The 68,986-nt window shown below is 48.7% G+C and overlaps 5 protein-coding genes across 5 annotated transcripts in view; 4 read left to right on the top strand and 1 right to left on the bottom strand.

The window, feature by feature from the left end:
• The first annotated feature begins 5,769 nt into the window (after nucleotides 1-5,769).
• LOC100752547 (histone H1.0) lies at nucleotides 5,770-7,805 on the top strand. The gene has a single exon (XM_027403979.2). It carries the CDS (start codon nucleotides 6,034-6,036, stop codon nucleotides 6,616-6,618), a length of 585 nt encoding a protein of 194 aa, XP_027259780.1. The 5' UTR covers nucleotides 5,770-6,033; the 3' UTR covers nucleotides 6,619-7,805.
• Nucleotides 7,806-7,939: 134 nt separating this feature from the next.
• Gcat (glycine C-acetyltransferase) lies at nucleotides 7,940-15,939 on the top strand. The gene is made up of 8 exons (XM_027403977.2): nucleotides 7,940-8,397; nucleotides 10,118-10,248; nucleotides 12,950-13,051; nucleotides 13,282-13,428; nucleotides 14,305-14,542; nucleotides 14,719-14,890; nucleotides 15,216-15,337; nucleotides 15,575-15,939. The coding sequence occupies exons 1-8, from the start codon at nucleotides 8,211-8,213 to the stop codon at nucleotides 15,724-15,726; spliced, it is 1,251 nt and encodes a 416-aa protein (XP_027259778.1). The 5' UTR covers nucleotides 7,940-8,210; the 3' UTR covers nucleotides 15,727-15,939.
• Nucleotides 15,940-20,177: 4,238 nt separating this feature from the next.
• Galr3 (galanin receptor 3) lies at nucleotides 20,178-21,957 on the top strand. The gene is made up of 2 exons (XM_027403978.2): nucleotides 20,178-20,536; nucleotides 21,210-21,957. Exons 1-2 carry the CDS (start codon nucleotides 20,178-20,180, stop codon nucleotides 21,955-21,957), a joined length of 1,107 nt encoding a protein of 368 aa, XP_027259779.1.
• Nucleotides 21,958-30,294: 8,337 nt separating this feature from the next.
• On the bottom strand, nucleotides 30,295-42,271 carry Ankrd54 (ankyrin repeat domain 54). The gene is made up of 8 exons (XM_027403980.2): nucleotides 41,848-42,271; nucleotides 39,676-39,723; nucleotides 34,200-34,298; nucleotides 32,867-32,938; nucleotides 32,167-32,214; nucleotides 31,965-32,089; nucleotides 31,688-31,795; nucleotides 30,295-31,321 (listed from the first exon to the last, which is right to left on the bottom strand). Exons 1-8 carry the CDS (start codon nucleotides 42,170-42,172, stop codon nucleotides 31,247-31,249), a joined length of 900 nt encoding a protein of 299 aa, XP_027259781.1. The 5' UTR covers nucleotides 42,173-42,271; the 3' UTR covers nucleotides 30,295-31,246.
• A 7,346-nt stretch (nucleotides 42,272-49,617) lies between these two features.
• The window catches only part of Eif3l (eukaryotic translation initiation factor 3 subunit L), a 23,402-nt gene continuing 4,033 nt past the window's right edge, over nucleotides 49,618-68,986 (top strand). Inside the window, exons 1-11 of the mRNA XM_027403981.2 lie at nucleotides 49,618-49,758; nucleotides 50,221-50,269; nucleotides 51,794-52,004; nucleotides 53,405-53,484; nucleotides 54,785-54,846; nucleotides 57,117-57,186; nucleotides 57,520-57,593; nucleotides 60,054-60,225; nucleotides 63,347-63,501; nucleotides 64,183-64,353; nucleotides 67,301-67,798. Of these exons, the coding sequence (XP_027259782.1) occupies nucleotides 49,726-49,758; nucleotides 50,221-50,269; nucleotides 51,794-52,004; nucleotides 53,405-53,484; nucleotides 54,785-54,846; nucleotides 57,117-57,186; nucleotides 57,520-57,593; nucleotides 60,054-60,225; nucleotides 63,347-63,501; nucleotides 64,183-64,353; nucleotides 67,301-67,798 (1,575 nt within the window). The 5' untranslated portion in view covers nucleotides 49,618-49,725. The remainder of the gene's footprint in view (nucleotides 49,759-50,220; nucleotides 50,270-51,793; nucleotides 52,005-53,404; nucleotides 53,485-54,784; nucleotides 54,847-57,116; nucleotides 57,187-57,519; nucleotides 57,594-60,053; nucleotides 60,226-63,346; nucleotides 63,502-64,182; nucleotides 64,354-67,300; nucleotides 67,799-68,986) is intronic.

Consider the following 68,986-nt stretch of genomic DNA (forward strand, 5'->3'; position numbering starts at 1 on the left):
GAGCCACCATGTGGTTGCTGGGAATTGAACTCAGGACCTTTGGAAGAACAAGCAGTGCTCTTAACCACTGAGCCACCTCTCCAGCCCCCTAAATAACTCTTTTTAAATTACTTTTTCTTCTTTACTTTTGGGTCATCAAAAACAACCCGACTATGGCTTTCTTTTCTGTTTTGTTTTTTCAGACTGAGACTCTTTTTCTTTCTTTCTTCTTTTCTATTTTTTTTATTTTAGAGACAGGGTTTCTCTGTGTTACAGATGGTAGTGGGCCACCATGTGGATGCTGGGAATCAAACCCAGATTCTCTGGAAGAACAGCCAGTGCTCCTATCCACTGAGCCATCTCTCTAGCCCCTGTGGCTATGATTTTCTTCCTTGTGGTGATATGGATTCTGCCCACTGGAAGACACTCTCAAATCCAGGGGTTTATCGGAGAAAACTTGGTGAGCGATCTCTTACTTCAGAACAATGGGAGGAAGGACACTGGTACAGATGTCCAGGACCTCCCTGAGTGCTAGGTCTGGCCACTTCCTTCTGCACCTGTTCTTAATCAGGGAGCCGAGGGACACTCAGGTCAGCATTTGGATGCCCAGCCAGCTTGGCCTGGGAGTTCAGCTGTGTGGCTTCGGGCAGTTACTTCACCTCTCTGTTTCAGACATTGCCAAACACTCCTTGTGGATGCAAAACCAACCCAATGAGAACTAGAGAAGACATGGCAAGTCAGAGAGTAGGTGCGGCCGGGCGTTGGTGGCACACGCCTTTAATCCCAGCACTTGGGAGGCAGAGGCAAGAGGATCTCTGTGAGTTCAAGGCCAGCCTGGTCTACAGAGTTCTGGGACAGGCTCCAAAGCAATACAGAGAAACCCTGTCTGGAGAAAGAAACAAACAAACAAAACAAAAACAAAAAACAGAGGGTAACTGGAGTGCTGGATTGGCCAGGCTGAGAGGATAGTAGGACTTTTCCAATGAGGGGGTTCAGGCTAGGCAGCAAGGGGCAGTTCATGCTAGCTTTCTGTGCCCCACCTTGTCCTTTGGGATGGGCATTTATCAGGATGTGTTTATCTGCTCCTGAGATTGGAGGTCATGTGACTGTGTCCCCTGGCATCCTTGCTGTGTCCACACTTTCCTGGAGAGCTCACATTGCTGGAGACCTTTGCAGTTCCAGCTACCTCAGGCGTCCCTGAGGAGTCTTGCCTTCGGTTCTAACGGGACCCCTCCTTTAGGAAGCTCCAGCACATCCCTCCTCCATAGTCCACAACCTGATCCTGTGTAACACCTGGGAACCTGCCAGGTTTCTCTCCCTCACCTCACAAACTTACCACTTTGCCTCCCTCTTGCCTGATTCTTTTTCTCCACCCCCACCCCCTGCATCCCTGGACACTGCTACAGCCCTGTCCCTTGAAGCAGCCAGAGATCCCTACAAAACACTGCCACCGTGTCACCCACACTTCTCCCCTTGTACCCTGTTTCCTTTTCTGCTGGATCTCCTCAGCTCCTGCCTTTTCAGGCCCCGTATTTCTACAGTCCCCCACTTTTCCACTGTCAGGCTCTGCCCAAGCTCTCCCAGGAGGCTGGAGCTGCTCCTGTGGTCCTATGTAAGCCCAGCCCCTTCTTCCTCTGAGCCATCTTTCCCTCAGGCCCTCCTGTCCCCACAGCACCCTCATGACTGCCCTGTTTCTTATCTAGGAAGGACAGATATGTGAGTGGTAGAGGCTGAACTTTGACCCCACAGAAGTTCAGAGACTCTGGGAACCTTTGTTCACAACTTTCATCTCCTGGAGGGTACCAGCCATACAATAGGGTGGATTATGTCCTTGCTACCCTGGTTGGTGGCATCAGCTATGACTGGCCTCTTTTTCTCATTGGCCACCACCCCTCCCTATCCCCTATGTTCCTCCCATTCACCTTGACCCTTCCCTGTTCTCTTTCATGGTATCTGGTGTCAGCTTCTACCTTCTCTCTCTCTCTCTCTCTCTCTCTCTCTCTCTCTCTCTCACACACACACACACACACACACACACACACACACACGGATGCCTATTGTTCACTCTGTCCATCTGGATGCCTGTCACCACTCCCTGTCCTGCCTCTGTCTCTGCAGCTGGAGTTGCCTGTGGGTGAGGTCACGTCTCTCCAGTGCCACCCCCCCCCCTATTTAGTAAAACCCAGACTCCCTAGATGCACACACAAAACCCTATACGGGATGCTCCACCTTTCTTGGCCGCCTCCTCACCCATTCCCACTGCCCTTGTTTCAGCCACTCTGCACATTCCTGCCACATGTCCTTTGCTCCAGCTGTTTCTTCTGCATGGGAGAGTCTTCCTCTTGTAATAGGAACAGCTCCTTTCCTTGCCTCCTTCAAATATTTGCTTAATTTTTGGCTGCTTTAAAAAAGATGTTGGCTGCTTTAAAAAAGAAAAAAGCAGGCTGGAGAGATGGCTCAGTGGTTAAGAGCACTGACTGTTCTTCCAGAGGTCCTGAGTTCAATTCCCGACAACCACATAGTGACTCAAAACCACCTTGAAGGAGATCTGGTGACTTTATACATAATAAATAAATAAAAAATCTTTAAAAAAAAACCCAAAAAACATAGATGTTTAAAAAGAAAAAAAAAAAGAAAAAAGCACACTTGCTGGGCGTTGGTGGTGAGCAACCACCAGGGTTCTCAGGTCCCTCTGAGAACCTCCACTTGTCCATAATCATCACTTCCCAACATACATAACATTTTCTTTTCCTTTTTGGAAACAGGAATTATGTACCCCAGGTTGACCTCGGACTCTCCACTATCCTCCTGCCTCAACCTCCCCTGTGCCAGGCACCACTATACCCACACAGTGAATTTAGTCTTAACTGTTCATCTTCTTCCTTGTGTTCCTATTTCCCACTACACTCTCAGTCCTACACAGTCAGGCTTGTCTTTTCTGCTCATGGCTTTGTTCTCAGTGCCTGACACACACTCAGCACGTTAGGAATCTTAAGCTCAGAATGAGCAGGGGGTCTTCCTGGGAGGTGGAAGGAAAGGACAATGGCTGGGGAGGCCAGCACCCTTGTAGAGCCACAAGCCTTTCAGGGCTCTTGTGTGTAACTTGTAGATGTCACAGTAAAGGGCTCAGTAAGCTCCCTCCCCCACTACGACGTGGTTCCCACTCTAATTTGATGTACGGGTTTTTCCATGCAGGGTTTCATTTCTTTGTCACACTAACCCCAGAGGCAGCAGAGTCCCTATTTTGGCCTGTGAGAAGCAGCCCAGGTAGCCGGGAGACTCCACGAAGAGACTACATTTCCCAGGAAGGCTGCCACAGCGCTGCAGCTCTGGGATTTTAAAGGGCCTCTCACTAAATCCAGCGCTGGTCTGAGTAGGGGGTGGGGGTGAATGGATAGGAGTGTCTGGTGGATAGAAGGCGGCACCAGATAGCCACCTGTGAGGGGATTGTGTGGGCCAGGAGGGAGTCACCCAGCCTCCTTCCTGGTCCTGCAGTACTATCCTGGGGCAGCTCCTTTCATCTTGACCCTCTTGACATCTCCCAGAAAAATCTCCCCTTTCCCCTTAACTCCCCAGAAGAGTGGGGAGGTAGAGCTGTTAATCTCATGCCTCAGCGGGGGATGCCCCCACCCAGTCCTTATATTCTGGGAGGTAAAGATGTTAAGAGCTGTAAGAGTAAATGAAAGTCTGGGGTCTGTGGGAGTTGAGCCTCATAACACAACGCCTCTCCTCTCCTCTCCTTCCAAGCCCCAAGGTGTCCAGGCAAAGGTGGGTATGGGTCACCCTCCCAGGAGGGATCAAGGAACTAGTGGGAAGCACCTTGCCAGATGTAATGGACTGAGAGAATAAAAATCTTCTACATTGTGTCATCCGATTCATTTGGTGTGTATTCTAAGGCATGCATAGACCTGGGGTGGGGTGGGGAGAGCAGTACAGCATCTCTGAGGTAAGTGCGTTTGAATGCCTTCTCCAGAAAGTTCTTAATGGAAACCCAGAGAATTGGCTTTCAAAATAACACAAACAAACCTACCAGAATAGGTTTTCAAATTAGGAAACTTCAGGGTCACTGACGTCATCAGAATTAAAAAACCTTGACCTTTTGAACTAAGCTGGCCTGTGACAGCAGTGCCTTCCACCTAGGTAAGCCCGTGAAGGCACAGGCCTTGGTTCTTCCCCTCCCCTAATTGTTTGGACTAACCTACCGGGTTGAGGTGGGGGAAGGTTCACTATCTTGCCCTAGCCTCAGGGACTCCCAAGCCCAGGAGCCTCCTTCCCACGTGACAAACAGCCCACAGCCCCATCAGGCCTTAGCAAAGGTTCATTCATCTACATCGGCTACAGTCACCCACTCCCAGGTTGCCATTTAATTAAACAGCTATATGCCTTTTTGCTAATAAGACCACTGGGGGCCAGGCAAGACCACCAGAATCCTGGCATTTTGAGGAGGTAGACTGCAGACAAGACGTCCCAGGCTCTCTGGGAATCTCTTCGACTACGACTCCCAACAACCCCAGGTCGTACTGCAGACTGTGGCGCCCCTTGCTAACTTCATTGATCTGTGCCAAGCAGGGCTGTTAAGATAGATGCATTTTATAACAAAGGCATGGCATCTTCCCAGCAAAATGGCGGTGGTCCCGACCACGGCTCCCTGATCGACTGCATACCTAAGTCACCACCAGAGAAAGGAGGACTCTCTCCTCGCCCCGTTTTTCCAAATCTCCAAAGCACACAGAGCCTCTGCTCATCCCAGGGCCCCTGAGGACAGTCTCTGGTCAGCGCCTATGGGACAGCGCCAATGATGTGTACCGCACCCCATCTGGCACACCCTAAATTTCAAGAGGCCAGTGGGAGAGGCGGCTCCACCCCCCCGGGTGGACCTCGTGGTCCTGCTTCGCACCCCCAAAACTCCCAAGCTAAGAAGGCATGTAAATGAACTCTTAGGTTCGGATATATGCAAGATGTGGGGGTGTCCTTGAAGAAAGTAGGGCACCCAGGAAGCCAGTCCCCGTCTCCCAGGGGTCCCAGGAAGCTTTGGGGGCTCGGGTTCAGGCAGGAATCTCCATGCAGCGATCTGGGGGCGCGTCGAGGGGAGAGGCGACTCAAGAGGGGGAAGGGACAAAGTTTGAAAGAGCCCTTCCAACTCTTCCAGGGAAAGTTTCCTTGAAGGCCCCGGGGACAGAGAGGGGTTAGGGGTGCCGGGGGGCCTGTGGCCGGGTGACCCCCAAGAGGTGACCGGACCCCGGGGAGACGACCCCTCCCCCCTTGTCCCGACTCGGCCCGGCTGGGAGTCGCCCAGCTCGGGGCGGCGTGTGTTAGTTGGGGCCGCTTCTGCGCCGTTCCGCCAGGTTGGGGGACCCCGCAGCGGGTCGGGAGTGGGAGCCCTGGTAGTCCCAGGGGTGAGCTTTCCTACGGGGGGTCTCAAGTCCGGGGGCTCCCGGGCCCCGCAGAGCCAGCCCCCCGCAAAGGCGAAATGTGCCGGCGCCTGAGCGCTCCTCGGCGCAGTTTGGGGCCCGTGGCGGGCGCGGGGGACAGCGGCTGGGGCGCCTGGGTCCCCAGCGGGGAAGCCTAGGGAGCCAGGCAGGGACTCCGAGAGACAGCGGGCAGCAGGAGGGCCTGGAGCGCCGGCAAAGGTCGGGTTTGCTCGGCGGAAGAAACACAGATGGCGGCGGCGCGGCGCCATTCCGGGCCGGGAGCAGGCAGCCAGCAGCCCAGTCCTCACCGCGGTCCGCCCGCCGCCGCTAAATACCCGGATGCGCCGCCCGAGCGCCAGACGCAGAGCTGGGAAAAGGGAGGCCGAGGAGGCGGAGGCAGAGCCAGGCGCCGGACGAGCGACCGAGCGGTGGGGGCTGGGCCGCGCAGAGCAGCCCGCGATCCCGCCTGCGACCCGCGCCGGGGAGGACAGGAGCCACGCGTCGCCCGCGGCCCCGGCAGCCGCACTTTCGTCTGGCCTGCTAGTCGAGCGGGAGAGCAGATCCCGATTCGGGTCGTGCCCAACCTCCCGCGAGGACTGGCCCTTCGGAAGGCTCTCTCAGCAGCAGGAGCAGGCCGGCCACCATGACCGAGAACTCCACGTCCACCCCTGCGGCGAAGCCCAAACGGGCCAAGGCCTCCAAGAAGTCCACCGACCACCCCAAGTATTCAGATATGATCGTGGCTGCCATCCAGGCAGAGAAGAACCGCGCCGGCTCCTCGCGCCAGTCCATCCAAAAGTATATCAAGAGCCACTACAAGGTGGGTGAGAACGCTGACTCCCAGATCAAGTTGTCCATCAAGCGCCTGGTGACCACCGGTGTTCTCAAGCAAACCAAAGGGGTAGGTGCCTCGGGGTCTTTCAGGCTGGCCAAGGGTGATGAGCCCAAGAGGTCGGTGGCTTTCAAGAAGACCAAGAAGGAAGTCAAGAAAGTGGCCACTCCGAAGAAGGCAGCCAAGCCCAAGAAGGCTGCCGCCAAAGCCCCAAGCAAGAAACCCAAAGCCACCCCTGTCAAGAAGGCCAAGAAGAAGCCGGCTGCCACGCCCAAGAAAGCCAAAAAGCCCAAGATTGTCAAAGCCAAGCCGGTCAAGACAACCAAACCCAAGAAGGCCAAACCTGTGAAGCCCAAAGCCAAGTCCAGTGCCAAGAGGGCCAGCAAGAAGAAGTGACAATGAAGGCTTTGCTTGTGACACTCCTTCCTCCCTCCTGTTTTCTGTAAATACATTTCTCTCTTGATCTCATCTGCAACCCTTTGCCCATTTTATTCTGACTTTACAGAAAGGACAGAGTTTGGATTCCTCAGACAGACATTGTGGAGCGATTCCCTTTTCCTTAACCCATTGTGCAAGGAAAGCCTCAGACCTCATCTTTGTAATGATGAAGATGTACTTTTTTTCTTAATTTGATATTTAACCTTATGGGGTTAGGGTTGGGGTGGGTTTTTGTTGGGAGGTTTGTTTACTGTGAAGGCAAATGGAACTGGTAAAGTTCTGGCTAGATGAGGGGACCTAGGAAATGAAGTTTGTCCTTTTTAAGGCTGTAAGTTGCTCATCCATCCCTTCTGAGAGCTTCAAAACCTTTGGTGCAAAGCAGAGGATGACACTCCACCTAGCTGGCCAGGGAGGGGAAAATCGCTCGGCTGCCCTCAGCGGTGGTGAGCAGTTGGGGACCTGGGGTTTCTTTTCACATATGCCCTAGTGCCTCCCCATTGTCTAAAAGGGGAAAGGGGTCCAAGTGACAGCTGGTTAGAGAAACCATTGCTTCTCACAATCAGGATCTAGCCATTGGGGAAGGGGGGGGGTCTTTTCAGCAGTCTCTTGTTAAATGGGAGTGGACTTAGGGGAGGGTGGGGAGTCAGCCAAGTGCCTCAGTGTGCCTGTGGAAACTTGGGTTTTTTCCACACGATTGTTGAGAGCTGTGTCCTAGGAGAACTTTCTTCTTTTCTTTTTCCTTCCTGTATAAGATGTGGCTTTGCTTGGTGCTGCTTCAGTTTTACCAGCTGCCACGTAAAACCCCTCCAACTGCTTTTACTTTTAAATCTTTTCTAAGTAGCCTAGGAGGGGGAGAGGCGGGGAGTGGACTGTAAGACAATACAGTTGATTTTAGTTTGCTAGGTAGCTTTAGAGAGCCAGGATTGTGTGCATGTGTGTATATGTATATATCCATATCTAAGACTAGTACTTAGTCTCACTTCGGGAGCTGGGAGAAAAAAACCTGTACAGTTGTCTTTCTCTTATTTTAATAAAATAGGAAACTCGCGTCCCTTCCCCCTTTTTAAACAAGTGTTATAATTGCTGGGAAAAGTTGCTGTGGTTGTAATTTTAAACTTTTAAAATAATAAAACTGGTAAAATATCTGAGTGGTGCGTTTCCCTCAACTGAAGGAGAGTAGATGGGTTACGTGGGGCAGAGCTGGCGCCACGTTAGCGCCGGGAAAAAGCGAAGCTTTGGGGAGAGGCTGGAAGGGCAGGAGGCGGGTCGGCTAAGTACGGTGGTGGGTCCTCGGGAGAGGTGGGTGTGTGGGGAGGGGATGCCCTGAAGCCACTTCCCGGCGCGGACCTCCTGGGTTTTGACTTACAAATGAATCCACTTTCGTTGCCTGTAAGCCGCGTCAGGCTCCGCCTGCCGACGGGACCTCCTCACCAGCCTCTTAAAGAAAGCTCCTATTGCTCTGATTGGTTGTCGGGGCCCTGCCCACGCCACATGACAGGGAGAGCTAGGCAGCTGGCTGGCAGGCGCATTCATTCCTTCCCGTGGGCGAGATGTGGGTCAGCAGCGTGTGGCGCGCGACGCTGTCACCCGGCCGCCGCGCGCACTCAGCGTTGGCGCAGCTGCGCGGCATCGTGGAGGGCGAGCTGGAAGGGATCCGCGGGGCTGGCACCTGGAAGAGTGAGCGAGTGATCACGTCCCGCCAGGGACCGTGCATCCACGTGGATGGTATCTCCGGAGGTAACTTCCCCTTCAGGTGGCCAAGAGCCCTTCCAGGGCTTGCATGTGAATGGAGGCCTTAGGGTGGGTGTGGGGGAAATACAGGCATGCATTGCTGCTGTCTCCTTCCAGTCTGTCTCAGGCACACTATGGCGCCCTAGAGTTAACTCCACCTGTTTAAACCTGTTTCTGTGGAGGGAAGTGATCTGCTCGTCAGCACCTTTTGGGCGCCGGGGGCTGTGCTGCAAAGAGACCCAACCCTGTGAGAAAAAGAGAGAGCTATCCAGCTGCATTGCTACGCCCTGCTTCCAGAAAGAGTGATTGGACAAAAACCCTCATTTATTTACTGTGTAAAGGTTACCAGTTGCTACACCTTTATTCCTGATGAAATATGCACGAGAAACCAGTTCTTTTTTTATTTTTTCTCCTTAGTTTTTCGAGACAGAATTTCTCTGTGGAGCCCTGGTTGTCCTGGGATCTGCTCTGTAGATCAGGCTGGACGTAAACGCCTGGCCTGCCTCTGCTTCCCCAGTGCTGGCATTAAAGGCTTGTGCCACCAGGTTTTTTTCCAGACCAGCTTTCATTGTGTAGCCCTGGCTGTACTGTAACTCGATCTGTAGATCAGGCTGGCCTCGGACTCACAGAGATCCACCTGCCTCTGCCTCCAGAGTGCTGGGATTAAAGGCGTGTGGCTAGAGAGACCAATTCTCATTGAAAGGATGCAGGCCTTTAATCCTAACACTCAGGAGGCAGAGGCAGATGGTTCTCTGAGTTCCAAGATAGCCTGGTCTAAAGAGCTATAGTGCTCCAGGGCATTCAGGGCTACAGAGAAATCCTATCTCAAAAAAACAAAACAAAGAAAGATAAGAGAAAGGAAGAAGATGAAATGCAGCTAGATTTCTCCAGAAATCTAGGGAAACACTGGCTAGCTCCAGTGTCACAGGATATTGGGGTGGAAGGCCAGCTTCCACCAGAAAGGTTAAAGTTTAAGCAAGTAAGAGGATTAGGTCTGCAGAAGTACCTGTGTCTGCCTGTCTTCTCCTAAAGAGAACTAAAGAGTGAACAAAACCTTTGGTCAGACCATACTGCTTTCCCCACGTGATTTCAGAGAGATATAGTCAACAGGCTAGGGTGTGATTCAGGGGCACAGTGCTTGCCTGGCACACCTAGGGCTGTGAGTTCAGGTCCCAGCACTCACACACCACATGCAAAAGATGGGACATTTAGAGAACCAAGTTCTTAGGCTCTTTGTGCCCGTCCCAGATCATGAGCTGTCCCTTCCTCAGGCCTCAATTTCTTTGGGCCAACTGTATAAACTTTTTAAGATTGATAACTGAGATCTCTGAGACAGCCCTCTGGAGATGTGACTCCTGGGCAGCAGGTAAGTGAGCATTGGAGGCCTCTTTCACAATCAAGAAAAGCAAAACCAAGATGGTGATGGTTTTGGAACCTGTGAGGAAGGTCTGGGACCCTCTCAGATGGGATGCTATTCATAGCCAGGTTTTAAACATCTCATCCTTCAAAGCAGAGAGGGACAAACCTCTCCTCACCTTCCTGCACTGTGGCAGTGGATTCAAAGCCTCTGGCCTCTCCCCAGAATGGATCATGTGTGCAGCTGTTTGCCTGTCAAGGGCAAATCCAAGTTGACTTCTCTCTGGCTCCTGTCCTGGGTCCTGACACTGTGGTCCTTGCAGGCTCTTCCTTGCTTTTCTGAGACATATTGTTGGTCTTCTTCACACAGGAATCCTCAACTTCTGTGCCAATAACTACTTGGGCCTGAGCAGCCACCCTGAGGTGATCCAGGCAGGCGTGCAGGCTCTGGAAGAGTTTGGAGCTGGCCTCAGTTCTACTCGCTTCATCTGTGGCACCCAGGTACACAGCAGGTGTTGGGCGGCACTGACCCCAGCTGTCTGCTTCCTGTCAGCAGGGCTGGTTCAGCCAACTGAGCTAATCCCAGGGCGCACAGGGCCCACTGCAAGGCTGGGGCAGGCCTCTTCTGAGAAGCCTGGGACCAGGAACGTGACCCCTGAGCTCCTGTTTCTCATCTGTAGGACAGAACACCAGCCATTCTGCAGGAAAGGGGCAGAAGGCAGAGCTGGGGACATGGAGGGTTTAGAGGTGTCTGGTTTGGCAGTCTCCAGGATGCCATGCACATGCTATGCCACTGAGGTGGTGTCTTAGCCTCCCCATTTTACTCTCTGTTTTGTTTTAAGACAGGGTCCCAACATGTAGTTCTAGTGGGCCTGGAACTCCCTATATAGACCAGGCTGACCTCAAATCACATGGCTCCACCTGCCTCTGCCTCCCCATTGATTTTAGATTAAAATCATGTACCACTCTGCCTGGCCTTCCTCTGTCTCTTCATCAATACAATGAGATTATAATACTTGGTAGGCTTGTTACAGGTGGCAGTTAATACATGTAAAACTGCTTTAGAATGGTCTCTGGTCCACAGTATAAATATTATTAGATACAATAATATTAGATACAATATTAGAACAGTCTCCGGTCCACATATAAATGGTAACTGATTTGTAAATGGTATAAAATAAGTTAACATAAACATGAAGTTCAAAACTGTCTCAGGAACCCTTCCCCCATCACTGGGTATGTATTGCAGTACTCCAGAGTGCCTTTCCTCCTTAATGCCCACTCCTAAACCTACACTGAACCCATTCTTGTGCCAGTAAGGTGACTCTGCAAGTAAAAGCACCAGCTGTGTCAGCCTGCCAACCTGAGTTCCATCCCCAGAAGCCACAGTCAAAGAGAGAACTGGTGCCCAAAAGTTGCCCTCTGACTGCCACACATGTGCACACACAGACACATAATTTTTTTTTTTAAAGAGAAAAAAGCTAGCAGAGCAAAGGTATCTTTAATCCAAGCCCTTAGAATGCAGAGACAGGTGAATTTCTAAGTTGGAGGCCAGCTAGGTCTATAGAATGAGTTCCAGGATGGCCAGGGCTATGTCAAAAAACAAAAACAAACAAACAAACAAACAAGAGCAAAGAGTTAATTTTAAAAACAGTAACTTTTTTCTTAATAAACTCCCAACTTTTCTTTAAAAACAAAACTTATATAGTGCCTGCTATGTTCCAGGGACTCCTAGGGACACCACAGCTGCCAGGAGTGGTGGTGCACACCTTTGATCCCAGCACTCAGGAGGCAGAGGCAGATAGAACTCTTTGAGTTCGAGGCCAGCCTTGTCTACAAAGTGAGTTCCAGGATGGGCTCCAAAACTACACAGAGAAACCCTGTCATGAAAAACCAAAAAGAAAAAAAAAAAAAAAAAGAACACCACAGCTATCAATCCATTAATTCCCTTAACAGTTCCAAGCAATCAGTGCTGTTCTTATCCAAAGCCAAAAGAGACTAAAATTATCCAAAAGCACAAACCTCATAGTGGGACTGGAACCCAACCAAGTACATGATGTAAGGGTCTACACTCCTAGGCCAAGCATGGTGGCACATGCTGAAGAGAGGCAGGCTGACCTTTCTGGGTTAGAGTTCCAGGCTAGCCAGGGCCATGGGGTCTCATCTCACTCAACCTTTTTTTTTTTTTTTTAATTGGTTTTTCGAGGCAGGGTTTCTCTGTGGCTTCTTTTGGAGGCTGTCCTGAAACTAGCTCTTGTAGACCAGACTGGTCTCAAACTCACAGAGATCCGCCTGCCTCTGCTTCCCAAGTGCTGGGATTAAAGGCATACACTACCACTTTAAAGAGAGTCCATGTTTCTCACTATCCTCATTGAAAGTGAGGACGAAATGAACACAGGCAAGGAACCCCTGCCTCCTCTGTTTTTTGTTTTTGTTTGTTTCAAGACAGGGTTTCTCTGTGTAGTCCTGGCTGTCCTGGAGCTCGCTCTGGAGACCAGGCTGGCCTCAAACTCAAACTCAGAGATCTGCCTGCCTCTGCCTCCTGAGTGCTGGGATCAAAGCATACTCTGTTTTCTTTTCTTTGATTCTTTCTTTTTTTTCTTTTCTTTTCTTTTCTTTCTTTTTTTTTTTTTTTTTTTTTTTTGATACAGTGTTTCTCTGTGTAGCCTCAGCTATCCTGGCTCTGTAGACCAGGCTGGCCTCAAACTCATAGAGATCCACCTGTCTCTGCCTCCTGGGTGTTGAGATTAAAGGCATGCACCACCACTGCCTGGCTCACACTCAGTTTTTATGTATTTATTTTCTAATAAAACTTTTGAGTCAGACCAAACAGCTCCCAAATCTAAGACGTATAGCCCTAAATAAACATAGGCTTACTTAATGTGATCCCTCTTTGCTGTGGAGAAAAATACAGTCTGATGTGAAGACATATCTTCTGACCCCAGCATCACTCAGAATCCAAACACTAGACAGACCCCCCACTGCAGACAAAGGTCCACCGAAGAATTGAGACCTGTCAGGCCTCATCCTCCACAGCAGGAGCAGCTGCTACAGTCCAAGGCTCCAGGAGTCACTCGAGTGGTGCCAAAGGAAGGGTGTGACTGACACTCCAGGCCTTCTGCACTGGGTCTGTTTGTGATTCTCTAGGACTTGTCCGGCAAAGCCCACAGGCACTTACCATCAACCTGCCTGTATCCTTTAGAGCATCCACAAGAATCTAGAAGCCAAGATAGCCCATTTCCACCAGCGTGAGGATGCCATCCTCTATCCCAGCTGTTTCGATGCCAATGCTGGCCTGTTTGAGGTATGTAGAGGCTGTGGATGACTTGGAGGTGGGCAGCTGGGAGAGTGTGGTGGAGTGTCAGTGCCACAGAGCAACCTATGTAAACTGGAGGGAAGAGGTGAGGGGACCTGGTACCGACCTGAAGTTTTCATTTGGCCCTAGGCACCCAGGTAGAGGTAGAATTTTGCCTTGGGTGATGTTAATAGGGAAGGGGAATTCCTGGGTGGCTATATAGGAACTCCTCCCCGCAGGCTCTGCTGACACCCGAGGATGCTGTCCTGTCAGATGAGCTGAACCATGCCTCCATCATTGACGGCATCCGGCTGTGCAAGGCCCACAAGTACCGTTACAGTCACCTGGACATGGCTGACCTAGAAGCTAAGCTGAAGGAAGCTCAGGTGGGTCGAGGCCCTGGAGCTCCTGAGAAAGGTCTATATTCTCATGCTCAAGGAAATTAGGCTTGGAGGGGCTCCCTTTTCACAAATAGCCTGAAGGACTGAAGGAGCTATTTGCACTTCATCACCCTTTGTGCTCAAAACTATTCTATAGTGGTGAGGAACAATATTGAACCCACCCCAGATAGGCTATTAACTGGTAATTTATTGGGAAAATATACTCACACGAGGAATCAGTAACCAGATTTGGCACTCCAAGAAGTCTGGTCCCAGGTGCTTCCAAAAGCTGCCTGAACCCAGAGAGAGAGAGAGAGAGAGAGAGAGAGAGAGAGAGAGAGAGAGCACGAGCCTGGCTGCTCCTCACCCTTTACCTTCCCCTTCTACGTGTAGGTGTCGGGGTCTCGCCCTACAATTCCCCTTTTATTCTAAAAGGGATTTAAACTTGAAACAAAACTAAATTGTGTACAAAATGTCTTAACATATGTAAGAGCATACATCATCTTAAGTAAAGAGAAGACTTTACACAGTAAGATGACTTGTGACCTACAAATTATACATAAGTTATATCATACAAGGATCTATAACAATGTAAGTTGTCTATAGTTAACAATCACTAAGGTGAATCACAAGAAGATATAATAATCTATCTGCATCTCATGAACAGCAGGTGTGTGGATATGTGACTAGGACCTGTCCCCACTCCAGCCTGCCCTCTTGAGATCTGGGTCAGGTTGGGGAGGTCTGAGCCCCTTATCAGGGCCAGGGCTCAGATGGCTGAGCTTGGAGGAGATGGACAAGACTCAGGATACAGCCTCAGGGCAGTAGAAGAGCAAGTGGCTTGGTCCTACTACATATCACCTGCTCTCCTTTGTCCTGCAGAAGCACCGACTGCGCCTGGTGGCCACGGATGGAGCCTTCTCCATGGATGGTGACATTGCTCCTCTACAAGAGATCTGCAGCCTCGCTGCCCGATATGGTGCCCTGGTCTTTGTGGATGAATGCCATGCCACTGGCTTTCTTGGGCCCACCGGACGGGGCACAGATGAGCTGCTAGGCGTGATGGACCAGGTCACCATCATCAACTCCACTCTGGGGAAGGCGCTAGGGGGAGCATCAGGTGCCTACAGAATCCTGTCTGTGGGGTCTCCTTCCCTACACACAGGGCCTGCCTTGTATGGGGTAAAGACCGGTGGGGAGGGCAAATGGAGGGGAGGGCAGTATGGACTAGAGGAGAGGTTGGGGGCAGTTCCTGGCCCCTGACTAGCTACTACTCACATTACTTTCTATCTTCAGGGGGTTATACCACAGGGCCTGAGCCTCTGATATCCCTGCTACGGCAGCGTTCTCGGCCCTATCTCTTCTCCAACAGTCTGCCCCCTGCTGTTGTTGGCTGTGCTTCTAAGGCCCTGGACCTGCTCATGGAGAATAATGCCATCATCCAGTCTATAGCTGCCAAGACCAGACGGTATGGTGCCCACATGGTTGGAGCAGAATGGGGGAAGAGATGGTAGCTGCACACCTTTCTACCTCCTCTCGCCCACATCCCTCTTTTCCTCCCCCCCACCCGTCACAGCACCCTTCTCCAATCTCCTGTGCCCTTCTTGTCATTCCTACTTTTCCACCTCCCTTTGTCCTGCCTGCTTCTTTCTGCCCCTGCCTGTGCCTCACCTGCTCTTTGGTCTGTACTTCTCTGTCTTTATCCCTTCTTCTCATAGGTGGGCATAGATCCTGGGCCTCTTCTTCTGGCTTCACAGCCTTCAGCTACCTGTGACATTCAGCTGTGTCCCCAGGTTCCGCAGTAAGATGGAAGCTGCTGGCTTCACTATCTCAGGAGTTGATCATCCCATCTGCCCTGTTATGTTGGGCGATGCCCGGTTGTCTTCTCAAATGGCAGATGACATGTTAAAGAAAGGTAAGAGGACTGGGGGCAGTGTCCTCAGAGAAAAGAACACCTGTAGACTGCAGAGCCTCCCTAGACCTGTGGGCCAGCCATCTGTCCAAACATAACAAACCCCAGACTACGAGGTAGCACCATGTCTGTGAGCTCAGCAGCTCTCTTATTCTTGTGGGTGGATCTTGGGACAGCAGACCCTTATGTGTCATGGCCCCAAAGCCTGTCTACCTCTGTGTGCCTTTGCTATCTTCTCAGGCATCTTTGTCATTGGATTCAACTACCCTGTGGTCCCTAAGGGCAAGGCTCGGATCCGGGTGCAGATCTCGGCAGTACACAGTGAGGAGGACATTGATCGCTGTGTGGAGGCCTTCGTGGAAGTGGGGCGGCTGCATGGAGCTCTGCCCTAAGCTCTGGGTAGGGACCAGCAGAGCCAAAGTCCCTCTACTGCCACAGTGACAAAGGGGTCCTAGAGGCTCTGACCCAACCCAGACTTCTAGAGCCTGGTTGAAAAGACCTCAAGGGCCTGTCCTTGTGGTTGGAGAGACAACAATGTGAAAATTGGTCATAACACTTTGTTCTGCTTTATTCTTTCTGAGTAAGCCCAGTCCTGTGGCTAACTGGTGAATCAGGCAGGAACTGGGTCTCCTAGGGCAGTCCCCCACTTGAGGTGATTTCTTCTCCCAAACTGAGTTGGAATCCTGCATCTGGGAGTTATCATTTGGTACAGCCAGGTTCTGAGCTGCTGTGGGGCAGCTGAGAACCAGCTCCGTGGACCCTTGTCTCAGTCTAACCTTGGTGACTTGTCTCCTGTGCCCATCAGAAGGACAAAACACCACTGCCACATAGGAAGGGCTCCTGGACCTGTGTTTTGGAGAGGACAGAGGATTCAAGTCCCAAAGAGAAGAAAGCAGGCCACCACTGAAGGACATCTAACGTTGTTTTCTAGAGTTCTTTGTCCCTAATTCCATGGCCTTAGGCCCCTGTGCATGTCCCAGTTTCCCCCATTTTACAGAGCTGCTGTTTCATTGGGAGCCACACCTTCTGTCTCTGGTTCCAAAGCCTACAGTCTGATGGTCAGCCGCCAGAGGGCGCAGCGAACTCAGACTCCATTCTCTGCCTGCCCCGCCTTCTTGAGCTGGGGGCCTTGGACCAGGCTGTTGGGCAGCCTTCAGGCAAGGCCAGAAGGGCTGGTTTACTGCTGTCAAGGCCCTGTCCTTTGTCTCACAACTACCACCTGCTCTGTTACCATAGGTGTCAGCCTCATTCCCACATTGCTGACCTGGTTTTTCTGTGGGCACTGTGGGAGGAGATGGGAGCTCTCTGCTCTCAAGCTTTTGAGTGTACCTGCAGACACAGTTTGGTGATGTGGCCTCTGGAAACTCCTTAATATGCTTGAAGTAGAACTGATGACAAAAGGCCTTGCTTTTTCACTAAAAACAGGAAGCAAGGCCTCATACCTCCAGTTCACCTGTCTGGGTACCAGGACATCTTGGGAACAACAGTCAGAGTGAGCTCCAACCTAACCCTGCAGATTCTTAAAAATGGGGAATCCTTGTTTGCAACCCAGTAGTGCTGTAAGGGTTGCAGCCTGGCAGGAGACAGTTGTGGCTACATCAAGGTCAGGCATATCTGCAGACTGCCACCGGCAGGTAGAGTACCTGATGCCAGGTATCCTGCTGGAGGGACTGTTGATGACCCAGCACCAGTTGGGGACTCAGCTTGTATTGCTAGGCCAGAAGCTTGATGTGTTGTGTTTTGTGCAGGCTGTCGGGTCATGCCTGGGAGCAGCCACTGGGTAATGTGTGTGGCATACTCAGGCAGGGCCAGAACACCAGGCCCAGGTCCACCCACACCCAAATGAAGCTGCAGGAAGTCTGCACAGCAGCACAGCACAAGAGCCGCCTCCTGCAGTGCCCAGGCATTGCTGCTGGCATCATTTCCCGAGAGGCAGCTCCTGTAGCAGCTGCACTGACCTCCTGGGCCAGTTAGCTATGGTGTCACTCCATGCTGTCAATCCGTGAGGCTCAGGGAGCCTGCTGCCCTGATATAGGTTTGGCTCGCTCACCTTGCAGCTACTCTGCCATTCAGAAGGGGTCATAGGTGTACCCAGTACACACAACAGCCTCATAGGGTGCCCGTGTTCCAGAGTGGGCACATACTGATAGTCTTTGGACCCCTGTGACAAGCTGTAAGTAAGGCATCGGAAGACTGGAGAATGCCGGGCGTTGGTAGCACACACCTTTAATCCCAGCACTCAGGAGGCAGGCCAGCCTGGTCTACAAAGCTACAGAGCAAGTTCCAGGACAGGCTCCAAAACAATACAGAGAAACCCTGTCTCAAAATAACGAGAAAAAAAAAAAAAAAAAAAAGACTGGAGAACCAGCAGCAGGTTGGCTGTAAGTCCTCATCTGGCTGAGTCAAGGACTCCAGGGCTCATTTCCAGGCCATACTGTCCTTGTCCTCTGCCTCAAGACAGAGGCTGGCAGGAACAAAGAAAGGGAGGAGGTAGTGGTAAGGACACCCTGAGGCTCCAGCCATGATGGTCAGTCCTCCCTGCTCCACAGCCAGGCTCTCAGTGACCTCCCTCCCCTCCCCTCCCCTCCCCTCCTCTCCCCTCTTCCTTATCAGCTCAACCCTGCTGCTTCTCAGAGCCCTTTGTCCAACCCCAGTAGGGAAGGAGGGGGTCTGGAGGCCAGGCCAGTGGGGGGCTTCCAGGTCAAGGAACTCATCTGGGACTCGGGTATGGATATGTGGGCCCCCACTTGTGCTGTGTTGTCACCCACATCATTGTCCTCACACCATGTCCTACAAGAGCCCTGTCCAGGGATCCCAAAACCCTGCCTTTCGGATCCTCAGCCCCAATAATTCCACAATTAAGCTTCAGTTCAGTGAGTCTCTGCATAAGCAGTTGGTGACAGTATAGAGGGCCCCTAAGCCCAGGCACCTCCCACAGGAACTGGTCTCCAAGAGTGTTTCCCAGTTCTTCCATTCTGGCTCCAGGGAACACTGACACACACACACACACACACACACACACACACCTCTGATGTCCCCTCCACGCTCAGGTTCTAGGACTCTTCTTCCTTCCTGACTCACAGCAGACTGTCTTCAGCCTGTCCAAGTGGCAGCTGCTCTCCTTCTGGAAGCATTTGGCCATAGAACACTCCTCCAAGGGCTCAAGGCAGCCACCCACCATCTCCTAACCTCTGGTCCCTGCCCAGGGCAAGGCACTCTCAAAAGACCAAGAGTAGACATCTCTGTTTTTTTAACCTCAGCCATATCAAAGTCCTTATAAAATGAAGGCACAGGTCCTGTTCTACCTCTAGAATCTTCTCTAGCTTCCTCATGGCTTTCAGGCTAAACCAAGACTTGGTTTACAGTGGAGGAAGTCCCTGAAACCAGCTAAGGGAAGGAAATGGGTCTCTGGGGTTCCTACCTGAAATCCACAGCAAAGACACTTTGGTTCTGGTTTCCCAGCCTTGGAAACTCCATTTAAACTAGAAATCCTTTCTAAGCTTAGATCGGAGTTCTACCTGGAGTCAGGGAAGCCAGGCAATAGGGGGAGGAGTCACAGGCAGGGCCATAGGAGGTGGGAGGGGCCAGGAACGGGCTGAGCTCTGGGCATGGAAGGGTTAACCACAAAGCCAATCTCACCGAGCGAGATCAATGGGTTACTGCCCCTGAAAGAGAGAGTGAGATAGCAACAACGCAGACAGGCAGAGAAGAGCCGGACAGACAAGAGCCTGGCAGAGGAGCATGCCACCCCGGGGAAATCAGAGTCTGAGAAGGAGGTTGGGCAGTCCACTCCGGAGCAGCAATAACAAGTGCCCACATCCAACTCAGCAGACAGCGGTGAGCAGATGAGAGGAGAGGAGGGGCCTTGAAGACGAAGGAAGAGAAATAGGAAGCAGAGGTACCTGCAGGGAGGCACCAAGGGTAGCGGCTGAGCTCCGGCCTTACAGGAAGCATGCCGGGGCCCAGTGCCTAGGGCTGAAGTGGGTGTTGCCCAACGTGGGCTTGGGGACCTGCTGCATGCTGGGTGCTACACAGGGGCAGATATAACCTTTCTTCTCTTCTCCCTTCCTCCTGAACCTCTTGCTCCTAATTCATCCCACCGCTCTAGTGGGCCTGGAGTGCAAGGCGATCCACAGGTTGTGAACTGTGGGGTGGGGCAGTGTGCACACAAACACGTGCACTGGGACATAGGGGAGTAGTCAGGGGTACCACCTGTTACAGTCTTTCCGATGAGCACTCCAGCAGGAGTCAGGGTCACAGCAGCCCCACTCATGCCGCCTCTCCAGGTCTCAGTTTCCCTATGTACAAAGCAGAGGCAGTGACTTCTACAGTCTTCCTAACCTTGCCACGGTGGTGCTTTCATGAGGATGGACTCTCCCACGACTCAGGGATGTCACCAGTGCAGCCAGTGGCCACAAAATGTCCCTAAATACAAGGGTCTCTCATGAACTTCAGATCTGATTGAGAACATCCAGTGTTTGTGCTGTCCCTCCCCTAGCTCTAACATCTTCATGCTATTCTGCCTGTGTCTTCACCTGCCTAAGTCCAAAGTAACCTAAATGGCCTTCCATGCTCTGGGTTACAGAGTTGTTCCCTAGGAAACCAAGGAGTAGCACTCACATTTGAGCAAGCATGCACACATACACACACACCAATGTGACTGTGACAGGTTCTTGTTCACACAATGAGTTTTAGCTTTGCTCTACCCTCTTCCATTTCTCATGAGTTAGCCCAGGATGCTTGGTCAGATCCAGGCTGAAGAAATGAGGCCCCTGGGTCAAGTGTCTGGAGCCCTGGCCTCCTGTCTGAGGATCCATTTTTCTCTTCCCCATCTGATAGGAAGATGGCTGACATCCAGAACATTTCACTGGACAGCCCAGGGAGCGTAGGGGCTGTGGCAGTGCCTGTGATCTTTGCCTTCATCTTCCTGTTGGGCATGGTGGGCAATGGGCTGGTGTTGGCTGTGCTGCTGCAGCCTGGCCCAAGTGCCTGGCAGGACCCTGGCAGTACCACAGATCTCTTCATCCTCAACTTGGCGGTGGCCGACCTCTGCTTCATCCTGTGCTGTGTGCCCTTCCAGGCGGCAATCTACACACTGGATGCCTGGCTCTTCGGGGCTTTTGTGTGCAAGACCGTGCACCTGCTCATCTACCTCACCATGTATGCCAGCAGCTTCACGCTGGCCGCTGTCTCAGTGGACAGGTGAGCTGTACCTAGGGCAGACGGCAGAGGGACTTGAACAGATAGATTCTTATTGGCTAGTGGAAGAGAGACTAGGGACTAGAGGTTGGTGGGCATAAAGGTAAGCCTCAGTGGTACCTGACCTTTCCACCTCCACTGTGAACTTCCAGAGGACATTTCTGTGTCCCAAGTGTCAGCACAGGCCTGGTATAAGGATAAAATATACAGGAACAAAAGAAACTCCAGGACCAGGTATGCTAGCAAACACCTTTAATCCTAGCACTCTGGAGGCAGAGGCAGGAGGATCTCTGTGATTTGGAGGCCAGCTTGATCTACAAAAGTGGGTTCTAGGACAGCCAGGGATACACAGAGAAACTCTGTGTAGTGTATTTGTGGGGGGAGGGAGGGAGGCGGGAAGGAGGGAAGAAGGAAGGAAGGAAGGAAGGAAGGAAGGAAGGAAGGAAGGAAGGAAGGAAGAGACACTTCCAATGCATTCTTCAGAAGTTAAGTCCCCACACCTGGCCCACATAGCCCTCACATCTGCTTCTGTGCCTCGAAACTCGGGTGAGTCACTTCTCTTTAGGTCCTTGCTAGACGCCAGGCAAGGGAGGGTGGGATGGGGAAATTAATGCAGGTGCGGGACCACCATGCGCAGGAGGCCCGGCCCCCTGACCACGCGTTCTCTGACCTGCAGGTACCTGGCAGTGCGCCACCCGCTGCGCTCTCGGGCCCTGCGCACACCCCGCAACGCGCGCGCCGCCGTGGGGTTGGTGTGGCTGCTGGCCGCGCTCTTTTCGGCGCCCTACCTCAGCTACTACGGCACGGTGCGCTACGGCGCACTCGAGCTCTGCGTGCCCGCCTGGGAGGACGCGCGGCGGCGCGCACTCGACGTGGCCACCTTCGCCGCGGGCTACCTGCTGCCGGTGGCCGTGGTGAGCCTGGCCTACGGGCGCACGCTGCGCTTCCTGTGGGCCGCTGTGGGTCCCGCGGGCGCGGCGGCGGCAGAGGCGCGCAGACGGGCGACGGGCCGCGCGGGGCGAGCCATGCTGGCGGTGGCCGCGCTCTACGCGCTGTGCTGGGGCCCGCACCACGCGCTCATCCTCTGCTTCTGGTATGGCCGCTTCGCCTTCAGCCCGGCCACCTACGCCTGTCGCCTGGCTTCGCATTGCCTCGCCTATGCCAACTCCTGCCTCAACCCGCTCGTCTACTCGCTCGCCTCGCGCCACTTCCGCGCGCGCTTCCGCCGCCTGTGGCCCTGCTGCCGCCGTCGCCACCGCCACCACCGCGCCCGTCGCGCCTTCCGTCGTGTCCGGCCAGCGTCTTCGGGGCCCGCAGGTTGCCCCAGAGACGCTAGGCCTCGCGGTTGGAGTATGGAACCCAGAGGGGATGCCCAGCATGGTGGCGAGACTGGACTAGCCCTGTCTGCCCGCGGACCGCAATAAACCCTGCCTGCTTGGATGCTGCCGGCTGTCAGTCTGTCCTCTTCCCCGGGTGACACACTGCCATTGAAGAGCTCTAGAGCGTGGCAGCTTGGCCAGGCTCCACCGCAGAGCAGAGGCAGAATTGCAGCTCCAATGCAAGGGACACGGTGGCTAAAACTGGTCCACCCAACCAGACACAGTGTCCCAAAGCGGGGAGCCTCAGCCCCTATCCAAACCCAGACTGGGCAGAACAGTCCATTCACCTTCCAGACTCTGTTTGCTTCTTTTACCTCTGACTGGCTCTTTTTGCTCCCAAACCCTGACCTAAGTTTTTTGTTTGTTTTGTGTTGTTCTGTTACTTTGTTTTGAGAGAGACAGACACAGAGGTAGAGACTGATGCATATAGTCTAGGCTGACCTGGAGCTGCCTACTGTAGCCAAGGATGACCTTGAACTCTTTTATCTTTCCGCTTCTATGACCCAAGTGCTGGGATGGTGGGTGCCCCAGACTCCTGACTTGTTCAAGCAGGGAATACCAAGTATTTCCTCAACTCTTACTATGTACCTTACAGAATGCTATATTTAATTATCCAGACAGCTTTGTAAGGTAGGGTAGATATAATTAACCTCATTTTACAGACGTAGAAATCAAGGATCAGATAGTGTTTGGTAGAGGCTAGATCCAAATCCACAACTGTCTAACAGTTTTTGCTCAATGCCCTTTCTTTTCTTCCTTAAGGTTGCCATTAGTTGATTTTTTTTTTATCTTTTGTATGTTTGTTTGTGACGCGTTTGTGAATGGTAGGCAAGTGCTCTATCACTGAGCTATATTCCCAAGAGCTATATGCTCTTGCTTTACTTCTGCCTTGCAGCTCTTCTGCTCCACAATGTTCCAGAAGCTTCAGAACTCCCAGGCACCTTCCTTCAGAATTCTGCTTGGCTACAGTGGGCTTCTTGTAGTCATGCATTCTTGAGGTCCGTTCCCTAGCCCAGACACCTTGCATCTTCCCCTGAACTCTTTGGTGTTCCTGGCTCAAAAGAGACAATGATGCTGGGTGGTGGTGTCACCTGGGTTTAATCCCAGTACCCAGGAGACAGAGGCAGGTGGATCTCTGTGAGTTTGAGGCCAACCTGGTCTACAAAGCTACACAGAGAAACCTTGTCTTGAAAAACCAAGAGACAGAGAGAGAAGGGGGGAGGGAGAGGGAGAGAGGGGGAGAGAGAGAGAGAGAGAGAGAGAGAGAGAGAGAGAGAGAGAGAGAGAGAGAATGAATCTTGCCTGGGCTCCAGCTGGTCTCTTAAGGGCTTTTGGTCCCCCTCCTCCCTCCCCATCTGCACACACAACTGAGGAAGGACTAATTAACCAATAAATCAGTCTTGCTGGGTCCCAAGTTGCCTCCCTTTGCCCTCCCTTTCCACATGTCAATAATACTGATTAGCTTTGGGCCCTAACATCCCTCCCATCTTCTGCTTGGAGCACCCTGGGAAGGGCTCTCCCTGTCAGGAGGCAGCAGCTTGGTGGCCATTAAGACCTGCCACCTGCTGCTGACACAGAAGTCAGAGCAGCAGGAAGAAGCTGAGATCAGCCAGGCCAGGGGCTGCTTCCAGGACCCGTTCAAGCCCCCACCCCCACCCCCTCACACACCAAGCCTAGTGTTTTTTCCCATGATTCTGCCAATGTTCCAGTCTTAGTGAGAAAGTTCTCTGTAAGCAGGGAGTGTGTTGATGCCTCTGTGTAGTACCCATGGTGGCTGTCACCGCTTCTGTGCCCCACCAACACTGGTAGGCAAGGGGTAGTGTCTCCATTTCTTTGGGCACGGAGAGGCAGACAGCATAACAGGGACAAACATAAATGAGTGGCAGATAGTAGTATCATTTAAGTAAATATGGAAGCACCCCAAGTATCAGCTCCTGGATGGAATATGAAAACCATACAGTGGTAAAGCATTCCATATGTAAATAGAAACACAAGCTACAGAAAACAGGCCTTGAAAATAGGCACTGAGACATATGTTGTATAATCAGCAAATTAATAAGACAAAGACAAAACCCATTTACCGTTTGCTTAGGTCTGGGAGTGGTGGGGAGAAGGGGATGAGAATGCTAATAGGTGCTGAGTTTCTTCTTAGGGTGATAAAAAGGGTCTAAACTAGATCACCAGGACCGTCTATAGCTCAGTTGGTAGAGTACTTGCCCCAGTGTACAGAATGCTCTAGGTTAAATCAAGCTTTGAGTTCAATCCCCAAAAGGTGGTCCCCTACATGTGACTGTAATCGCAACACTTGGGAAGTGGATGCAGGAGAATCAGAAGTTCTTGATCAGTGGGCCAGATGTGGTGGTGCATGCCTTTAATCCTAGCAAAGGGGAGGCATGCACCTCCCCTGTGTGATTTTGAGGCTGATTTGGTCTATACAGTGAGTTACAGGCCAACTGGGGTGTAGTAACAACCTGTCTCAAAAACAAAAACAAAAACAAACAAACAAAAACAGGTAGGAGGGAGTGGGCAGAAAAGATGATTCATCAGATAAAGGAGCCTGCTGTCAAGCATGATAACCTGAGTTTGATTCCCAGACCCCACACTGTGGAAAGAGAGAATCCACTCCTCCAAGCTGTCCTGACCTTCACATGTGTGTGGTGGCATGTTTGAACATGAACACACTCTCCCTACACATACACTCATACAGATACATAACTTGTTATTACAGCAAAATCAAGTGGGATATTTGGTACACAAGTTTAATTCCATCACTCAGGAGACAGAGGTAAGCAGATTTCTGTGAGTTTGAGGCTAGCTTGGTTTACATAGCAAGTACCAGGCCAGCCTGAGCTACACAGAAAGATCCTGCCTCAAAAGGCAAAAGTAAAATACAAGTAGAGCCGGGTGTTAGTGGCACACACCTTTAGTCCCAGCACTCAGGAGGCAGAGACAGGCGGATCTCTGTGAGTTTGGGGCCAGCCTGGTCTACAGAGTGCGTTCCAGGACAACCTCCAAAGCTACACAGAGAAACCCTGTCTCGAAAAACCAAAAAAAAAAAAAAAAAATGCAAGTAGATCATGATACTGTGCAACCATGGGGCATGCCGACACCATTAAGTGTACAGACAAACTGGGTGTGATTGACATGTAAATAATATTCTAATAAATACATTTGAAATATGACACTAAATGTGGTCTGGGGCTCACACTAGACCCAGGGGACATTTTCAGGGCAACCGGGCATCTTTGAGTAAATACAGAAGGGTGGCTGAGAGAGCTGTCAGCAACAGTGCACACCTGCAAAGTAGGAATGAAGACAGAAAACCCCTAGGCTGCCTTACAGGAAGTGAGTCCAGCCACCCAGTAGTCCTCTGGAGTTCTAGGCAGGTGACCCAACTAGAACCTTTGTGAACAAAAGAAGGTCTCTGGGCCCTGTCACAGTGGCCTGAGACTCTGCTCAGCTGGTAGAGGACCATTGGACAGCGGGACCCCTACCTGGCTTGCTGAGACCTGCTGCTTTTGAAGCAGGACTCTGGCTCAGTGCTACCACCTATGGGCCTATGGGCTGAAGAAGGGAAGTCCAGGAAGTGTAGGCAGGCAGTGGGTAGATACTTGTATGTGATACAGGACAAGGTACCAGGGAAGAAAAGGCTGGGCCCTGCCCGTCCTCTTCTTTAGCCACAAAATCTACCCCAAGCCTGACTTTAAGAGAAACCAAAGATGGCCCGAGTTTATCTTGTCCCTGTCTGCTGGTGGGAGGCTGGCTAGAGATCTAACTCCAAAAAAAGGGAGGGGGGACAGCATAGTGACATGAAGGGCCAGCCCAGCAGAGTCTTGTGGGACAGGTCAGTAGCTCTTTGCTGGGGAATTTGAAGCAGAAGGATCACAAGTTCAGTGCCTGCCTAGGCTATATGGTGAGCTTGGGGCCAGCCTGGACAACTTAGTGAGACATGTCTCAAGAAGTAGAGAGAGCTAGGGATATAGCTCACTGGTAGAGAACTTGCTCAGAAAGCCCCAGGTTCGCGTGCACTGGCTGGGAGCCCTGTGAGGACAGCCTTTGAGACCTGGACCAGAGCTGGAAAATGTTTTTTGCACAGACATGACAGGAAGATTGATAGCCTGCTGCTAGGTGTAGGCTTGGCTTCCAGAACTCAGGGTTTGTTTTGGGAACTAATGAAGTACTCAGAAGAGCAGGTGGTTGCTGTAATTTGGTAAGGAGAGAACCATGTGTCCTGTGGAGCCCAAGGCAGCAGTGGGGGCTGGAGTGGAGGCTGAGCGAAACCAGGATGCTGTCCTCAGAGGCCAGGAGACCTGACTTGAGACCCCAGCAACACTTAGGCCAAGGCTGGGATAGCCTCAGTGTGAAGGCCTTCCTAGCTGGAGCAGGTTTAGATTCTGCAGCCCTTGACTCCTAGTTGGTGAAATCTTTTTTTCTTTCTTTTTTTGAGACATGGTCTCACGGAGACCTACTTGCTTCTGTCTCCTGAGTGCTGGGATGAGAGGCATATACCACCATGTCCAGCTGGTGCAAAACTGGTAAGGAGCAGTGTGTATCCACACTTGAGCACCTGCCAGGCACAGCAGGGAAGACAGCTGGGACTGTGGAGCCCAGAGAAGGTCCCATCAGTGTGGACTCCCAGAAAAGACTTCCTGGAGAAACTGCCCAAGGACAGTTGTTAAATGTGTATTCATTGTGGCTCAAAGAGGAAGCCTGAAAGACCATTTGCAGGGCTACTGATGGCAGGGGCCTGTTATGGCACAGGGTCCCCTTCGGGACGGGAGGCAAAGGTGGTAGGGACATTGTGAAGATGGCTCTAGGTTTCATCTGAAGACCAGATCCCTCCTGAGGCCAATGAGGAGCCATTGCTCTGGTTCTGAAACCAGAGTGATTTTATGAGGTTTTAGGAACTTTCTGTTGCTGCCAACATTGGCTTTTGTATAATGGAAGAACAGGAGGCACAGGGGCAAGGACACTGGTGAATATCCAGAGAGCTGAAGACAATTCAGGACAAAGACAGTGGGGGACTCAAACAGTCAACCGTGTGGGAAGCATAACTGTCAAGATTGATGATGGTTGAGGAAGAAGAAAGAGGTACCTCAGATGACACACGGGCTTCTAGCTTGAGCCCTGGGGTGTCAGTGGGGACAAGGGAAGGTAATGAGCTTGGTTGTGACACATTAAACTGAGGTATCTAGGTGGGGTGGGCTGCAGGGACCTTGGGGAAGTAGAGTGCTACACCTGCCATGTTTTATTTAGTTCTTGTACTTGGCTCTGGAACTTATGTCTCATCTGCTTTAGTTGGAGGATGAAGAGAGTAAGACCAGAAAGGTTGAGTAACTTGCCCTAGACCACAGAGCTCAGGTTTGTCCGATTTGGTTTCATGTAGTCATAGAAGTGGCAAGATGGAGCTGATTGGGAGTGGGATGAACTAGAATGTGCAAAGAAGGTGGCCTCCCTGTGCTCAACCCTAAGCCACTCCCGTGACAAGGCTGCCTGACCCTGGCTAAGTGAGAGCACTGGCACAGTCCTACTCACCAGCCCCTCCTCCTGCTTTGGGCTGGCAGGGACAGCATCATCTATCAACTTCGAGGTGTGGACCAGGGGAAATAAACACCAATTAACCACCCAGCTTTCCTATTAATGAACACGGCTTCCTGATGCCAGGCTCGTTTGTGGATTGCTGGCTGCAGGATGATGTGAGGCCAGCAGGACAGGCTGAGAGCTGGTTAAGAGGCTTAGACAGATCATGGAGACCTCTGCTTGGCAACAGGCTAAGTGGTTTATGTAGGGGTGAGGCTGGAATTGAAAGATTGGTTCTAGGACAGGGTGGAGGGGTTACCTGTGGGTGCACTGGGGCTCCCTCCACATCTGTGGTTCTGGGTAGTATGGAGCTGGCACAGGCACTGGCCTCAACTGCTGGAAAAACCCAGAGAAGCAGTGTAGCACAGGGGGAGGGGGTGGGCTTTAGACTATTCAGTTTGAATCCCAGCTGCTCTACTTCACAGCTGTGAGGCCTCTGGGTAGAACTGGTTTGAGCTGGCAAGGCACTATAGTCTTGTTCAGAAGCTCCTCCTAGGGGCCCTCCCTAGCCAAATCCACTTTCCCTTTTAGCCAACCTCTCACCATTTGGGTCCCCTCCCCACTGATCAGCCAGGACTATCTAGGCTCCTGACCAGCCCCATCACCTTTGACCTTGTCCTAGTATCAGGTATGTGTCTAATCTACCAAGCACACTGTACTCACTGTGAGCTGGGCAAGGAAAGAGTCGGATCTTCTGCTTCTGGGCTTTTGGAACCCAGGGGAAAATACTAGTGTCTGACACTTCTCTGAGTTCAAGCAAGTCACCTTCTGTCTAAGCCTCAGTTTTCCACATCAGTGGAATAGGGGAATGAATACACACACACACACACACACACACACACACACACACACACACACACACACACGGTGACACTTTATCATGGACACACACCTGCTGACACAGAGGCACAAAACACATACTATCACCCTGTATGAGGAAATGGATTGTGAGGGGAATCTGTTTCCAGGCATGGTAGAAACAGCATGGTTTTGAGGAGGATCTGGCTGCCTGGGGGCGGCAGGGTTGGGGGCTCTGGCAAACCTGTTTGGTCAGGTGTGGGCCGCAGCAAGAGCAGGCCCACCTGGAATGTGTGAACATGTGTGTTGAGTAAGTGCTCAGTTTAAGGATTCATGTTAGGAAGCAGTCAGGACCAGGTGAAACCAAGAGAAACACCCCACTCTGCCCGCGCCCCCCCCCTACCCGCTGCACCCTCTTCTGGTCAATGGTTTCCAGGAAGTCGGCTCCAGAGCCAACCCCCCGAGGACTGATTCAGCTGAGTTTGTTCCTGCTGCCGCCTTCCCAGTCCATCGCCCAGGGCCCACTTGTGTGTTTCCTGACTCACTCCAGTGTCTGGGCCCCCTCTCTCTGGCTGGCTCTTCAGACTGATCCAGGCTTATAGGAAATATTCTGGCTGGAAATGGGACAAGGCAGATTGCCTGGCTGCCTGGCCAGTGTTTGATGATTAACCTAAAAGCCACCTTCCTGAACCAAGCCCTCCTTTCACTGTCTGCATGACCACAGAGAGAGTTCGTAACACACACTGTGCTAGGGCCAATGGTGCTCTTGGGGCCTAGCCTGAAGCAACAGGAGTAGAGGATGCATGCCTTCCTTGTTCCTGGAGGCCCAGGCTTCAAGAATCAATTAGTGCCTGTGTTCTACTCTTAGAAATTCTGGGTCATCTCAGCACACCCCACTCTTCAAATTCAAAGCAGCAGCCTGGGGCAAGGTGTCCTTGACATGCCCAGGCAGCCCCAGAGGATCCTGTCAGCTCTTCATGCTTCTGCTTCCAGGGAACCAAAGCTGGAGTCCCAATTTTGCTTAATGTACATTCTTCTTTTTATTTTATGTGCATTGGTGTTTTGCCTGCATGTATGTCTGTGTGAGGGTGTCAGATCTTGGTGTTACATGTAGTTGATAGCTGCTGTATGGGTTCTGGGAATTGAACTCAGGTCCTCTGGAAGAGCAGTCATTGCTCTTAACCACTGAGCCATCTCTTCAGCCCCTAATGTAGATTTTTCTTCAGGATGTCAGTGTGCACTCCACACAAACCTTACTCCTTCTGAGGTTCATGTCCCTTCCCTAACAGTGAGAGGGCCAGTAACCATGCCTTACTCTTCCCATGTGGTCTAGGGTGAGGAGGCCCAAGGATGCAAACCTGAGAGGGGCTGTTCCTTCCCGCCTGCCTCTTCTGTCTTGGTTTCCAGCCTGCTCCAGGTAATGATCCCGGTCCCAGTGGAGCCCCGAGAGAGAGAGCAAGATCAAGTGCACCCCTGGGCCCCAAGAAGTGAAGGTCACCTGCAGAGTTGGTCACCCAGGCAGAGGAGAAAGTCTGTCCCATACACACAGCCCCTTGTTCCTCTTGTCACTCAGCAGGGACACAGCAGCTGCTCCTCTCTATCTTGGGGCTGCTGAAGCACTTTGTCCCCACAACCCTGACAACCTGGGGGACTTTGGGTTTCCTTGTCCACAGGGGGTTGGGGGTTAAAATCCCATCCAATTCTTCCTCTAGGGTCTGTGGAGTGGCTGAGTTTCCATTCAGTATCAGGCTGGGATCTGAAGATGGGCTCTCTTCTGCCACTAGCCAGGGCTTTCAGCTTGACCAGAGAGAAAATGGGCAATGCCAGGTCACATATAGTCTAAGCTTAGAAGCCAGGGCCAAATCCCTGTCTGCAGGGGCAGCCTCCTATGTGAGGAGTTCCCCCATACCCCAGAACCATCTTCAGGATAGGGTAGGGCACTGTTCAGCAATGAGTCTGAGTCCATGAGTTTCTGTTATCACTACAAGAAGCCACCACTAAAGAAACAGTTTAAACAGCAGATTTATTCTCACAGTTCTGGAGGCTAGAAACTAAAATGTGTCCCACTGAGCTCAAGTCCAGTTGCCAGCAGAGCCAGTCTCTGCTGGAGGTTCAGAGGGCAATCTATTTGCTGTCCTTTTCCAGCTCCTGGCTCCTTCCTTTACTTCTACATCCACATGGCAGCAGACATCCCCTGCCTCGCTTCCACAGGGCTTCCTGGGGTGATACCCCACCCACCTAGATGGTCCAGGATCCTCTCTCCTCTAAAGACCTCTGGTTATATATCTGTTCAGACTCTTGTCACACCACCTAAGGCCTAGAGGTTCCTGGAATGAGGACCTGGGCACATGAACCACTATCTACCTCTGACAACTTGGCTGCAAAATAGATCCCCATCCATAGTGTTTCAGTGACTAGGAGGGAAGGAGGTGGAGATCTTTCTTTGGGCTAAACAGGGTCCTTTCTAACCTTATGATGGCCTAGGCATCACCAATGTCCCTCTTCTGCTCAGAGACACTCATGCAGTGGAGTGTGTCCTTGAAAGTCAGGTGCAGGGCTAAACTTAAATGCTGGTGTGAGGGACAGGCCAGCTTAGAGACCCACAGCATCCAGGATGGCCTTAGAGTACCTACCCAAAGCCAGATGATGGTAATAAGTCCATGGCTGGGAAGAAATAGGGTTCTGGGGTTGCTAAGGACATAGGGAGGCCATAGGAGGAGTAATGTCTGCTAGGACAGCACAAGTGGGCCTGGAATGTGGCTACAGAGGCTGGCATTGTGCACCAGGAGCTAGGGCTGTGGTCCTGGCCCATAGAGATGATGCAGACTGTCTGGGAGCAGCTCTGCCCTCAGCATCTAAGGGCAAGGGCAAGGTGGAACTGGAGTCCCCTGGGCTTTCCCTGTACCGAGAGCGGAGGGCAGGAGGGTGCTGACAAAGCAAGGGAGAGCCTTCCTTGCTACCTCTTCTCCATGCTCTGCATCTGCAGACTGAGGGAGGTAAAGCTGGCCAAGAGGTCTGTCACTTCATCCACCTGCAGGGAGAAACCCAGGCTGATCCAAGGGAGATCACCACAGACCACAGGCATTGCCTCCCTTCATGCCATACTAATGCTTCCCCCTCTTGGGATTTCAATGACTAGAATGGGGGTTGGAGACTTTTGTGCTGGGCTTAGCAGAGACCTTACCCAGTGAAGGCCTAGGTGTCACTAACCCTTCTCTCTGACTATGAGTTCATCCTGGACATTGGGTAGTCTGGGATTGACTGCCCCCCTGCTCCCCCCACCCCCTGGAGAACAGGGACATGAGCACACACTAGCCAGCACAGCTTCAAGGAAGTGGACAGAAGCTGTGTGGGCCATGGTGGTGGCAACACCGCAGGTCCTGTGGCTGTAGCTTACCTGCTCTTTGGTACTTGTCATCTGGAGGCGGGTACAGAGGTCATCCAGCCGTTCCCGCTGTTCATGCCGCCCAAGGCGTTCCAGGTACTCCCGTAACATGTGGATGATCTGGAAGGAGAAGGGGAGCTGAGTTGCTGGCTAGAAGGCAGGCACAGGACCAACTTGCCACCAATAGCATAATGGAGCAGGGATGTTAGGGGTCAATGAGATCAGAAGCCCTAAGTCAGAGGCAGGTGGTCTGCCAAGTGTGGTACCCATCCAGGGAGGAATCGCTCACCTGCTTCACCTCCAGCCGGACAGCCTCCAAGCACTGGGAATGGCCCTCCTGTAGGATGTTCAGCTTTGACTTGGCCAGGTGTAGGGGCGTGCGGCCAGCTCTGTCCAAGGCATCCACACGGGCCCCTGTGGGAGGAGGTGGAAGGGAGCACGCTGGGGATGAGAGTGAGAGAAGGGCGGGAAGAGGGGAAGGGGACACATACCTCCTCGAAGCAGTGTGGTGATGACAGGCACATGATTGGTGCAGGCAGCTGTGAAAGAAAAGAGACTTAATCATGACTGTGGCCAGGCGATGGTGGTGCACACCTTTAATTCCAGCACTCGGAAGGCAGAGACAGGAGGATCTTGGCGAGTTCAAGGCCAGCTTGGTCTACAGAGCAAGTTCCAGGACAGCCAGGACTATGCAGAGAAACCCTCTAAAAACAAAGAAAAGAAAAAAGAATCCTGGCTTTGGAGAGCAGGGAAGAGAAGCTATGTCTCTGAGTGGTCTTGTGCCATGTTACCTCCTGAGACAGAGTCACCAAGGCAGTATGCCCTGTTGGGCAGGACTTAAATCAAGTCCAGTATTTCCCTGTATAGTTGGGGAGACTGAGGCCTGGTGTCCAAAGCAAGGCTGGGGTAGTCAAAGGGCTTCCAAGCAGAGGTGGCTGCAACCAGTCCAAGGCACACAAACAGCTCTGCCAAGTGCATAACCTACTGTGAATGAATGATCTGTGGGACAGACTATGGGAATGCCCACTTGTGGTTCAGGCCCTGCCAGGATGCTAGGAGATACTTCTGGGAGCCTGCAGAACCCTAGCCTTTATATCTTAGTTGTGAGCCTAGCTTTTAATGGCTGAGCCATCTCTCCAGCCCGCCTTTATATCTTAGAAGTCTACTTTGTGGTGGCTTTTGAGGACTTACCCAGGTGCAATGGTGTATTGCCTAGACCATCCTGTTGGTTAGGGTCAGCCCCATGATCCAGGAGAAGCTGCACTGAAGACAGAAAAACACAAGATATACTGTTAGAGGTTTGCACCAACTAAACCACACCCTGGAGCCAGTAGAGACTTCCTAGGAGTGAAGAGTGCAGAACCCAGACATGGTTCCCTGTGCTGTTGCATGTACTCAATTATTTATGTGATCTACAGGGTTTATGTATAGGATGCCAAGGACTCTAGGAGTGTCTCTTGGCCTCCTGGTCCTATATGAAAGTACCAGGGAAGGCTCCTACAGCAGCACACTGCACTGAGAGCGAGGCCATAGACGATGCTGTTCTTCATGAACAGTTGCCCTTCTAGCAGTCCTGGGCCACCTCATCTTGCCAGGGCTTGCCAATCACCCAGCTGGAATCACTTAGGTTAAGGACATTGTATTGGAGGGCCAGGCTGAGTCTCACAGAGGAACAAAAGCTAATTCCAGAGGGATTGGTCATAGATGATATGTGAACAGTAACACTGTCACATCTCTATAAGAAAACAGGAGACTATCTTTGTGGGGAAAGCAAAGATTTTGTAAAGAGTCACACACAGAAAAAACCCACTAACCAAAGGAAAGGAGTGACCAGAGTACTGTAGCGGGGCCTCATGGCTCAGGTCTATGACTAGCTATCCAGGAGTCTGAGGCTGGAGGGTCTCAAGTTCAAGGCCTACCTGGTTTGTAGCATGAGCTCAAGGCCAGCCTGAACAACTTACTAGGGACCCTGTCTTAAAGTAAAAAGAACAAAGAGGACTGAAGACAATAGCTTAGTGGTGGAGCACTAAGTGAAGCCCCTGGATTTGATCCCCAGGACCACAGAAGAAAAAAGAAAAAAAGCTGGCCCAGGTGTGGCAGTGTATGCCTATAATCCTAGCAGGAGACAAGCAGGAGGATGAGCTCATGGTCATTCTCAGCAAGTGTGAGGCCAGCCTGGACTACATAAGTAAGACCCTGTTTCCCTCTCTCTCTTTCTCTCTCTCTCTCTCTCTCTCTCTCTCTCTCTCTCTCTCTCTCTCTCTCTCTCTCACACACACACACACACACACACACACACTGAATTCATTAACAAGGACCTCTGCTTATTAAATAAGTACTCACCAAACCAGCCAGGTATAGTGGCCACATATCTGTAATCCTAGTACTTGAGGGCTCCTGTCACAAGTCTTCCTTGCCCCACACCCTGGGGCCCCTGAGGCATGCAGACAGCAATTCTTCTCCCACTTCATTTAGAAGGATGTCACTGGCCTTAACCAGTTCCTCTTGCTTCCCCAGGACTCACCAATCTGGTCATTGCCATTGCAGGAAGCAAAATGGAGGGCTGTGCGGCCCTTGTCATCAGCTGCGCAGGGATCCGTGCCATCTTCCAGCAGCTGCTGCACTGACCACCAAGATGGGGGAGGAGAAGAGTAAGAAAGCAGTAGTGTTAGCTATGCTGCAGTCCCTAGGGATGGAAAGTGATGCTCAAGGGCCCGTCTAGATGAGCCATTCACAATTCACCAGGAAGTTGGTCACTCCTAGATGCTAGCCCCACAGGGACTATTGGCCCAAGGGGAATTTTGCTATCTTAGTGGCCATGGAGTCTGTGTTTAACCTATGTGTCTAGGATTGGAGAGAACATCAGAAGAGGCTCTTGATCTTCACGGTAGGAACTGCAGAGTTCCACTAATTCTGACACAGGCCATGCCTCCATTCCTTTGTCTCTGCTTGGATACATATCCATTCCAGCTGTACACAGTTGCCCAAGCTACTGGCTGGTACTTGGTTCTCAAGAGGTAGCACTTTGGAGGGGACAGAGCACAAGCGTCAGGGACACACACAATCCCAGACTAAGCTAAGCAAGAAAGGAGTGCACAGCCATCAGCATGAGGCGGTGGCAGAAGCTGGGATGGGAACAGGCACGGAGGCCTGGACTGGCATCGCGGTCACCAGAAAATGGGCATCATCTCTGCGCTGACATCTGCAGAGCTGCTGTGATGGGGATAATGGATGTGCTATTCCTTCTCTGATAGCACAGGGGCCCTGAAACGGGGGAGACATTATGCACTAATGACTATGTCCAAGCCAAGTGGGGAAAATTGCTGCCTGTCATTTTAGAGTCAGTGACGTTTTAGTCTCTTTCCCCCAGTAGTCCTTGCAGCCAAAGTCCAAAGTGCTTCCTGTCCAAGCAGCTCTCCCCAGCTGAGTCAGCCCCTCCTCCCATACTTACTCCATTTCCTGTTCCTCCTGTTCGTTAACAGCAGAAGACTGTCCATTCTAGAATAGTGCTCACTGTACAGTGTCCTGGAATTCTGGCCAGCATCAGCCTGACAATAGCCATGCAAGGTGTCACATCCACTTCACAGACCAGGGCACTTTGACCCAGTGAGATGTAAGGTTCAGAGGTCACAGTGACCCAGATGACAAGAGGAGAGCGGGCTGCAAACCTGGCTTCTCTGCTCCAGCTCAGCACATCACTGCTGTTTTGCATTCCTGCCTGGATTTATTTTGTTTGGTTGGTGATTTTGTTTTGGTTTCTTTTTTTGTTTTTGAGACAGGGTTTCTCTGTGTAGCCCTGGCCGTCCTGCAACTCACTCTGTAGACCAGGCTGGCCTCAAACTCACCAAGATCCTCCTGCCTCTGCCTCCCAAGTGTTGGGATTACAGGTGTGTGCCACCACCACCCAGCTGCATCTGGGTTTTGAACTGGTGACACTGTATAGACTTCCTCCTCAGCTATATTAGGATTTACAGCTTTAATATGAGGCATAGTGCCCCATAAGTGCTGGCTCAGTTCGTGTCATTGATTGGCTGACTGGTATTATGTCACATTCTTGTAGCCATAGCATTCTAGAGACAGAGACAGGAGAATCACAAGTTCAAAGTCAAACTGAAAGACAGTAGCCCTCACCCTGTTCTCTTGCCACACACTAGAGCATTTTTTAAAAAGTGCCTGGGTGGGTTGGAGAGATGGCTCAGAGGTTAAGAGTACTGCCTGCTCTTTCAGAGGTCCTGAGTTCAATTCCCAGCAACCACATGGCAGCTCACAACTGTCTGTAACTCCACCTATAGGGCATCTGACACCCTTGCATAGACATACACGCAGGCAAAATACCAATAAAGTGAAAATAAATAAACCCTTAAAAAAGAACACTGTATACATAATAAACAAATCTTTAAAACAAACAAAAAAGTGCCTGAGTGGGCAGGAAAGCTCAGTGGTAAAGGTGGTAAAGGCACTAACACTGATGACCTGAGTTAATTTGCTGAAACCCACATGGTGGAAGGAGGGTACAAGTACCCATAAGTTGTTCTCTGACATCTACAAGGACACACATGCTCCCCCAAACAACAAATGTTAAAAAATAGTCTATTATCTTTCATTGCAAAACTTTGTAAGTTTATGCTTAAATATCCTCAAACATTAAATTTCAAGGAAAACAGACCAAGAAGCAGATAAACCTTCCAGGTTCTGGTCCTGCCAACTATTGCTGTGCCAAAGGTAAGAGAACCATCTGGAAGCAGGTCCCTGAGGTAACTGTCTGTACCTCATGCCTGCTGTAAGGGGGTACCTGTAACCATGGCCCTTCATCACATCTTACCTGTTGCCACAGCAACCCACCACCCAAGCAGAATGCTATACCCTGGAGGCAGGCAGAATAACTGCCCTCCAATTTTTTAGATATGGTACCTTCAAGACAAAAGTAATTTTTGTAGCTCTGTCCAAGGCTCTTTTATTTTATTTTATTTTATTTTACTTTATTAGTTTAAATTAGGAACAAGCTTGCTTCAGATGTCAATCCCTTCTCCCTCTCCCTCTCTCCCCCCCAAACATCCCATCTGCCCCTAGCCTTCCCCCTCCACTCCCCAGGCAGGGCTGTCCAAGGCTCTTAAGACAATGCTGGATTATCCAGGCCCAGTGGAACCAAATGAATCCTTAAAACTAGGGGCCCTTTTCCTATTTCAAAAACTGAGATGGCAAGATGAGGACTCAGCCCACTGTTGCAGGCTTTGTAGATGAGAAAGAGGCCTAGCACCAAGAAACAAGGCAACTTAGAAGATGCAAAACAAGCCAGGCGTACGCCTTTAATCTCAGCACTTGGAAGGCGGAGGCAGGCGGGTCTCTGTAAGTTCAAGACCAGTCTGGTCTACAAGAGCTAGTTCCAGGACAACCTCCAAAGCCACAGAGAAACCCTGTCTCATAAGAAGGAGGAGGAGGAGGTAGAAGCATAGGAAGAGGAGGAGGAGGAAAAGAAGAAGAAGAAGAAGAAGAAGAAGAAGAAGAAGAAGAAGGAGGAGGAGGAGGAGGAGGAGGAGGAGGAGGAGGCTGGAGAGATGGCTCAGGGGTTAAGAGCGCTGACTGCTCTTCCAGAGGTCCTGAGTTCAATTCCCAGCAACCACATGGTGGCTCACAACCATCTATAATGAGATCTGGTGCCCTCTTCTGGTGTGCAGCTATACATGGAAGCAGAATGTTGTATATATAATAAATAAATAAAATCTAGAAAAAAAAGAAGAAGACAGAGAAACAGATTCTTGCTATTACCCTCCAAAAAGAAATACAGTCTGGCAGACACCTGGAGTTTTTTTTGTTTTGTTTTGTTTTGTTTTTGTTTTTGAGACAGGGTTTCTCTGTATAGCTTTGGAGCCTGTCCTGGGACTAGCTCTTGTAGACCAGACTGGTCTAGAACTCACAGAGATCCACCTGCCTCTGCCTTCCAAATGCTGGGATTAAAGGCGTGCACCACCACTGTCCGGCTGACACCTGGAGTTTTAGCCTGGCCAGGAAATCTGAGTTGAACGTGTGGCCTGCAGAACTGTCCATGCTACTTGTGTTGTTGAGCAGTGGATTTGGGCAGCTCTGATGGTGAATCCTAACTTGATCAGAGAAGCACTTAAGAGATCAGTAAGTCACTGTGAACCTATGGAGCCATTCTCAGAAAATTCAAGAAGGGATTTCCTACCCTGAGTGTGGGCAGCACCATCCTATAGACTGTAGGCCCAGGAGGACAGGAAAGGGAAATGGAGGGAGCCTGAGAGAGCATGAATGCTCTCTCTGCTTCCTGCCCCAGTGATACTGACCTCTCTCTTCTGCCATGCCCTCCAGCAATGATCAGTGGAAACTTGTTTTGTTTTGCTTTTTAATTTATTCATCATTTTTGTATTTGTTGTGTATGTATGGTATATATGTATGGTGTGTGCAAATGCATGCACTATGTGTGTGCATACAGAGACCAGAGAAAGCATCAGGGATCTTCTGTCACTCACCATTGTATTTTACAATACAAGATTTCTCATTGAACCTACAGCTTCCTGCTTCAGTTGGATGGCTGACCACCAAGCTTCCAGGATCCACCTGTCTCCAACCCCCTATGGGGTTACAAGCACATGGAACTATACCTAACTTTTTGTTTTTTTATTTTGGTTTTTCAAGACAGGGTTTCTCTGTGTAGCTTTGGAGCCTATCCTGGCACTCACTCTGGCGTGTTCGAGGCTGACCTCAAACTCACAGAGATCTGCCTGCCTCTGCCTCTCAAGTGCTGGGATTAAAAGTGTGCGCCAACGCCCAGTGCTAACTTTTTTTTAAAGATGTATTTATTTATTATATATACAGTGTTACAGTGTTCTGCCTGCCTGCATGCATGCCTTCACTACACGCCAGAAGAGGGCACCAGATCTCATTATAGATGGTTGTGAGCCACCATGTGGTTGCTGGGAATTGAACTCAGGACCTCAGGAAGAGCAGCCAGTGCTCTTAACCTCTGAGCCATCTCTCCAGCCCCTTTACCTAACTTTTTTACATGGGCCCTGGGGATTTGAACTCAGGTCCTCTTGCTTTTACAAGAAGTGCTCTTACCCACTGAGCCATTCCTCAGACCAAACCTATTATTTTTAATCTCCTTTTGTACTCCAGGCTGTTTTAGAACTTGCTGTGGTAGTCCAGACTGGCCTTAATTTGTCATCCAACTACCTCTGCCTCCTGAGGACTGTGATTAAGGGCATACCCCACCACACTGAGATGTGAATACAGTAAATGATCTGAGGACCAAAAGATCTGAGATCATGAGCCAAAAGTAATCTCCTTCCTTAGGATCTATTTTGTCACCATGAAAAAAGTCTAGACAATACAGCAGACCATTTCTCCAACACACCATTTCCTCTGACACATGGGAAGTATTGTTATCCGATTAAATAAGTAACTGTGGTGGTGGTAGTAGTAGTAGTGGTGGTGGTAGTGTTTGTCCTAGAAGCTGTCCTTATACCTCCAGTGCTCTACCTCAGTTAGGGAAAGCTCAGAAACAGAAACAGAAAGCCAGCTGCAATGTCCTGTAGGGAGCCCCACCCATGCTTGTCAGATGCCCTGTCAATAACAGGTCTGAGAACTAGTTACTGGACAGCCTGGGGTACTAGATGATCACCTGGCAGTCAAGGTGGAGTGTTCACTCCTGGGAGCCAAAAGTTCCAAAGTGGGCATTTGCTTTTTTCTGAGGGTATTGCTGAATCCCAGAGATTAAAAACAACCAGGCATGGCCCCTAGCATCAGCAAGCACACAGGGTGATGAGCACTATGACACCAGGAGACTCTGGGTAACAGAGGGGCCTGGTGAGGGAGTACCTACACCTTACTTCCTTCCGTTTTGCACAGTGATTTCAGGGTCAGGGAGTGAATACAGTGAACATGCTCTGAGGGAATGTGGATGAGCTGGCAGACTGCCCAGGTATGGAGTACTTGGCTTTTTCCTTCCCCATCAGCCCATAGATGCCACTGTGCACACTCACCTGTTTCTACATCATTGGCATTGGCAGAATCCCTCAGCCTCTTCAGAGCTATAAAGAGAAAAGTGACAGTTAAACAAAATCGTAACAAAACCATAAGGCACATCGCTTCCCAGTGTTCCCTGATATTCCACCCTTCCGTCACAGCAGCACAGAAAGGCAAAGGTATCGGGACAGAAACCACTAGTCTGGGAACAAGGAGAAACTGGAACTGGGCCACAGTTGGAAGAGAGACCAATTTCTGTAGAAAATTGACTTCTGGAGCCAGATCTAATTTCTGCCACTTGTCGTAGTTGGCGACCTTGAGCAAGCCAGTTACTTACCCTGGGCCCCAGCCCATCATCCGTACAACAAGGCTGACTTGTTCTGCCAGCTCTTAAGTTGTTACAAAGAAAATTGAGATAATTTTTTAAAAGAGAAAGACTGAGCAGGTTTAGTCCTTTGTGAGCTAATTGCATTCAACATTTTATTATTCTGCTTCAAAGCAGGTCATTCCTAAATGACTTACCAAACTCAGTAATTCCTAAGCAGAAACTTCCCTCTTCTCACTGATGCCACTTCTACCTTAGAACTAACAGAAAGCAATACCTTTGTTGTCAAGAGAATGGTCAAAACAACTGCAAACTAGATATAACAATTGCATATATCCATATGCCACATTTTTGTTTATACAGTCCTTTGAAATTCTCTTTTAATCTTTCTTGAGACAGGGTTTCTCTGTGTAGCCCTGGCTGTCCTGGAACTCACTCTGTAGACCAGGCTGGTCTTGAACTCACAGAGATCCACCTGCCTCTACCTCCTGAGTGCTGGTATTAAAGGCGTGCGCCACCACTGCCAGGCCCTCCTTTGATCTTTATAACACTAAGACACCAGGTGAAATGGTGCTAGTCTGAAAAGAGACCTTAAAAATTTCCAATTTATTAATCTTTCTGTATCCCATTTTCCTTTTCACCCACAAACTGCAGAAACAATATAGCAGATGGGGTTGGAATACTGGCATAGCCTTCTTCTATATGACTTGAAATCAGAATGTCCAAATGGGCTGGAGAGATGGCTCAGAGGTTGAGAGCACTGGCTGCTCTTCCAGAGGTCCTGAGTTCAATTCCCAGCAATCACATGGTGGCTCACAACCATCTATAATGAGATCTGGATCCCTCTTCTGGCACACAGGCATATATGTAGGCAGAACACTGTATACAAGATAAATAAATCTTTAAAAAAAAAAAAAAAAGCCGGGCGTTGGTGGCGCACGCCTTTAATCCCAGCACTTGGGAGGCAGAGTTCGAGACCAGCTCTGGTCTACAAGAGCTAGTTCCAGGACAGCCTCCAAAGCCACAGAGAAACCCTGTCTCGAAAAAACCAAAAAAAAAAAATGTCCAAATGGTAATAACTGACTCAGTGGGAAAAGAGGCTAGCTACAAAGCCTGATCTACTGAGTGTAATCACCAAGATTTACAGTGAACCTGGAACTTGATACTTAGCCCAGACTAGCCCTGAACTCAGAGTCCTGCTTCTGCCTCCTCAGGATTACAGGAGTACTACCACACCTGGCACACCTGGCTGTTTTTCTTTCTTTTCTTTTTTCCTTTTTTTTTTTTTTTTTTTTTTGGTTTATCCAGACAGGGTTTCTCTGTGTAGCTTTGTAGACCGGGCTGGCCTCTAACTCACAAGACATCCTCTTGCCTCTGCCTCCTGAGTGCTGGGACTAAAGGCTTATGCCACCACCACCAGGCTCTGGCTGTTTCACTTGTTTACAAGTCACTTCTTATGGGCCACAATGTATCCCTTGGAATGACTATAAAAGGTTGTGTATCAAAAGTGCTTGGTCCATCACAAAGATAGATCAGAACCTTGCCTAAGTCTTCACACCCAAGGAAAGCTGGTAGTGTACCCATTCTACAAATAGGAAAGCGAGGTCACACGTGAGTCTGTGTGGAGCAGTCTGGTTCAGATCTGTGCATCACACAAGTTGGTACAGCGTGGCCACAGCTCTGGGTTCCCTTCTCTAATAATAAAAATATTCTCCATTGTCTCACATTATTGTCTACTAACAACCACTCTCGAGAGTGGAAAGTTTTTATTCAGGGATGTCCAAGTGGCCGAAGTCACGGTCCTCAACAGCTTTAACTGCTGCGATCATTCACGAGCGACCCTAGGATCCCGGGTTGAGCTCACCGTGCACCTCCTTGCCAGTGGGCCCGAGCCTGCGGTGGGGCCTAGCGGCGCGCCTCAGCCGCCCGGCGGGGATCTTGCAGCGCAGTTCATCGCGGGGCTCGGCGTCCTGCTGCCACAGGACCTGCAGGTAGCGCAGCGGGGACTGGGCCCTGCCGGCTGCCCGGCCCGGGAGGCCTGCGCCGCCGCCCAGCGCAGCGCCTAGGTCCGCGAAGGAGAACAGGCCTCCGGCTTCCGCCAGCGGCTCCGGCGCCACCGCGCACTCGCCGTCGGAGCTCGAGCGGCCGGATCGGGACTCGTCATCCGCGACCCCGCCGGTGGCTGCCATGGCAACGGCTAGGCGCGGGCCTGGCAGCGCCAGCCTCGTTCCGGACCGACCAACGGACCCGCTTCCCTCTAGGAGAAGCCTCGCTGTCAGAGAGCGAGCGGGCGGGGCCTGCAACCACGGCAACAGAGTGCAGGCAAGCCGGGCTGTGTAGAGCGTCAGACCAATCAGAGATCGCGGAACCTGCACAACACAGCCAATCAGGCAAGGAAGGCAGAGTATAACGAGAACACTGGTTTACGGCAGTTTGTCTGGCGGGTACATAAGCCAATCATAAGTTGGGATTGCTCCGCACTAAGCGGTGTTGCTACAGGAGCCAATAAAAAAGCAGAGTTCAGTCTACTTTCCCCCACCCTCTTCTGCCAGTTCTTCCTATCGTAGATCCGGAAGGACGGCAGGCAAATACTTTGGCCAATCACCATAAGATGCTCTCCAGCCAATCGGAAAGGAAAATGAAGAAACCAAACTACTCTGATGTGTGTTTTGAATCAATGAACACAGGCACACAGAAAGAGGTTTTCCACAAAACGTACAATGATTTGAAGATCACCACGAAGCAGGTGGTAATATCTTCTAATGTAATAGATTTATCTTTGTCAGGGTTCTCTTTCCTTCACAGGGATCATTGATTTAACAAAGAATTTTACCTTATGTTATTATACAAGAGTGACCCTTCCGTAGACAAATTAGCTCAGGGCTATTTTTCAGCCTTGAAAGTCCTACCAAACACGGGCCTGAACCTGATACAAGGGGCCTGCAAGTACACACACACACACACACACACACACACACACACACACACACACACGTCATTTGCATTTGGTCAATTCATAAAAAAATAGAAAACACTTGAAAGATCAAGTAAATAAATGCCTGTATCATTGTCTTGTGGGACTCCAAGGACATGGGTTCTAGTTTTGTTCTACTCCATATTTGTAATTTGGGGGCAACTTCTTGGAGCCGGTCTTTTCACCAGGAATTTTTCTAGGTTGGATATGAATACCAGGTGCTCAGGCTAGATCCAACAAGTTGCCTTGTCTTTCCATCTTTCTTTGCCTCGACTGGTTGGCCTTTAAAGAATATTAGAGAAATTTGTACTGGTTGTCAGCATTTACAATTTGACTGCTGATGGGGCTGGAGAGATGAGTCGGAGGACCTGGATTCGATTCCCAGCACCCACATGGCAGTTCCAGAGTAATCTCTCACCCTCACACAGACATACTCTCATGTGAAATACCAGTGCACATAAAAATAAATACACCTTTAAAAAATTAGTGCTGGAGAGATGACTCGGAGGTCTTCCAGAGGTCCTGCGTTCAGTACCTAGCATGGCGGCTCACAGCCATCTGTAAGGAGATCTGGTGCCCCTTTCTGGCCCACAGGCATACATGCAGATAGAACATTATATACATAAATAAATAAGTAAATCTTGAAAGAAGGGTTTAAGAAATTCAAATCTGAGCCAGCAAGATCGACAATGGTTCTCAACCTGTAGGTCTCACATGACCCTTTCACAGAAATAGCCTAAGACCATTTGTTTATCAGATATTTATACCATCTGCATATCATATATTTACATTATGATTCATAACAGCAGCAAATTACAGTTATGAAGTAGTAATAATGTTTGGGGTTACTACAACATGAGAAACTGTATTAAGGGGTTGCTGCAGTAGGAAGTTCCAGAACCACTGGTTCAGCAGGTGAGAACTCTTGTTGAAATAGGCTGACAACCTGAGTTAGATCCCAAATCTTGTGGTGGATGTTCTTTAGCCTCCACACTCACTCCATGGCATGGACACACCCACTGTCTCTCCCTTTCTCCCTTCCCCTCCCTCCTTCCCTCACCCACACTCTCACACACAAATAATAAAATTTTAAAATAACACTTGGCAGCAGGGCGGTGGTGGCATGTCAGGAGGCAGAGGAAGGCAGATCTCTCATTTCGAGTCCAGCCTGGTCCACAGTGAGTTCCAGGACAGCCAAGGCTACACAGAGAAACCCTGTCTCGAAAAATCAAAACAAACAAACAAACAAGCAAAACCAATAAATAAAATAACACTTGGCAGCCAGTTCCCATTGGTGGCAAACGCCTTTAATCCCCCCACTCCTGAGATCTTGTGCCTTCTGCTGGCATGCAGGCAGAAGACTGTATACATAATAAAAAAGGGGGGATTTATTCGGACTCAGGAGGCAGAGGCAGGTAAGATCTCTGTGAGGCCAGCCTGGTCTACAGAATGAGTTCCAGGACAGCCTGAGCTACACAGAGAAACATTGTCTTGAAAGAAAACAAAAAGATTTGCAGATGCATGGATTATGAAAGGGAAGAAAGGGTGGCTGTGGAGGTTTTGACATGAGCAACAGTGCAGAACATTATGTCCTTGAGCTCATAGATAAGCACCGGGGAAACCAGGAATGTTAAACACACAGGTTTATCTCTTCAAGGGATGTGCATACCTGTTTACCTCCCAGAAGGCTGGGACTAGATGTGGTTAATAACCTGGTGACCTTTGCTCCCTGAAAGGCCAGGTTTGAATCCCCCAGAATGTTTTCCCAGACTTCTCCCTCCTTAGACCTTTATTTTTTGCTTTCTTTCTCAGCCAATAGAACCCATCCTTAGGAGAGATGTTACATGTGCTTTATAGCATGCTGACCTTTTATGCTATCTTGATCAGAGACCACACCACATCCTAGGCTGTTAAACTATAGAATCCATCCTCATGGTAGAAGTCACATGTACTTTGGCACAGAGTCTTGATGTAGTCCCACCTTAAACATGGGATTGAGATGAGTGTTACTACCAGTAAACTTTTCCCCCAAAAAATCATGTTGTACTTAAATATATCTAAAATAAACTGCCCAGTGTCAGATTCTAGAGGTTGGAACTAGCACTGGCCAAGTCGTGCTGAATGTGATTTCCTTTCTTGCCTCTTGCTGTTCATTTTCCTGCTGGCTGTAGCATTTGTAGGGACCTCTACAAGCAACTGAAAAACTAAAGTTGTCCTTAATTGAGAAGGGAAAACTGCAGTTGAAACTGGGTTGAACCTGAAAGTCAGAAGGTCAATTTGGAATTATTGTTGTTGTTGTTGTTGTTGTTGTTATTATTATTATTACCGATTTTTTTTTGAGACAAGCTTTCTCTGTGTATCCCTGGCTGTCCTGGAACTCATCTGTAGACAAGCCTGGCCTCAAGCTCAGAGATCCACCTGCTTCTGCCTCCCAAGCACTGGGAGTAAAGGTGTGCATGACTACAACCTGACTATCATCATCATCATCATTGATGCTAGTGATCAAACCCAGAGCCTTATATGTGTTATGAAGCCCTTACCATGCCTGGGTATGCTAATTTTGAGGTGCCTTTGATATCCAATTACATAACCCATGACACAGCTTCTATCATGGTTATCTATCATGCTGGGATGAAGATAAAAATGGAAGGTTATTAGCATATAGGTGATACTTAAGCCTACTGGACCAGATAAGCTACTAGAGAGTTCAGGTAGACAGAAAGATAAAAAAGGGACTTAGGGATCAAGCTCACAGTAGGTGAGTAGGTGACTGGAAGGTCAAGAAGGAAATCACCACAAAGGAAAATGAGAACAAGTGGCCAGTGAGAAGGACTTTTCAGGGCCTTTATGATTGTCCTTAGTTCTTCATTCCTCTAAAGTGCATGTTTTGGGGGCTAGAGAGATGGCTCAGTGCTAGAGTGCTTCCTGCTCTTGAAGAGGACCTTAGTTTGGTTCCTAGCTTCCTGGGTAGCTCACTACTGCCTGTAACTCCAGCTCACCCTCTAACACCCTCTTCGGGCTTCCATAAACTTCTGTGTGAGCATGGATATAAACACACACACACACACACACACACACACACACACACACACACACACAGACAGAGAGAGAGAGAGAGAGAGAGAGAGAGAGAGAGAGAGAGAGAGACTCATAAATTGAAATAATTTCTTAAATTTTTTATTTTATTTATTTATTTATTTGGTTTTTCGAGACAGAGTTTCTCTGTGTAGCTTTGGAGCCTATCCTGGAAATTTTTTTTTTTAAATGTACTTATCTTTATCTCATGTACATTGGAGTTTTGCCTGCAGTTTTATCTGTGTGAAGATATCAGAACTCCTGGAGTTGGAGTTATGGACAGTGCCTTGTGGGTGCTGGGAATTGAACCCAGGTCCTCTGGAAGAACAGCCAGCGATCCAGCCCCAGGAACTTGTGAAGCTAAGGCAACCAAATGCTGGAGGCCAACTTGGGTTACACAGTGAGACTTTATCTCAAATAATAAGACAAAACAAAACATAACTTTAAAGCTAAGAGTGGTGTTCCATACCTGTAATTCTAGTACTGGAGAAGCTAAAGCAGTAGGATTATCATAAATTTGAGGCAAGCAGGGCTACATAGCAAGTACTAGGCCAGCCAGAGTGCAGAATAAGAATCTGCCCCGAATTAACACAAAAGCAATAGAAAGTTCTCAAAATTCAGGAAGCAAATACACATGTTGATGTTTGGAAACACACACTATTTATTTATTTAGATTTTGAGACAGGGTTTCTCTGTGTAACAGTGTTGACTGTTCTAGAACTTGCTTTGTAGACGAGGCTGGCCTGGAACTCTGAGATCCACCAGCCTTTGCCTCTTGAGTGCTAGGATTAAAGGCGTGCGGCATCACCACCCTGCAGCATTAAACTTGTGATCCTCCTGCCTCAGCCTCTGAAGTGCTGGGGCTACAGAAATGTGTTACCACGTTTGGATCAAAATTATATACGTGTGTGTGTGTGTGTGTGTGTGTGTGTGTGTGTGTGTGTGTGTTTGTGTACATATATGTATATATATTTTTTCCAATTTCACAACTCTTTTTTTTTTAAGATTTATTTATTATGTATACAACATTCTGCCTCCATATATGCCTGCACTCCAGAAGAGGGCACCATATCTCATTAAAGATGGTTGTGAGCCACCATGTGGTTGCTGGGAATTGAACTCAGGACCTCTGGAAGAACAGCTAGTGCTCTTAATCTCTGAGGCATCTCTCCAGCCCCTCACAACTCTTTTTAAAAATATGTCATTACACAGTTTGAGAAACATTGTCAAATTTTAAGAAAAACTGTATGAAATCCCTGGCATAGATGCACTGTGAGATAACATGTAAGTTCAATTCCTTAGTGCCCTGCTTAACCTTCAGATCTTTTCTTATTGTGGATACTCATTGATAACTATAGGTACTAGCCATTCCTGCATGCAGAATGCCAGCAATAACTTAAATCCACACTGAAGTATATTGAAAATATATTTCCAGGTGGATTTCTTTCAACAGGATTCCAGATGCTACCAGACACAAGGGGAACTCTAACAAAAGGGAAACCCAAGTGGAAAGAGCTTCCTTGGACAATTGCAGTAAAAGCAGTTGCGTAAATTTTATAAAAACATATGCCTAGCCGGGCATTGGTGGCACAAGCCTCTAATCCCAGCACTTGAGTGGCAGAGGCAGGTGGATCTCTGTGAGTATGAGGCCAGCCTGGTCTCCAGAGTGAGTGCCAGGATAGGTTCCAAAGCTACACAGAGAAACCCTGTCTCGAAAAACCAAAACCAAAACCAAAACCATATGCCTATCTGATTACCTTATCGGGTAACCTCATTGCAGTCAGTAGAGGTCCTGGGGACTCTGAAGCTTCAGAGTCGTTAGTCTCAGGACTATATTCACCTCTACTACAGAGGGGGAGGCAAAGGAAAACAGCAAAAGCAACACTCCTCTGAGGATCTGTTACTCAACCTTGGTATTATCTTCTATGACTAGTTGAGAAGCTCACAGCCATTCTCTCAGGTATATCTGACATTTTTCTGAGTGCTTCTATTTTCTAATACTAGTGTTTAAGCCTGTGTTAAAATATGTAGGGGTGGGGGTGGGGTCTGGGTGTGTTTGCACACGCCTTTGATCCCAGCACTTTCGAGGCAGAGATCTTTTGTGAGTTTGAGGCCAGCTTGGTCTACATATTGAGTTCTAGGACACCCAGAACTATGTAATAGAGAGACCCTGTGTCAAAAATAGACAAACAAATAAGCACTCTTAGGGCTGGAGAGATGGCTCAGAAGTTAAGGAATGCTTGCTACTCTTTAAGAGGATCCAAATTTCACTCCTAGCTCCCACAGAGGTGAGGTCACAATCAGCTGTAACTCCAGAGGATTGACACCCTCTGTGCATTACACATACATAGGAATAAATAATTATTTTTAAAGTAAAATCTTTATTAAACTCTTTGTTTAAAAAACAAACAAACAAAAAGAATCAGACCAAAAACCTCAAGGAGTCAGGGAAGTATGTCAATTCTAACTGCTTTGAGTAGAAGGCACTAATATGCAATACCTGTCCAGCAACAGAGAGCCTCGCAATGATCCTGAGGAAAATCGTACTAAAGTCTAGAGAAGGTAAACGTAAGTGTCAAAGCCCAGAGGAGTGTACCTGACTGTGTAAGCAAAGAGTGTTGTGACCAGGAGACATGGAATCTGGTGCCCATAAAAGTGGCAAATCAGCCCGGGGAGGGACTGGAAGGCAGATTTCCTCTCGCTGTGATTACCTAGTTAACTATGCAACCCAAGGAACTCTACACACCAGGTATCAGTTTCTGCTGGTTTTTTTTTAAAACCCCACCCCTACTTCCAGGACCTTGGGGCTTTTACTAACCTCTCTTGAAGGAGTCTAAGGTGAGCAATCCAGACATTCTACCGTTGATCCCATCTTTGCCTTCTCTGATCCCGAATTCCAAAAGCTAGAACACCTTCTCCGGGGCTTCTCATTTCATGGAACCAAGTCTCAATTTTTAACCCCCGACACCACACACCCTTTCTCTTGACATTTATTTATTTAGTGTGTCCTCGAGTGTACTAGGAGGCCAGAGGACAACTTTTGGAGTTACTTCTCTTCTACCATTGGGTCCCTTGGGAATGAATCAGGTTAGGGTTGGACGGCAAGGTCCTTTACCTGCTGTGCTGTCTCACCTGTTCCCGGGCTTTTTTTTTTTTTTTTAAAGACATTTCTCATTGTAGACAGACCCTTTCACCTAAATCTAAGGTTAGGCCCGCTACATCATTATCTCCCCGCTCGGCCTTTTGTGTGCCGTTCCCTTCTGTCCTCCTTTATTCCCTTTTGATTATTGTTTTCTTTTTTTAGCATCTGGCTTTATAACCATACTGGCTTGGAAATAACTAAACTCAGGGTATCCTCGAACTTTCTGCAAACCTCCTGCTCCGCCACCCATGAGCTAGCAGACGTGGGCCAAGAGGCCCTCTAGGCTTCGCCTTTATACAGAACTCCCCCGCCCTGTTTCTGCGTGTACATCAGCACTCCAGAACCACACCCTTTGAAAAAATCTCTATTGGAGGAGGAAGGAACTCTGGTAGCCTTCGAGCTCCGTCCTTCCAATCAAAGCCATATCAGGTCCGTGGCCGACCCGGAAGGGTTTCCGGTAAGACTTGGGCCGGGCGGGACTTCCGGCCCTGCCAGACAGGCGCGGAGTACTTCTTCCGCTCTCTCCCTCCCGGTTCTGGAGCGCTGTAGCCATGTCTTATCCCGCTGATGACTACGAGTCTGAGGTAATGAGGAGATGTGCGCGTGGCGGGCTCCGCGTCGGGGACCCGGCTCGGTGGGATCTGTCCCCGAGGTGAGGGGCCGTCCAGATCGGGCCGGAACATGCCGGCCGCGACCATCTCAGCCCTCATGGCTCCGGGATTCCTCACCGGTCCCCGCTCTGCTCGCCTGCTCGGCTTATGTCCCCGGTGTGGTCGCAGCCGGAGAAGGGCGGAAGGGTGTTTGGAGCTGAGCTCTTGGTGCTGGCTACGTCTGCTGATGACGCGCTCACACAATCTTACTCCACCCGTAACCGTGGGTCGTCTTTGCTACCATTGCTCGCACACGTGTGAATCCCTCCGAGGTGGGGACCTGGGGACTCTCTTATCTACATGGTGTCTTTAGCCTCCTGCTGGAAGTGTACTCCCGAGGACGAGCATTTTGGAATCCCACTTGGCGATCATTCCTGACTGTCTCTTTCCTTGCAGGCTGCGTATGATCCCTATGCCTACCCGGGGGACTATGATATGCACACAGGTGAGACCTTAAGTTTGCCCTGCTGACTCAGTGACTCCAGGGATTGGCACCTTTTTGAATGTCTCAGCATTGACTCCGACAGGGACCTGGTAAAAACTGCTCCTTGATGGCTCAAGTGTGGACTCTGCCATTGATCTGAGTAGTAGGGTGGTGCAAGAGCCTAATAAATCAGACCTTTTTTGTGGCCTTCCTCCGGGTGTCAGAAGAGAAGGATAACTGGCCTGACTGGGTTTTCCTTATTTGTGGGTAATCTTATTTGTTATGCTGGGGATGGAACCCAGAGCCCCAAGCTTCTAGGCAAGCTTGGAACCACACCCACAACCCTCCTTGTTTAAACCCTTGTTTAACCCTCCTTCACCATCAGGTGAAGGTGAAAAACCTCTGTGGGTTTATTTTGGGCTGGAGATTGAAGTTGGGGTTCAGTGCACTCTGGGCACACACTCTACCATTGACCCACACTCCAGCCCCACGGAAGAAAATCTTGGTGTGAAAATGTACTTGATTCAAACCAAGTCCACAGAAAATATTCTGTGTAGCCTTTTGAGGTTTACTGAAATGCTATGTGGTCTGGGTGTTGGTGGCGCACGCCTTTAATCCCAGCACTTGGGAGACAGAGGCAGGTGGATCTCTGTGAGTTCGAGGCCAGCCTGGTCTCCAGAGCCAGTGCCAGGATAGGTTCCAAAGCTACACAGAGAAACCCTGAAGAAATGCTATGTGACTTTGATATTACCTGTACCAAATGGCATGCATTGCTCAGGGTACATTATATTAAATGTTTTATTTAGACTGTTAGAGTAGTTTTGCAAAATATATATGTTCACAGGCAGTGGTGGCCCACACCTGCAGAGGCAGGTAGATCTTAGTTGGAGGCCAGCCTGCTCTATAAAGCGAGTTCCAGGACAAGCTCCAAAAGCTACAAAGAAACCCTGTCACAAAAAACCAAAAGAGTGTGTGTGTGTGTGTGTGTGTGTGTGTGTGTGTGTGTGTGTGTGTGTGTGTATTTTAATGTTTAAGAGTGAAGATACCGAGGAAGGAGGCTGAGTTATCTAGTTAGGAAGTGGGTTTCCTTTTGGTTTTTGAGACAGAGTCTCACTGTGTAGCTATCCTGAAACTTACAATATATAGATCACGCTGGCCTCAGAGAACCACCTGCCTTTGCCTTCCAAGTGCTGGGATTAAAGGTGTGCACCTCCATGCTCAGCTAAGAAATAGCTTTGATGGTAATTGTTCAGAAGGAACAATAGTAGTGGGATGGGATTGAAGGTGACTTGGGGAAAGTTTATATCTCTAAATGTTAAAGGGAATCTATACTGGTTTATTTAGATCTGAGTAGTTTATGAGATGAGGTGCATGTTTCTGTGTCTGTCTGTCTCGTGTTGAATTTAGGCCCTTGCTCATGCTGGGCAGGCATTCTATGATTAAGAGTGAACTGTATTCCCAGTCCTGTAGGGTTGTCCTGCCCTTCTGGTCCATCATATTTATGAGCTTACAAACACTGATGTTTTTATTGTGTCCATCCTCTAGGAGACCCAAAGCAGGACCTTGCCTATGAACGGCAGTACGAGCAACAGACCTATCAGGTGATTCCTGAAGTGATCAAAAACTTCATCCAGTACTTCCACAAAACGGTCTCAGATTTGATTGACCAGAAAGTGTACGAGCTTCAGGCCAGTCGTGTCTCTAGTGACGTCATTGACCAGAAGGTGTACGAGATCCAGGACATTTATGAGAACAGGTATGGGCCATGACACTGTTTCTGAGTGGGATTGCCTGGTGATACAACTCCTACAAGATGAGCTATGTTTAATCGTGTGTGTGTGTGTGTGTGTGTGTGTGTGTGTGTGTGTGTGTGTGTAGGGCTTATGGTTTTTGTTTTTGGAGATTGTTTCACTATGTTGTTGTGACTCCCTTGCGAACAAGCAGTGATTCTCAACCTTGCTAATGCTGTAGCCCTTTAATACACAACTCATGTTGTGGTGACCCCAGCCATTAAATTATTAACATTGCTACTTCGTAACTTCCATTTTGCTACTGTTAAAAAAAAATTATGTCAGTTTTTTTGGAGATAGCTGTTTGCAAAAAGCATTGAGAACCACTGGACTAGAGGCATGTTAATTAGCTGAACTTTGTATCCCAGAAACAAACAAGGTTCAAATCTAAAATAATGTCATTGCTGTTAGTATTTAGGCATTTGTACTGGCCTACCTTTGGAGTTCTGACAGGATACCCCCTCAACTACTGCTCCTAAGAGCACCACCTGTGCCTGTTCACTATGCTCTCTTTTAAAAGGGTCCTGCCCACCTCACATCCTTCTTTCTTTCGCTCCCTCTATCTGATCCTTTCTCTCTCTCACTCTCTTCCTGCATCTCTTTCCTCTCTCCTCTGCTTCTGTCCCCAGAGGTCAGTCTCCCCCTCCCCTTTCCCCCCTTTACCATCCTTTTTTCCTAATAAAAAAAAACCCTCTGCATGAACTCTGTATAGCATGTCATCTTTCTCTCAAACCACTTTTTAAAAATTACTGCAATAACTACTAATGATAATAGTAGCTATTAGCATATATTATCAGTGTAGGCCAAGCAGTGTTGGAGTATTTTTGTGTGTTTGCTACTTGCCTGTATTGGTAATCCCATGGTGCAAATTCTATGGTTTTTCTCTTTTCACAATAGAGGAAACATCATAGAAATGAATCATAGCTAGCATTGTACATATGCTGTGTTCGGAACCGCACACTCTGATCCCGGATCCTAATGTCTGAACTGTTCAGCCTCACAGTGCAGACCAAGCTCCAGAGTAGTGATGAGGAGATGCCCTGATAATAATGAATGCCAGATGTAAGATGAGTCAGCTAGGGACAAGACAGAAAATACTTCAAGCAAGTTCTGGGAGGATGGGGTGTGTGCGCCAATGACCAGACACCTGTTGGATCAGTGAGCGGGAGTTGAACTCTATTCCCACATTGCTAAAGGTCCATAGAGGAGATCTGGGTTGAGGAAAGTCTTAGGCTTGGGGAGGGAGTGGGGCTCAGGCTCTGTTTCTGTGGTATCTCCCACGTCTCTGAGTCCTATACATAGAATTTGAGGGTTGGGTCCTGAGTCTTGCTTTTTTAGTTGTGAATTGTTTTTGCTTGGCTTTCAGCTGGACCAAACTAACTGAAAGATTCTTCAAGAATACACCATGGCCTGAGGCAGAAGCCATTGCACCCCAAGTTGGCAATGGTAGGTATAAATGCTGCGTGTCACAGGTGCTGGATAGCAGATATTAACAGAAAGATCACAGAACTTATATGTGTTTCTTTTTCTGTTTTTGTTTGTTTGTTTATTTTTGGTTTGTTTTGTGTTTTTCCAGCCATGGTTTTTCTGTGTAGCCCTGGCTGTCCTGGAACTCACTCTGTAGACCAGGCTGGCCTCTAATTCACAGAGATCTGCCTGCCTCTGACTCCCGAGTGTTGGGATCAAAGGTGCGCACCACCATGGTTGGTTTGTGTGTTTACTTAACATTTTAGTTCTCCAGAGCTTAAGATGTAGGTTTGTAGTAAAATTACATGGTAAGAGAAAGCTGTACAATTTGAGCTTTCCCAGATAAGGAGTTTTCTTTTCCCTCTTTGGGGGTGGGGTGGGGTGAGGTGGCTATTGAGTCACTTTGGTTTGGGCTTATTAGCCCCTCACCTCTCACTTTCCTTTTCTGTGTGATGGGGATCCTTTTAAGGCCACTGATAACATGGTGAGACCCTGCCTCAGAGAGGAAGAGAAGGGACAGGTGATTAGGACATTAACAGTAGAATGGAACACAATTTTCTCTGGGTGTATACATTCTTCTTTCTGTTGAGGCAGGAACTCACTGTGTATAGCCCAGGCTGTCCTGGAATTCACTGTGTAGAACAGACTGACCTCAAACTCACGGACATCTCCTTGCCTCAGCCTCTTGAGTGCTGGGACTAAAGGCGCACACTACCACTCTGGTGGGTGCATAGGTTCTTGGGGCAAAAGCTTAAGAGTTTAAAACAGCATATCTCAACCTATGGATGGAGATTCCTTAAGGAGGGGTTAAACAACCATATCACAGGATTCATCTGTAAAACCATCAGGAAACACAGATATTTATGTTGCTGTTCATAACAGCAAAATTATAGTTATGAAATAGTGAAATAGTTTTGTGGTGGGGGTCACCACCACATGAGACACTATATAAAAGGGTTGCAGCATTAGGAAGGTTGAGAGCCACTGGTTTAGAAGTTTAACTTCGATGGGCGGTGGTGGCGCACGCCTTTAATCCCAGCACTCGGGAGGCATAGGAAGGCAGATCTCTGTGAGTTCGAGGCCAGCCTGGTCTACAGTGTGAGTTCCAGGACAACCTCCAAAGCCACAGAGAAACCCTGTCTCGAAAAACAAAAAACAAAACGAAAAAAAAAAAATTTACCTTCTAGATTACCTCTATCCTTCCACTGGAAGGCTGTGGCTGCAGGATACACCAGTTGGTTTGTAGTTTAACGAAGTACCCTTTTGCTATGTCTTTTAGATGCTGTATTCTTAATTTTGTACAAAGAATTATACTACAGGCATATATACGCCAAAGTCAGTGTAAGTATTTTACATTAATGTTGGTGTTACTAATACTTTTGTAAACTGTGTCAGTTTCATCTAGAATAGTCTCTAGTTGTATTTGTTCCATGTCTAAAGCTGCTTGGTATGGTTTTGTCTTTTTTTTCTTTTTATATTTTATGTGTGTGTTTTGCTTACATGTATATCTGTGTGCCATGTGTGTGCCTGGTGCCGACAGGGATCAGAAGGCATCAGATCCCTTTGAACTGGAGTTACAAACTGTTGTGATCCACCATGTGGATGCTGGGAATCTAACCCTCATCCTCTGCAAGAACAAGTGTACTTAAACACTAAGCATTTCTCCAGCCATGCCTACGCCACTCCTACCCTGTTGGTTGGTTGGTTGGTTTCAACTACCTCACTCCCTACCCCCCACCCCCACCCCCAATTTTCAAGACAGGGTTTCTTAGTGTAGGTCTGGCTGTCCTGGAACTTGCTTTGTAGACCAGGCAGGACTTGAACTCACAGAGATCCGACTCCCTCTCCCTCCCGAGTGATGGGATTAACATACACACACACACACACACACACACACACACACACACACACACACACACACACACACACACACACACACACACACACACACACCCGTTTTAACTATTTTAAAGAAATGCAAAAGAATAGTTTGACCAGCAAAGCTGGTGCCTGTTGTGGACTCTTGACACCACTGGAACTTGTCTGCCCTTAATGTCTCTACCATCCCAGTCCTCCTTTATGAGGGCTTAGAGTCCATCATGCTTAGGAAATCCAAGGTTAGATCCATGGCCCTGCTGCATCTAGCTGACGGGTTTGCCGTAGCATTTACTGTGACCGTCGCCTCCCTTCCTGGATTCCTAGCTGTGTTCAGCTCTTCAAAGCACCAGTCACTAGCACAATGTCTTGTTGGCTCACTTGGGTCTCTTTGCTTTTCCCACTAGGATATTAGCACTACTGGGCTTTGGGCTCTGTTTTGCTCACTGCTATCATTCAGTTCCTGGAATGATGACAGATTTGCCACCAATGACATAGTCATTGCTTGAGCGTGGATCAATGAAGGATACTGACACCAGCAGCTCTTTGCAAGCAAGGGTCTCCACCTGTGGCTTGACTCTCAGTGACTCCTCCTCAGTCCTTAGGACCACTTGATCTGCCTGGAGCTCCCGTCCTGGCTGTAGGTGCTACCAGCAATGGCAGCTGGAGGAGTTTCTGGGGCTGTCTTACTGCATTCCAGTGGGATCTCTGCTACCTGAGAGAAAGCAAGGATTCCTTACTGCCATTAATGCTAAAGGTCAGCCATGTGTGGCTAGACTGAAGATAGCCATGGTGTGTGTGTGGCTACTTAGGGAAGACAGGATATAACTGGACTTCATTTCTTCTGTCTGGTCTGTAGACTAGAAACTTAGCAGTTCATTACCACCTGGAATCTTTGGTAGGTTCTAAACTGGCACTGAGTGTGACCAGTTTTAAACTCCTGGAGATTTTTCTTTGAATGATTAGATGATTTTTATTATTTATTTATTATTTGTTTATTTGTTTTTGAGGTAGGGTTTAACTATGTAGCACTTGGAACTCAGTATGTGGCCCATGCTGGCCCAGCTCTGGATGAACATGTTTTTGGTATAAAATAACTTACACACACATCCCGCTTTTCTTTTTCTTGAGCAAAGCTTTTACTTTGTAGCCCAGGCTGGCCTTGAATTCATTATCTTGCCTCATCCTCCCATCTGGGGGATGGTAATCATCACCACCACATTGCACTCTACACGATCTTGTTTAAGTCTGAGTAGCCCTGATTAAATACCTTGTCAGAACCACACAGTTAAGATAGTGGATAGAGCCGGGGCTAACAATCCAAGGCAGTTTTCTCTACTCCATCACAAATTTGTTGTTTGCTGTGTTTCCCAACTCAAGAGAATTTGAACCAGGGTCAGCAACACGATTGGCACTGGAGATCCTTGGGAGCCCAGTGTTGTGTTGTCTCCTTTAATTCCCTGACCTTTTCACCTTTTTTAGGTGGGTAGCTCCTAAGTGAACACCTTCCCTTTCTCTGCCTCTCTAGATCTGCATGCCTGTTATGAGTGCTGGCTCTGATCTGTGACCATAAAATTTGGCCTTTCCCTGATGTTCAGTCACTGTTGTGCGGCGCCCCCCTCCCCTTCTGTCACACACCTGGAGAAGATGGTCCTCGTGTCTCAGCCATCATGGTAGACCATGGGCAAAGCACTTAAACCTCATATCTGTGCCCTAACACCCTGTTCTCTTTACAGGGGGGCCCCTCCTTAGAGCAGAGGTTCGAATCCTACTACAACTACTGTAATCTCTTCAACTATATTCTCAGTAAGTCTACATTTGCCCAGGGGATGGTTTTAGGGCACCCACCTCTTTTTGTTGTGGTTTTTCAAGACAGGGTGTCTCTGTATGATCTTGGCTGGCCTTGAATTCACAGAGATCTGCCTGACTCTCTGCCTCCCTAGTGATGGGATTAAAGGCGCACACTGCCACTGCCTGGCTCACCCAGTTCTTTTTTAGTCAGATTTCAATGTTGGGGAGAAGAGAGGTGTGGTTTATAGTGCTATGATGAGGGGCTTAGGGGTTATGAAGGGTGTTCTAGCCCTGCTCTAACAGGCAAACCTCCTTTCTGCAGTCTGATTTTTCTTGTGATCTCTACAGATGCTGACGGACCTGCTCCCCTAGAACTCCCCAACCAGTGGCTGTGGGACATCATCGATGAGTTCATCTACCAGGTGCGCGTTCAGCCTCAGCCTTAACTTGAAATAAGTAATTCCCACAGAGAGCAGCCGTTGTTCATTTGTGTGTCGCAATCTCCAGCCAGGCTCCATGGCACTGGGCTCTGGGTTAGAACAGTTTTCTGAAGAGAACAGTGAAGCCTGAGAATTTCAGATGCAAATTTGGAAGTCTTCAGCCTGAACTCCAACACCTAGTACTTTTCTGATGATCTGGAACTGGTCTGACAGCCACATGCTTCAGGCTTTAGAGTCCGGTTTAGCCTGGGGGCTGCCTCATGTCTCAAACTGACATTGTTTAAGCTTTCTTTGACTAGTCTTTCTCACCCATCAAACAGAAATGTTCTCTTTGTAGACCAGGCTGGCCTTTGTCTCCCAAGGGTTGGGATTAAAGGGGTGCGCCACCAACGCCCGGCAGTTCTGTATCTTAATCATGGTGTTTACCTGATATGGTGTTTACCTGATATGTGCAAGGTCAGAATGCAGTGTCCATTGCTTATCAGGAAGGAAGTGCCTCTTGCCTTAGACTTCTCATGCTGAGATTGCACTGAGAATGTGGCCAGGTGTAAAGTGTGGTCACAACTGTCTAGCCGGGGGTAGAAGTTCAGTATCAGTGTTGGCTGGCCCTGGCTGTTAGATGCGTGATTTAACCATACAGTGACTTCCTCATCTTCAGCAAGGTGGGGGTGGGGGTTGTTTTGCTGGGAAGATTCCTGTGGTCCTCCATATACAATGCTTAGTCTCAGAACAGCTACTGGGTGATGCTTATGTAGTCAGTATCATCCCGAACCTTTTCCAGTTTTTATGTAGTCATCTTACAAGCAGGATACATGCCCAGGTTGCTGGGCATGGTGTCACACACATGTAAGACCAGGATTTGGGAAGGAAGGGCAAGAGGATTGTATCAAGTTAAAGGCCATGTTATCTCTCTCAAATTTAGAAAAAATTCTTCAGAAATCGGTGTTTTTGTTTGTTTGGTTGGTTGGTTGGTTTTTTTCGAGACAGGGTTTTTCTATAGCTTTGGAGGCTGTCCTGGAACTAGCTCTTGTAGACCAGGCTGGTCTTGAACTCAAAGAGATCCACCTGCCTCTACCTCCCAAGTGCTGGGACTAAAGGTGTGTGCCACCATCGCCTGGCCGGTGTTTTTGTTTTAATTTTCTTTGACATAGTGTCTTGCGTAGCCCATCTCTCTTGGAATTTCTGCCTCTTCTCCATGTTGCAGGGTTACAGATCGGGTTAGAAATCAGTATCTCATCTGCCAGGCAGTGGTGTCGTACGCCTTTAATCCTCAGCACTCCAAAGGCAGAGGCAAGTGGATCTCTGAGTTTGAGGTCAGCCTGGTCTGCAGAGTTCCAGGACAGCTAGGGCTACACAGAGAAGCCTTGTCTCAGAAAACAAAAACAAAAAAGAAAGAAAAAGAAATCATTATCCCCTTACCCACTCTCTGTAACCCTGGCTGTCCTGGAACTCAATCTTTAGACCTGGGGTCAGCATGCTTCTGCCTCCCAAGTTCTGGGACTATAGGCTGTGCCCCCACTGCCTGGCCTGAAATCATTACTTAACTAAAGTATTTGAATGCCACAGGCCAGGGAGCCTTTGTGAATACAAAGTGTCATTGAATTGTGGCAGGTGAAAACATCTTGGGGCTCTGTGAGAGAGAGGCTTCTTGCCCTAGGGGAGGCACCAGTGCCTTTCTTGTTACAAATCTCAGGCCTCACATCTTGCTTGGCCTTCCTGGTTTCTTGGCTGTGTCAGCCTTTTGATATAATTTGAGATTGTTGACAGTCCTATTGGCTTGGGAATGGAGAGAATTCTCTGGTGAGCTTCATCCGGCTTAAGATAAGCATAATTCCTTAGTTTATCTGGTGTTCTTTTGTTAAGGGGCTTTCTAATCCACAGAGACTGACCAAGAGGATCAGGTAGCACCTCTGAGTCTTCCTGGCCAAAGCAATAGACAAAGGGGATGGTTCTTCCTCAACTCTTTTTCCCTCCTTGAGACAGGGCTTTACTACATAGCTCTAACCAGGCTGGCCTTCAGACATCTACCTTCTGCCTCAAGTGCTGCTAAGATTAAAGGTTGTGTCACCACCCCTGGCCTTTTGGATGGAGTTTTATTTAGTCTTTTCAAACCTCAGATAATGTAAAAGTGCCTGGTTACTGTAGCATAGACATCACTTACTCCAGAGGGAAGGGCACCACATTGGTATATAGGTGTTTATATGAATTTGAATGTTGTGTTTTATTGTTCCATTTGCTGTGGCTTAAAAACACCCATCTTGTCTTCATCCTGGCACTTGGGCAAAAGCAGGACCAATGAGAGTTTGAGGCCACTTGAGCTATATAGCTATGTCATTCCCACCCCTAAAAATTATTTAATAAAAGCTTGTATCACTTCATTCTCAGCACATGGCTGTCACTTGGACTTATGCCCTTTCCACATCTTTTCCTCTTCCTCAACAGTTCCAATCATTTAGTCAGTACCGATGCAAGACTGCCAAGAAGTCAGAGGAGGAGATTGACTTCCTTAGATCCAACCCTAAAATCTGGAATGTTCACAGTGTCCTCAATGTGCTTCATTCTCTGGTAGACAAATCCAATATCAACCGACAGCTGGAGGTCTACACAAGTGGAGGTGAGTGTGGCAGGCTAGGCTGCTTCCAACTGCTGCTGTGACCCCAGGGCCTGTGTTTGGATTAGTACCTCTCCAGCTTTTTGTTGGGAGCTCCTTATGTGTTAAAGAATGTTGTGTATGTGTGCGGGGTGATATGCCTGTGGACACACATGCAGGAGTTGGTTCTCTCTACCATCACATGGATTCCAGGAATCAAAGTCAGGTTGCTGGACTTATACAGCCAGTGCCCTTACTAACTGAGACATTTTACCCGGTCTTTACATTTAAAATATCGAGAACCATAATATTTTAATAATTATGTAAGTCTGGAGGTTAAGCAAGGTCACGTGAGCAAAATTTATACAATTTCAAACAGTATTACAAACTCAAGGACGGGCCGTGTTTGGGAACTTTTTTGTTTTGGTTTGAAGGCAGGGTTTCTCTGTGTAACCCGGGCTGTTTTGGAATTCAGAGATCACCTACCTCTGCCTCCCAGGTTCTAGGGTGCACCACCACTGCCCTGACAGGAAAATATTTTTAGAATAACAAAGGTAAGATATTAGGTAGTCTGAAGTAAACCCACTCCTGTTTACAACACCCAGAAAGCACACAAAAGCACATTCCAAGAACAAACCCAAGCTTAGAAGGAACATCGGGCACAAGGCTTCTCACAAGCTCTCAGGATTCTCACACAGCTCCATCCTTCGACCTTGTCACACACACACACACACTCATTTTATTTTCAGTTAAAGCAGCATTTTTCAGGGCTCATTAGAGTAAGACTTCTTAGGAGACCTGGAGTCTCACCTCTGTTTTTGTGTCAAGCCTGTAACAGGTTTTGGTTGATGTATATGAGGGTAATCTAATTTCACACTGTACTCAGCAGGAAAGGGAAGAATGGTTTGCTTGTTTGTGTGTTTGGGCCAGTCTAGAACTCTATGTAGAACAGGTTGGCCTGGGACTCACGGAGACTTGGCTGACCCTGAAGTGTGTCTCAGAGGAAGGTTTTTTGAGACAAGGTTTCTGTGTGTAACTGTCCTGACTGTCTTGGAACTCACTCTGTAGACCAGGCTGGCCTCAAACTCATTGAGATCTGCCTGCCTCTGCCTCCCAAGTGCTGGGGTTAAAGGCATGCGCCACCACTACCCTGCATGAAGGAAGGTTTTTTTTGTTTTGTTTTGTTTTGTTTTTTAATTTATTTATTTATTTATTATGTGTACAGTGTTCAGCACCAAATCTCGTTACAGATGGTTGTGAGCCACCATGTGGTTGCTGGGAATTGAACTCAGGACCTTTGGAAGAGCAGGCAGTGCTCTTAACCTCTGAGCCAACAAGTTCTGTTTTTTTTTTTTTCTTTTCTTTTTTTTTTTCTCGAGACAGGGTTTCTCTGTAGCTTTGGAGCCTGTCCTGGCACTCGCTCTGTAGACCAGGCTGGCCTTGAACTCACAGGGATCGCCTTGAAGGAAGGTTTAATAGCCTTTCAGGTGGTGCTGGTGCTCTGCTCCCTGCTCTGCACTATAGAGTGTATTTCTTTGATCAGGTATTAGTGGCGAGGAGCCATGTTGGTGTGACCTTTCACTTTGTTACCTCAAACTTACTGGTCTGCCCTACAATTTCAGTGGGCCCTTCGTCAACATGAGTGACATTCTCCTGTGTAGATACAGGCTGACCTTGAACTCACAGACATCCATCTGCCTCTGATGAGCTTGGGTGTAGCTCAGTGGAAAGTTATGTATGTGCTCAGCATGTACATAACCCTAGATTCAGTTCCTAGCACCAAAAACAAAAAGAATCTTATTCCTCACCTCATCGGGTGAGTGTTTGAAACCTGTTGTGCTTATAGTGACAAACAGGTCCAAAGCTCAATATTTTTCTTTTTCTTTGAGAGACATGGTTTCTATGTGTAGCCCTGGCTTGCCTGGATCTCTACGTAGACCAGGCTGCCTTGAACTCAGAGACCTGCTTGCCTCTGCTGAGACTAAAGGTGTGCACCAGTAAACCAGGCAAAGCTCACTTTTTTTTATTCAACAGCAAATATTGTTAGTTTTCTCTAATTTTTTAAAATTATGTTTTATTTATTTCTATGTATAGGTGTGTATGTGCCACAGGACACACATTCAGGGAACAGAGAACAATTTGTACGAGTTAATTCTCTCCACTACTTGGGTTCTAGGAGTTCTGGCTCCGATTGTTAGGCAAGGTGGCAAACACCTTTACCTGCTGAGCCAAATTGTTGGCCTTTGTAGCCTTTGTTGAAATCTGAGAGATTACTTTATTTTTGGAGATGTGTCTGTCAAATATCCAGGCCTGAGTTTGGTTCTTTTTTTTTTTGTCTCTCTCGAGACAGGGCACTCGCTGGCTCTTGCTCTGCAGACCAGACTGGCCTCGAACTCACAGAGATCCCTCTGCTGAGATTAAAGGCATGCTCCACCAACACCTGGCTGCATTGGGTTCTTATATGTAATTGTGTCAAGTAGAGTGCTGAGACAAGGGACTGTTTTTTTTTTTTTTAAGATTTATTTATTATGTATACAGTGTTCTGCCTGCATGTATCCCTGCAGTCCAGAAGAGGGCATTACAGATGGTTGGCAGCCACCATGTGGTTGCTGGGAATTGAACTCAGGACCTCTGGAAGAGCAGCCAGTGCTCTTAACCCCTGAGCCATCTCTCCAGCCCAAGGGACTGGTTCTTTAGGTCAGCTGTGGCAAGGAGCAGGCACCCACCATGTGTCATCCAGGACATGCTGCCTGATGGTGCAGAGGCAGCAGTGGTTCTGTGTTATCTGTGCTGATCGCATAGCAGGATCCTCCTCAGAAAGAGGCCAAAGATCTGCAGGTAAATAGCTTTGGCTTTGGGTCCCAAAAGGAAGGCCTTGTGAGTAACTGTTCTCAGTGAGGCCCTTCTCACATTCTCAGGTTGTATTAGGATGAAACCTAAAACCAACAAATTTACTGCCACTCTCAAAGCAGCTGTCAATCATCACAAGATGAGAACATAGCCAGCCCAGTTCCTTGAGATTGCTAGGCCAAGGGATTCCATGTGAGGGGAGCAGATGACACTCTTCCTGAGTAACAGTCAGAGGCCAGGCTGGTCCTCTTCTACCTTCCTCTGGAAGCACTCAGAGCCGCATCTTCCCTCACAGGTGACCCAGAAAGTGTGGCTGGGGAATATGGACGGCACTCCCTCTACAAGATGCTGGGCTACTTCAGCCTGGTGGGGCTTCTGCGCCTGCATTCCCTGTTGGGGGATTACTACCAGGCTATCAAGGTGCTGGAGAACATTGAGCTGAACAAGAAGGTAAGTATGCCTGTTCTAACTCCCCAGAACTCTAATCCTGAGGATAAATAGCCAGAAAATGGGACCCTTCCTTTGTCCCCAAGCCAGTTGAAAGTGAGTCTAAAGCTGTCTGCTTGATGATTTAGGTGGCTGATGACACTGAAGTGACTTGGTCTCAGAGGCTTTATTTACTTTTTCAACACATGGTTTGGCTGTCCTGGAACTCGCTCTGGAACTCTGAGATCCAGCTGCTTCTGCCTCCCAAGTGCTAGGATGTTATGGAATTCCCACCCAGTTCCGCAGCCGCCTCAGAGTCCCCAAATAAACACACAAGAGTTATATTAATTATGAAACTGTTTACCATTGGCTTAGGCTTCTTATTGGCTACCTCTGTCTTAATTATTAACCCATAAATACTAATCTATGTATTTCTACATGGCCTTCTCTTACCGAGAACCCCTGACTCGCATCCTCTTGTCCCCGGATCACATGACGACTCCTCTCTGCCTCCACTTCCCAGAATCCCAGAAGCCTCCTTGTCCCTAGTCCCACCTGTTATCCTGCCTCATGGGCCACAGTGCTTCATTCATCAACCAATAAGAGAAACATATGTACAGAGGACATCCTCATCACTGGGATTACAGATGTGTGCCACCACTGCCTGGGATGACTCATGGCTACTGCTTCCCCCTTCCTTTGCAGAGCATGTATTCCCGTGTGCCTGAGTGCCAGGTAACTACATACTATTATGTTGGCTTTGCATATTTGATGATGCGTCGCTACCAGGATGCTATCCGGGTCTTTGCCAACATCCTCCTGTACATCCAGAGGACCAAGAGTATGTTCCAGAGGACCACATACAAGTATGAGATGGTAAGGGAGCTCTATAGCCACTGTCTCACCAGTCACCAATTCCTTGGCACTTGCTGTTCTTAAAAATACTTCATTTCAATACAGCTTTAATTGTGTATATTTGTGGGATATGTGATAACTAGATAAAAAAGAAAAATCACAGCTGGGTGGTGCACGCCTTTAATCCTTGCTCTTGGAAGGCAGAGACAGGTGTATCTCTTGAATTTGAGGCCAGCCTGGACTACATAGTAAGTTCCAGAACATCCCTGGCTATGTAAAGAGATCCTGTCTCAAAAACCAAACAAAATAATCAGAATATTTCTCATCCTTAACCATTTATCATTTCTTTGTGTTGAAAACCTTCGAACTATTCTAGTTTTTTGTTTTGCTTTTGGTTTTGTTTCTTTTTTTTTTTTGAGACAGCATTTCACCGTGTAGCCTGGGCTGTCCTGGAACTTGCTTTTGTAGACCAGGCTATCCTTGAACTTAGAGATCCCCCTGCCTCTGCCACCACAGCCTGCCTGGCTCATGTTTTTTTGTCTTGTTTTTTATTTTAGGTTTATTTATTTATTATGTATGCAGTGTTCTGTCTGCGTGTATGCCTGTAGTTCAGATGGGGGGCACCAGATCTCATTACAGATGGTGTGAGCCACCATGTGAATTGGGAGTTGAACTCAGGGCCTCTCTAAAAGCAGGCAGTGCTCTTAACCTCTGAGCTGTGTCTCTCCAGCCCCTCTCCTAGTTCTTTGTAGATATAAATTGATATAAAACAGTGCCCCTGCTATGTTATAAAACTCATCATTTTTTCTTTTTCAATCTCTTATATGCCTGTCCTCTGAACTCCCTCTTCTACCCACTTGCTTCCGGAGGAATTATAGCGGCTGTTGTTTGGGAACTTTGTGTCAGCTGTAGCCAGCCACTGTCTTCGTGGTCACAGCAGTCTTCCTCCCTCAGCGTGTTGGGTTGTTTTTGTTTTGGTTTTTTGTTTGTTTGTTTGTTTTTGTTTTTTCAAGACAGGGTTTCTCTGTAGCTCTGTAGACCAGGCTGGCCTCAAACTCACAGAGATTCGCCTGTCTTTGCTTTCCAAGCACTAGGGTTAAAGGCGAGCACTGCCACCACCACCCAGCTGCATATTGAGTTTTTAAAACAGTATAATATTTTCCTTAATCACTTGAGTTTCATGCATGCACACAATATACAATATATCATCATGTTCACTCCCTACCCTCCCAGAACCCCCAACCCTCTCAGCTTTGTGTCTTTGGTTTACTTATTTATATTTAATAACCCACATTTTAATGTGTAGTGCCATTGAAAACTGACTCCCCACCTCAGATGCCATAGCTGTTAATGGCTCCTCAACCAGCGGTGAGGGCTCTTGAGCTCCTCCCCTCCCTGCTTCTTGCTGGAATGATAATTAGCTTGTTCTTGTGCAGGAAACCACACTTGCTGTCAGTTCATGAGTGCAGGGATCTTGTCATGCCCAGAGGACAGTATTGCTCTCCAGAGTCCTTCTCACTCTTTTGACTCTTACAATCTTTCTGGTCCCTCTTTCTCCATGGTCCCTGAGCCTTGGGTGCAGAGGATGTGATGTAGATGTCCCTCATTTGTGACTGACCTGTCCACAAATGTTTGTCTGGAGTTTGACCACTTGAGAGTTTCTGTGTTAACTGCTGTCCATTATACAATGGGACTTCTTTGATAAAGTCTGAGGGATACAGACTTAGAGGCATTTTGTTGTCGAGTCTGTTTAGCAAATTAATAGAAGTAGGTTTACCCCTGGGATCTGTGGGCTTCCCTATTGTGGGTTCTTACATTTCCTCTTGTGTAGCAGGCCTTACATCCAATCAGAAAATAGTTGGTTACCCCGTAACATTTGTGCCGCTGTTGCTCCCAGGGGTATATCTTTCCGTACTGGTCATTATTTTAGCTTATAGGGCTCACAGCTTCTCTTCCTGTGTGTGGGGTGGTGGTGGTGGGACTTAAACTTAGAGTCTTAGTGTGTTTGTTAGGTAAGCAGTGTACCATTGAGCCCCATTTCCAGCCTCTCTCCATCCCCCAAGCTTATTTTAAGTGAAGGTCTCATTAAGTTCCCCAGACTAACCTTGCAGGCCTTGAATCAGTGTTCCCCTGCCTTAACCACTAAAGTGGCTGAGATTAAAAGCCTGTGCATTAGGGTCAGCTCTTTCCTAGTCTACAAAATCAATTTCTTTAACTGCTGTGTGTGAGAACATGTGTTTTTGTCTTCAGCTATATTTTCCCTTTATGCTGTCCACATGCAGACAGTTGACCACTGAACTGCCCTTCAGCAGGACTTTTTAGTGCCTGTCTGGCTAAGCATTTGTTAGCATGACATTTACCTTAGATTACTTTGGTAATGAGGGCAAGTTAGAGGGCTAGGGGCTTAGTTTGATGGTAGAGCCCTTGCCTGGCATGATCAAAGCCTTGGATTCAGTCCTCAGCACTGAAAACAAACATTGTCTGAAGCAGTTAGTTGGGGAGGATGGGCTCAAGACACGTGGACTGGGGAGGTGTTTCCTAGGCAGCATGGATGGCCTGGGCACAGAGGTCTCGGGGCTTGAGAGTCCTGGCACAGCAGCTCTGTAGAATAGCTGAGGCAGTGGGGTTACTGGGAATGCAAGGATTAGCTTTGGTGGTCCACCATTATCTCATAGAGGATTTTGTTTTCTATTGGCATCAGCGATTTCTGCTTAGTCTTAGCAAGTTTCCAAGAATTGACTTTCCAGTGATGTAAAGCCAACTGGAGAGGCCCTGCGGAGAAATCTGGAGACAACTGAGGACTTAGCACTGGGTGGGGCTCAGGAGAGCTTGGGGTTGGTATCGCAGGTCTCCTGGGAGAGTGCAGTGACTGATATGTAGGAGACAGCAAGGCAAGAGATGCCTGTGCAGGTGGGGGCCAGCAGGCCCACAGTGGGGTTCAGGAATGTATGTGTTTGACTTTTCACAGATAAACAAGCAGAACGAGCAGATGCATGCTCTGTTGGCAATCGCTCTCACCATGTACCCCATGCGGATTGATGAGAGCATCCACCTTCAGCTGCGGGAGAAATATGGGGACAAGATGCTGCGCATGCAAAAGGGTGACCCCCAGGTCTATGAGGAACTGTTTAGCTATGCCTGTCCCAAGTTCCTGTCACCTGTGGTGCCCAACTATGACAATGTCCATCCCAACTACCACAAGGAGCCTTTTCTGCAGCAGTTAAAGGTGTTTTCTGATGAGGTGCAACAGCAGGCCCAGCTCTCCACCATCCGCAGCTTCCTCAAGCTCTACACCACCATGCCCGTGGCCAAGCTCGCCGGCTTCCTGGACCTCACAGAGCAGGAGTTCCGCATCCAACTGCTTGTCTTCAAGCACAAGATGAAGAACCTGGTGTGGACCAGTGGCATTTCTGCCCTAGATGGCGAATTCCAGTCAGCCTCAGAGGTGGACTTCTATATTGATAAGGTATGGCATCCCCTGGGCCAGCAACCCTGGTCACCCTGCTTATCCTCTCAAAGGGGCAAATGAGTCAGATATGTAGTAGGTTACAGGCATGAGATGTGTGGAAGTCTTTGTTGAGAAAGTGAGATTTAAGCTGAGACGAGAGCTTAACATTAGCTGTAAGAATTGTTCTCCACAGTGACTGCGCATGTTCAGTTCCTTCATTCCTGCCTGAAACAGTCACCTCCCATGGCCCACTACAATGCTTGCTCTGTGTTTCATCTGCTCTCCTGTTGGTGGGCTTCTGGGTGATTTGAGGTTACTACATAAAGGACAGGAAGGCTTTTTTGAGAAATGGGATCTCTAACTTATGATCCTCCTGCCTCATCTTTCCATGTGCTGGAATTGTACACATAGACCATTGTCTGGTTTACATAAAGCTTTTGTAGGTTAGCTATCAGCAGTCTGTGTCTGGGTATGTGTTGAGTTCCTACTGAAATACTAACAGTGTTTTTTGTACTGTGATACTAAGTTGAAGCCAGACACTTTAGTGTCCTATTTAATGAGAACACAGAAATGGCTTTTTTTTTTTTTTTTTTTTTTTTTTTTTTTTGGTGCTGGGTATTGAGCAGTGCCTGTGTATGTATATTAGACAAGCACTCTCCACTTTGCTGTATTCCCAGCCCAGTCTTACATTCCATTTTGTGAAATTGCCCAGGCAGGCCTTGAACTTTGATCCTCATGCTTCAGCTTCCTAAGTGGTGTCTGTGCCACCATGCCCATTATTTCGGTTTTCCACTGCTATGACAAAACACCATCACATCACCAAGACCTTTTTTTTTTTTTAAAGATTTATTTATTTATTACATATACACTGTATATGTATATGTATATACATATATAAGCCGGTGCCAGAAGAGGGCACCGGGTTGAATTGTAGATGTTTGTGAGCCATCATGTGGTTGCTGGGAATTGAACTCAGGACCTCTGGAAGAGCAGTCAGTGCTCTTAACCTCTGAGCCATCTCTCCAGCCCTCACCAAGACATTTTATGAAAACATTTAATTTGTGGCTCATGGTTCCATTGATTAGCCATCGTTGCAGGGAACACGATTCTAGAGCAAAAGCAGAGAGTGATAGAGCTAACTGGGCATGGTGTGGACTTTTGAAACCTCAGGCCCACTCCTACAGCAAATCACATCTAATCCTTCCC

Source organism: Cricetulus griseus, chromosome 2 (assembly GCF_003668045.3).
Source record: "Cricetulus griseus strain 17A/GY chromosome 2, alternate assembly CriGri-PICRH-1.0, whole genome shotgun sequence".
NCBI classification, from domain to species: Eukaryota; Metazoa; Chordata; class Mammalia; order Rodentia; family Cricetidae; genus Cricetulus; species Cricetulus griseus.

What these genes read in the sequence shown, in the direction of transcription:
- LOC100752547 (XM_027403979.2), top strand. Translation starts at nt 6,034, where the DNA reads ATGACCGAGAACTCCACGTCCACCCCTGCGGCGAAGCCCAAACGGGCC.
- Gcat (XM_027403977.2), top strand. Translation starts at nt 8,211, where the DNA reads ATGTGGGTCAGCAGCGTGTGGCGCGCGACGCTGTCACCCGGCCGCCGC. An exon ending in GCTTCATCTGTGGCACCCAG is followed by an intron (nt 10,249 to 12,949) that starts GTACACAGCAGG and finishes TGTATCCTTTAG; the next exon opens with AGCATCCACAAGAATCTAGA. An exon ending in CCAATGCTGGCCTGTTTGAG is followed by an intron (nt 13,052 to 13,281) that starts GTATGTAGAGGC and finishes TCCTCCCCGCAG; the next exon opens with GCTCTGCTGACACCCGAGGA.
- Galr3 (XM_027403978.2), top strand. Translation starts at nt 20,178, where the DNA reads ATGGCTGACATCCAGAACATTTCACTGGACAGCCCAGGGAGCGTAGGG. An exon ending in GCCGCTGTCTCAGTGGACAG is followed by an intron (nt 20,537 to 21,209) that starts GTGAGCTGTACC and finishes TCTGACCTGCAG; the next exon opens with GTACCTGGCAGTGCGCCACC.
- Ankrd54 (XM_027403980.2), bottom strand. Translation starts at nt 42,172, where the DNA reads ATGGCAGCCACCGGCGGGGTCGCGGATGACGAGTCCCGATCCGGCCGC. An exon ending in CAATACACCATTGCACCTGG is followed by an intron (nt 32,215 to 32,866) that starts GTAAGTCCTCAA and finishes TTTCTTTCACAG; the next exon opens with CTGCCTGCACCAATCATGTG. An exon ending in TCCGGCTGGAGGTGAAGCAG is followed by an intron (nt 31,796 to 31,964) that starts GTGAGCGATTCC and finishes TTCTCCTTCCAG; the next exon opens with ATCATCCACATGTTACGGGA.